General features: G+C 41.9%; 2 protein-coding genes across 2 annotated transcripts; both read left to right on the plus strand.

Annotated features, from left to right (window-relative positions):
- On the plus strand, positions 20,891 to 21,373 carry LOC109236134 (craniofacial development protein 2-like). Its single transcript, XM_019402351.1, has one exon. The coding sequence runs from the start codon at positions 20,891 to 20,893 to the stop codon at positions 21,371 to 21,373; it is 483 nt and encodes a 160-aa protein (XP_019257896.1).
- LOC109236135 lies at positions 21,561 to 22,457 on the plus strand. Its single transcript, XM_019402352.1, has 3 exons — positions 21,561 to 21,735; positions 21,829 to 22,072; positions 22,235 to 22,457. Exons 1-3 carry the CDS (start codon positions 21,561 to 21,563, stop codon positions 22,455 to 22,457), a joined length of 642 nt encoding a protein of 213 aa, XP_019257897.1.

Here is a 72,089-nt window from a genome sequence, read left to right on the forward strand (position 1 = left end):
CGGTGCTACCGTGCAAGGAGTCTTCTGGTGACTTTGTAGCTGAGCAATAGCCAGCTGTTATGCCTGCAACATTTCAGAAATAACATGAAGGCTAACTTCCCGTTCTTCCCGAGGTGGAGTTTTTTGGGCTACCTGTTGGTCGACTTGGTGTATGCTCCTGTTAGTGTGGGAGCTTGTTTCGACGTGTCGAGCGTCACATGAGATTTCATCCGCCGGAATCGGTCCTGGAGCGTTCTCAAGATTTTGTGGCGGCTCACCAACACCTGTAACAGCCACACCATTTTTTCCGTAGTTCTCAATATTGTTGTTTACTGAATCAGACATTTAACCTGAAACCGAAGATCTTGGACAAGAAAAGTGTGAAGGATAACTTGCTTTATGTGATGAAACCAGCAAGAAAATAATCACTATTATTTTTAGCCCCACGGTGAGTGCCAAACTGTTTACCGTGAAAATGGTAATAACAATTAAATTTGTTGATGGGACTCTAAAAATACGTGATCTACTTTTATGCTAGTTGTTTAAGCAGATGATGCTGTATGTATGAAGTTCAGAGACGAAACGCAAGCTAAAATAGAGTTGCAGTCAAACCGATGAGCTAGCCAATCGAGGCCTCGGACTGACCAATACGGGGCCTCGAGGTTGATTCCTGGGCTCGGGCTCGAGGTATTAAGGGCAATCGAGGAAGGGCTAACAGTTGTAAGATAATCAGCGAAGGCTCTTTATGACAAATGACAAGCAATAAATAAAGAACAAGTATGAAGATGGTAAATAAGAGCAACAATATCGACAGAGTATGTTAGAGAGAAAAAAGAGAGAGTTCTTGTATATTTCGCGTGAAGTAGTTGGAGCAACAACCGACCTTTACAAATGACAAAGATCCCCTTTATATAGAAGGGGAATCCCTACACGGTATAAAATACATTAGTTGTAAAGATATGGAGATGGGAAGGCGAGACATGACACCCTGATTCGGGTTCAAAGTAGGCCGGCTAGGCTTCGTCAAACTTAGCCGCGTGTCTTGGGAACTCCCCGTCTTTACCTTTGCCACGGTCAATAATGCCTCTAGGCCGGGCGTCGACGAGCCTCGAGGGAGGGAACTCGGTCATAGCTTTGCGGCCTTGAGGCTTCGAGATGATCTTCCGGAATGCCTTAATGACGGGAAATTGGACCCTTCGATTTCACCGTATACAGAGAGAACATAGCTAAACCAAATTATGCCGAAAACAAAACGAAAACCCTACATACCTCATGTGTTATTGCTTCCAAACCTTGTTCCCTTTGATCCAATCCCTTAATTTTCCTTGTATGACATAAATACAGAGGTGAAAAGCTTCCCTAGACACGAAGCTTTTTCCAAAACACGAGTTATAAGGAGAAAGGGGGATGACAAAGTCTTACCTATGTCGTAAGGATCACGTTGATGTGTTCGCCTCTTGATTTTGAGTTGCAGATGATGGAATTTCTTCAAAACCCTAAGGATATATTTAGGATGTATAGAGAGACTTCTTAGGTCTGATTTAGGTCGAAACGAGCCTTAGAGACGAAGGCTACAACTTTATATATCAAGATAATCCTCAACCGACCTTGTGGGTCCCCAAGGGAGCTGCTTGCGCTGTCTCGCAAAAATGCGAATATCTCTCCACTCTGATGTCGTATCGACGAACAGTTTAATGCGTTGGTAACTAGACTTGTAGATATTTAATAAGGCGGGTGGATCACCCTATAATTCCAAATGAATTGAGATAAAAGATCAGTAATATTGATCTAAATTTTAAGTAAAATTATGAACGTAACTTCCCACAACTTTTGTCAATTTATGTTTCCTAACTCGTTTGACTTCAAAACCTAACACACGACTATAATACAAGTAAAATACCTCATAACATCACCTCCTTATCATATTAATCACCCTAGTATCATCCCAAATGTACGGGTTATAACATTCCTAACTTGCCATTTCGACGAAACTTATTTTCTTCGATTTGTTTAGCTTCTAAACCTTCCAACACTCTTGATACTTGCAGTTCATGATCTTAAATATTTGTAACCTCCAAAGTAACATGATTAAATTACTTTATGTACTTTCAAATATGATCTAATTTTCGAGTATACTGATACTCAACTACGGTGTACTTTTACGTACGAAAGCATAGGATGTAACATCATTCCCCCCTTTGGAACATTCGTCCTTAAATGTTGACTAATGTGCTTATCAGCCTCATAACCTACAACTCTTACGAATACTTTTATACTGTCCTTTCGATCTAGGAAACTGTTTAGCGAATAAATCCAAAAGCCAGGGCATTCCCCCCTTCAGGCCTCTTTCTCACGCCACGACCTGCGTTAGGAATTCTTCCAATATCGTAACTATTGCTACTTTCTGTCATGCAGCCTGTATGACTCTGTCCTTGTACGCACACCTATGCAACTTTTCTCTCCTTTTCCCCCCAAATTTTATCCAAACTCTCTAAGCCTCACTTTGTGAACATATACAAAACTATGACAAACCTACCCTCTGGGCATCTATAGGTGTGCTGAAATTCTTTTCTTTGTACTTTGTCAAACTTACGACTATTGCTATGTTTTGTTTCACAACCTCGATTATCTATCCTTATGGAATTACTGCATCTACGAAGGTCATATTATACCATAACACTTCAATTTATTATTATCGAGGTCTGCTACCCAACCCCAGATTACTCTCTCCTTGCTTATCCTTTATGTATAAATCTAAGTCCTTTAGTGCTTCCTCATTCTGTTCATCTTAAGAATGACAACCTAATCTCATCTCAATTCATGTAAAATACTAATTACTTTAACATACTTTATATGCCTTACTATCATAGTCATGTGGTACACTGTATGGCACTAGTCCATAAATACGGGATATTATAGCTTGGACTGTATTTTACCCCAAAATGTCAAACTTCAACGAAACTCATTTTCTTCTATTATTTATCCTCTAAATTCACGACACTTACTTATAAATTGTTACAAATAATATAAATACTTATAACCTCAAAATAATCTCATTCCCGATCTTATGTCGATTAACTTACGATGAAACTTTAACGTACGAAAATGCGGGATATAACACCCCCCCCCCCCCAGAAACATTCATCCTCAAGTGTTTAAATTTACAAGATCTACATGACATACTCAGCAATTCTAAATGTATATACCTTCCCGGCTATACTTCAATGAAACAACTATCGGGCTCTCATGGGGTTAGGACACCCTCTCTCCTTAAAACTACTTCCTAATCCATTCGTAAGCTAGGAGTCTGTTAATCAATCTTCTACGCACTGGCACCTTCTGGTTGTAAACTTATTAACCGGATTCTTAACTTTCTATTCCAATATGCTAACTTCCCCAAAATATCGTGTACTATCCACGGTTTCCTCCCTAGGGCATTAGAGCCATCAAAGTTCTAACTCCTTAATATCGTAGGTGACTTCCCTCTCCTCCCTTAGTCCTCGAATGTTAACTCATAGAGACCTATGTAAATTTTTCCAGGGTCACCTTTGTAAACTGAACTAAAACCCATATCTTATTAGCCTACTAGAGCAGTGTTACGGTCCCGTTACTTCTACTCTGGTCCCCCTTTACATTTTACAATCACAGTGTATTGCTACTAGAATAACATTCATTCCTGTATAACAAATAGTAAGTTTCTTCCTGAATTCATAATGTAGGAAATTTCAGTGGAGGGATTAATGTACTTCTAACCATCCTGCCTCGGTCCTATATGAGAGCTTCGATCAGTCACACTTCAAAGCGGAATCCACACATCCTTATCAGCTACCTTCATCCTCTTGGCCTGGCTACTCTCCTCTTCCTCCGCGTATCCCATGACATACATAGATCAAACCTGATTGATGGACTCCCAAGACTGTGGACTATCTGGCACGTCAGAAGAGCTGATGTCCGTAAATACCTTGGCATAATTTTGAGCCTAGGAGGGGGAGGGATCCGGTTGTGCCAATCCCTGCACCACTCCCCTTATACCCTGATCAACGGGCCCCGATAATGAAACTAAGGGCATTGGTGAGGTCGGAACTCCTTTCATCCGATCTACTATTGGTGTAATCGAAATTGCTCGAACAAATGACTTCATATGGATCCTCGGACGGATCCTCCTCAATAGAACCCATGATCTTCGACTGGTTTGACTCTATAGTGTAACTTATACTTCTTGTTAAAACTTTTGTAGGCTTCTAACCCGTACTAACGGTTGGCGCCTATCGTCTAGTAGTAATAGGCATCGCTGATAACATAAATAAGATAAAAATTAGGAGCGAATACTTACGACTCAGCTCTCGCACAATCTATATCAGAAAGAAAAGTAACCATCCTAAATATCCTTTAGCCTTATGTTTATAAGTGCGGTGCAGAACACACCCATAAACAAGACTCTACTAGACACGACACGTAGACACCCTAGGACTGAACTGCTTTGGTACCATGTTTGTCACGACCTAGCCTAGGGTCGCGACGGATAACCGACACTAAGTGCCGATCATCACTAAACTTGCTGATAATCTACTAATCATGAATATAAATAGATAAACTGAACAAGCATAAGCATAACTGATAAGAACTGTACAATCTGGAAAGCTGACATATAGAAACATACTAACTACACATGTGTATATCTAAAGGCCTCTAGGAGTGCTAAACTAAAAAAGTACAAGACGGAACAAGGCCCCATCATACCCAAACTAGCTGATTGTGCACATCCAGGAGTAAGCGGAGTGACTCCAACAGCTTGTGGATAACCTACCGATGTGGCTCAAATGTTGATCTATTTGTACCTGCGCAACATGAAACGCAGCGCCTCAAAAGGGATGTGAGTACGATATATACGAAGAATTTAGGGTGGAATGCATACTAAAGTATGACTATAAGCTAGAACTCTAAATATAAGTTGAAAGCTAAACAAGAGTTTGAACTAGCAACTGATCTGGAAGTGAACCGAAGTTTAAGCTGAAACTGTACTGAAGTTGAACAACTATCTGAACTAGTACCTGTCTGGTATTATGGGATATACCCCCCTAGGTAACTGTAAAACTGAACTAGCCTCATGAATAGTCATGCAATGCAAACCGTAGCTATATACGTGTATATAACATGTATGATTGGTGTTATGGGCTGTATCCCCCTAGCAGGTAAACATATAATCAACAGGCCTGATTGGTGTTATGGGCTATCTTCCCCAACATATAATCAATAGGCCTCATTGGATTTATTGGCTATCCCCCAACATATAATCAATAGGCCTTGTTGGTGTTATAGGCTATATCCCCTAGCATATAATCAATAGGCCTTGCTGGTGTTATGGGATATATCCTCCCAGCATAATCAATGTAAGCATGTATGACACATAACATATGTGGCAACATCATATGGGCTCAAGAGATCAAGAGGGAAACCATAAACGGAATCACAAATGTAATTTGACGTTTCGTCGTCCATAAGTTGGATGGAGGAGCCTATCCCCATTTTAGGGAGAAACTGAGTGTGTACATGAGATAATAAGGTTAATTAACTCATTAGGATCCCTCTATGATCAATTTAGAACCAAGGAACTCAAGATTTATCCGACTCTTCGAATTTCCAAAAATTTTGGCAGTGTTTCCCCTGAAACCGGATGATCCCCAAGAAACAACATCAATCACCACAATATACACAAGAATGGATACTCGGATAAGAGATAACATTAAACTAAAGGAGATCTAGTTATCCACAATAGTGTCAAATGATCAACAAAACGGAACTGTGAATGTAATGTCAACTCATAGTGGCTAACTTATGACATGAAAGTCTAAATATGATTTAGCAAAAATCCAAGAATCTAAGAGGAAAAGCTATAACATAGCTAAACCAAATTATGCCGAAAATGAAAGAAAAACCCTACATACATCTTGTGTTCTTGTTTTCAGACCTTGTTCCCTTTTATCCACACCCTAACTTGTGCTTGTATAACTAAAATACTGAGGTGAAAAGATTCCTTAGCCACAAATATCTTTCCAAAACACGAGTTATAAGGAGAAAGGGGGATGGCAAAGTCATACCTATATTGTAAGGATCACGTTGATGTATTCGCGTCTTGATTTTGAGTTGTGGATGATTGAATTGCTTTAAAACCCTAAGGATGTATTTAGGAAGTCTATAGAGACTTTTTAGGTCTGATTTGGGTCGAAATGAGCCTTAGAGATGAAGGCTACAACTTTATATATCAAGATAATCCTCAACCGACCTTGTGGGCCCCAAAGGGAGCTGCTTGCACAGTTTCGCGAAAACGCAAATATCTCTCCACTCCGATATCGTATCGATGAACAGTTTAGTAAGTTGGAAACTAAAATCGTTGATCTTGAATGTGGTGGGTGTATCAACCCGTAAATTCAATTACATTCACAGAAAAGCTAAGTAACATTAGACCTAAATTTTAAGTAAAATTATGAACGTAACTTGTGACAACTTTTTATCGACTTTAGTTTCCCATCTCGTTTGACTTCGAAACTTAACACATGACTATTATATGACTAAATTACTCATAAAATCACCTTCTTATCATTTTAATCACCCTAGTATCACCCCAAAAGTACGGGTTATAACATTCCTAACTTGCCGTTTCGACGAAACTTATTTTCTTATATTTGTTTAGCTTCTAAACTTTGAACCCTCTTGGTACTTGCAGTTCATGATCTTAAATATTCAAAGTAACATGATTAACTTACTTTATGTACTTTCAAAGCTGATCTAATTTTCGAGCATACATCAACTGACTTACGACGTACTTTTACGTACGAAAACATGGGGTGTAACACTAAGCAATTGATATGATTCCAAGTGGGATTATCCCTGTCTCTAGTTCAAATCCTTTAAACAAACTAGTGAAAACCTTAACTAGTTCAATTTCTTGTTAGCCATATTTTCCTATACTAGATTCCTCTTTTTCAAGTAAGAACTAAGTCAAATAGGCATGAATCAATATTTGCAACCATTAATTCTAGATATAGAGTATAAACGAGGTTAAATAAAAAACACCCAATCATTAAAAAGAATTCATATCAACAACCCATAAGTTTTACACACTAGGGTTGGGTCACAACCCTAGATAAAATCTTGCTACTCATGCTTGAAGACATAGAAAATGAAAGAGTAGAAGTAATTGAAGACATAAAACTTAAATTAAAAGATAAAAATAGTGGGTCTTCTCTAAATTTATATCACAACTTTCCCAAAGTAGTAAACTATAACCGCTACAGCTGCTAATAATACAAAAGTTTCCCTAAAAAAGTATTTCTCGTCTATTTATAGTATCCATAAATTCACTGACAGAAATGTCCTTCGGGAGGTTCCGTGACCGCGCAATTTGGTGTGCTGACCGCACTTTCTTCTTTTGCTTTTGCAATGGGAGGGATTTTGCGGCTGCATAATAATGTATGTGGCCGCACATTTTGGCTGCGGACCGCGTTTTAAAGAGGCTTCATACTTGATCTTTTGCAGCTTCTCTGAACTTCCATAGCTTGTCAGTGCGAACTACTTTTGCGGTCGCACAATCTGGTATGCGGACTGTGCTTCTGCTGAACTCTTCTGAGGCTTCAAGGTTAAGTCCGCGGTCTCACTTGCATTTCTGGCCCACATATTCATTTGCGGTTGCAAAATAAGTTCTGCGGACCACGCTTTCTTTTTCATTTTCTCCTGTTTGCCTTGTTGAGCTGGAACACTCCTTTTTGAGTTAGATTTCTCATTCAGCTTGAATCCTCCAACATGACTGCAATTCACACAGCTTCATTTGATTCGAAAACAAAAATCACTACTTTTGGAATAAAAAATAAAGCAAGAAGGTACTAATAAGTGGTTAAAGTCCACACTTGTCAACTCCCCCAAACTTAAGTCTTTGCTTGTCCTCAAGCAAATGGATTAGTTCCCACCTCCCCTAAATGAAGGTTCATTTCAAAGAGTCAATTGTAAGTCATTCATACTCACTTGGGACCAACAATTACCCATAATACTCATGCATTTTCAACAAGGTGGCAAATTTTTCAAACATATATGACTTCCATGTAACTCTAGTGTGACATTTGAGATTCAAAATTTGACTTCACTCATCAAGGACTCTTGTTCTTTCATGTAAATCATGGTGGACTCCAAATTATTCCACCTCTAGCTTCCATTTGCCATGCTCACTTCAAGATTTAAAGGTCAATTTCTAGAGCAATAAAGGACTCACTCATCTCTCACAACGGAATGTCACAAGTAGAGTTTCAAGTACCATAGGCTTGACCCTCATATAGATCTCCACTAATGTAAGCTCACTCGGTGCAAAATTAAGTAGGACTTCTTTCAGGTTGTAATGAAGGCTTTTGGATTGGGGTGGGATATCATACGGGATAAGTAGTTACATCCTTCCTTGAGCACACCATTTTTCATTTCTTGGCTCATATTTGCAAAACCTTTATAGGTATTTCTTTTTCTTGGGGGCTAGAGACTTGCCATCACTCTTTTGTTCATTTCATTATTTTTCTCCCTTGATTCTCTTATTAGAGATAATTGTCTCTTCCTCAATTTTATCAATCTCCCTTTTTATTTTATTTTTTCTTTTTGTTCTTTCCTTTCTTGCTTTCTCTTTTTATGGAGATTATTTCATTTTTCTCTCTTTTCAATGCGTTGATACCTTTTTGAGATTCCTCAACTTCTCCCCCAAACTTAGGCTTTGAGCCACTTATTACATATGAGTATTAAGGAAGGTTCGGGTGCCAAGAGGGGAATATGATCAAAACGGGTAAAGGCTCAAAGGGATTGAGTAGCGACAACGATCATTGAGTGTCAATAGAAAGCACAAACTGTCCAAGGAAAGCCTACAATTTTTGCAAACCAAAAAACATAGAATTTCGCCTTGAAATACATTCGGGACAAGTTTTAGACTATCCACTCAAGTACTTGGACTAGCAACAAGAATTCAATTCACCTCTTATGCAACTAGACCGTAAAAGAAGATAGTGTCTAAATCCCATAACGATCGCAGTCAAGTTAAAGATCACTATGATCCATTCAACCACCTAATTATTATCAAAGTCAACTCAAGAACCTCAAAGTCACTAAACTAGAGCTATTTTCTTCCAAAAAAATCTTGTTTCAAACCATAAGCATGTAGGTAAGTATATTGGTGCCAAATGAAGCATGAATAACTCTATTTAGAGAATGACTTAGTTAGGGCTTTTGTTCATTATTACTTACTACTACTATTACCTAAACATGAAATTAACTTATTTCCTTAAGAAAGTTGTCACACTATCCATCCTCGAGAAGAAACACCCGGTTCACACAAAAGACCACCTTTGAAAAGAACCGTGACATGAAAAAACTGATTGTTTATTATCAACACTAATAAGAAAAACATACAAAATACTAAAACAAACGTAATTAATGATAAACAACTAAAGATGCTAATAAAGCAACAACTACTAAAGATAAGCAAAAAGTAGAATCATCCAATTATTATATTCCAATGTTGTCAATAGTATCTTATCATCAAATATGCTCCACCCCCCGAATAAAAAGAAGCATTGTCCCCAATGCGTAACAAAATAAGATCAAAGAGTAAATAGGGTAAAGAAACTCCCTAAGTGTCCTCAATCATCACAGTGTCACAACCAACATCAGTCCCAACCGGCTTCACTAACTGAATATCATCATCAAGTGTGGGAGCAACCTAAGAGGTGAACATATCACGCAGCGCCTCACCAGTGTCGGAAGCAAGGTATGACTCCTCAGTCTGAGCAGCAGGAGCATCATGAGAAGATGGGTTTGGGTGAGGATGGGCGAGGTCTAATAGCATATCAAAAGGCAAATCTCCAGCCACAGCTATCTGCGTCACCTTAGCTTGAAGCTCATCAACCAATTTCTTGCTGGACTATGACTTCCTCATTTTCTTCACCTGCTTGGTCAACCGCTTAATCACATTACCATGTTGTACCAGTGTATCCATGATGCCCTTCTGGTACCCGGCTACGGTGCCAAATGTTGATCATGTCCAATTCATACTCAATTAACAAGGATGAAACGGTCGTTGCAATTATAAAACCCAACGCGAGTCGGGGTCGTATTTCACAGGGAGTTTAGATCGATGCTAAGGCAAATACTCAAGAAGAGAAGATGAAATAGCTATGTTATACTTTCAAACAGTAGTGGGTAATTGTTATCTAAGTTGACAGTTAAGAAATTAAACTAAATATAACAACTAGAGAATGAAATATTTTTGGCATTTTAATCAATTAAGGGAAATCTCAGGGATGTAACGTTCACCTAGGTGTAAACCTAATGGGTATAGTAAATTAATGCTTGTTTGGTAGATCGGCGTGTGTTATGACCCTCAATTCTCAAATACCCACTCAATACCTCTCGGTCAAAGAGTGATTATGCCCAAACTGGCTTTCTTAAGACCAAATGGGTAGCAATCTAAGAAATCGATATGAGTCCAAGTGAGATTATCCCTATCTCTAGTTCAAATCTTTAATAAATCTAGTCAAAACCTTAACTAGCTCAATTTCTTGTTAGCCAAGTTTTCCTAGACTAGGTTCCTCTTTCTCAAGTAAGAACTAAGTCAAATATGCATGAATCATTGTTAGCAACCATTATTTCTAGATATAGAGTATAAACAAGGCTAAATAACAAACACTCAATCATTAACAAGCATTAATATCAATAACCCACTAGTTTTGCACACTAGGGTTGGGTTACAACCCTAGATAAAATCTAGTTACTCATGCTTGAAGATATAGAAAATGAAAGAATAGAAGCAATTGAATACATAAACCTAAAATTAAAAGATAAAAGTAGTGGGTCTTCTCTAATTTTTTATCACAACTTTCCCAAAGTAGTAAACTCTAACCACTACAGCTGCAAAAAATACAAAAGTTGCCCTAAAAAAGTGTTTCTCGTCTATTTATAGTGTCTAGAAATTCACTGACAAAAATGCCATTGGGGAGTTTCTGCGGCCACAGAATTTGGTGTGTGGACTGCACTTTCCTCTTTCGCTCTTGCAATGGGGGGGATTCTGCGGCTGCATAATAATGTTTGCGGCCGCACTTCAGCTTTTGCGGTCGCACAGTTTGGCTGTGGACTGCATTTTAAAGAGGCTTCACACTTGATCTTTTATAGCTTCTCTAAACTTCTCAAGCTTGACAGTGCAAAATACTTTTGGGGCCGTACAATTTGGTATGCGGACCGCGCTTTTGCTGAACTCCTTCGGGGCTTCCATGTTAAGTCTGCGGTCTCACTTGCATTTCTACGACCCGCATCTTTATTTGCGGCTACAGAATAAGTTCTGCGTACTGCACTTTGTTTTGCATTTGCTCCTCTTTGCCTTGTTGAGCTGGAACACTCCTTTTTGATTTAGGTTTCTATATTGAGCTCGAATCCTCCAGCTTGCCTGCAATTCACACGACTTCATTAGATTCGAAAACAAAATCCACTACTTTTGGACTAAAAACTAAATCAAGAAGGTTCTAATAAGTGGTTAAAATTCACACTTATTAATCCTCCGAGCTATCTCGACAACCTGCTTGTAAGAAGTCCTATCTCAACCTCTCAGGCATAGTAACCTGGATAATGCAAGCTTGCAATAAACCTCTGCACTCTCTCTGTATCTGTTGGGAGTATCATAAGTGCCTGGCGAGACAACTCAAATAATATCACCTCATAATCGGTCACAAGCATCTGACCATGTTGGAGTCGCTTGATCTGACCCCGTAACTCTTCCCTCTGAGTGGATGGAATATACCTCTCCAAAAAGAGACATGCAAACTGGTCCCAAGTCAAGAGAGATGAACCTACTGTAGTTCTATAGAGATAACACTGCCACCATCTACGGGCCTTGCCCTCCAATTGAAATATGGTGAAGTCCACCCCGTTGGACTCCAATACTCCCATATTATATAGCCTGTCCTCATGTCGCTCATCGCCTAAGACATGAGGATGTAGCCTAGTCCATTTGTCGAACCACTTTTGCTGCTCAACGGACGTGGTTGAGCTTGGCTCTAGTATAACTTCTCCAAATGGCTGGGGCCCACCCGCAGGTAGTGCACTTGGGGTCTGATAAACGGCAGTAGCGTGCCCTGGAGCCTGAGCGCTAGGAGTCTGTGCTCCCCCTCCCGCTTGAGATGTGGCCGGACCTGCCGGAAATAGCCTGGCCAGAGTCATAGAATCCATGAACCGCAGCATACGGCCCATGACCTCTTGAAATCCCAGTGCAGTCATAAAATCCACCGGGGCCAGCTCAACTGCAGGCGCCTCATCTTGCTCCTCAATAACAGGATCCTTCATTGGATCCACTGGTGGTAAAATAGGAGAAACTCTAGGATGCCCTCGTCCTCTAGCAGGAGATGTGGCCCTACCTCGGCCTTAGACTCTAACAAATGGGGGAGCAGCCCCTCTACTGCCAGGTACAATTGTAGCGCGCGTTCTCACCATTTGTGAGATAATAAGAGAAGATACCTAGCATAACATCAACTGCATGACAGGAGATGAAGAATGAGAAGTTTCCAAACAACCTATAGCCTCATGAAGATAAGTATGGACATCTCTACACGGATCCGCAAGACTCTATTAGGCATGCTCACGACTCGTGAGGACCTAATGCTCTGATACCAAGCTGTCACGACCCGATTCTACCTATAGGCCGTGATGGCGCCCAACATCGTAGTTAGGTAAGCCAATGGTGAACTATGTATTTAATTACCCATTTTTATTTCTTTTGAAATCACGAATTATATTTAATAAAGAAACTAAGCATAGAAAGCCATGGTGATATAAAGCATAAATAAAACATAAGAATAAGATGATGATAATATCAGACAAAAACCATAGACATCTACTAGAATTTTCCAAAATTCGGCATCAAAAGTGCACGAGCAATCTAATATATTATACAAACCACTACAACCGCTCTCTCAAATGAAATAAACAGAAATATAAAATGCAATAGGAAGGAGACTCCGGGTGCTACAGATCGAAGCATGGGGGATTAGCTCACCACTAAGTCTCTATATAATGTGGATGCGCGCCTGAACGGACTCCAGATGTACCTGCCTCAATACCAGCATATTTGTGCAGAAGTGTAGCATGAATACGTAAATCAACGTGTACCCAGCAAGTATCTAGTCTAACCTCCAAGAAGTAGCGACGAGTGTAGACATCGACACTTACTAGTGGTCAGTAACAATGGAATAAGAAACAATAAATAACGTTATCCTTTAATAAAATATCAATTTATAATCTCCAAATATCACATGCCATTTCAACAAATAAGAACCATAAGGTAAATATCAAATCTCAAGTCATGAAGGGAATATCATGTATATTCGGACTCCTAAAGATATTACGCACGAGTTATGTCAAGGTCGTACAATCCGATCCATAATAATCGTGTACATACACTACCGAGGTCGTACGGCCCGATCCACGAATGCATCTCAAATATACTGTCAAGGCGTTCGGCCCGATCCACAGGAATATAGAAACTCTTCAGACTACGGGTCATATAACTACAACACCAAGATAGGAACATGAAGAAGCATAATTTTCTATCAACAATTGAATATTCCGTCCCTAAATCAAATTTCAATTACAGATTCAAGTAATTAAATTAACAAGTTGGATTCAAATAATACAAATATTGCATGATAAAGTCCTAAGTCTACTCGGGCATAAACATGATTTTAGCTATTCAGCGTCTCTCGTCACTTCGTGCGTACGTAACACCCAAAATTAGTAACAGATAACGATTTAAATACCTACGAGGATAATTCCCTCTAACAAGGTTAGGCAAGAGACTTACCTCGCTTCCAAGTCCACTACTCGGCCGTATAACCTCACTAATTGCCCAAAATCAATGCTGAGCAATCCAAATTTAGCCAAAGGTCATAGAAATTAATCAATATATGCTCAAAACTTCATAATTCATCTATTAAAGTAATTACCCAACCCAAATCGGAAAGTCCCTAAAAGTTACCCCCGAGCCCACGTGCCCGGATTTCCAAAAATGTCGTAGATAAATATTAGCCATGACCTTATGTACTCAATATATAAATTTTACTCAATTCTATAATCAATTTCGTGGTCTAATACCATTTTTACTAAACCCTAGGTTTTTCAACATAATCCCACAATTTTCCAAAAGTTTTATGATAAAATATACCCATAATCTATGTATTAAGCTAACATTAGGTAGAAATCACTTACCTCAAGATGATAGGTGAAAATCCCTTTCCAAGAAGCTCTAAAATCGGCCAACCACTGTGAAATGAGAGAAAATGAGCCTAAGTCCCGATTTTAAAACTTGTTTCATCCCAGGGGTCCTTCTTCGCGATTGCGATAGGAGCCTCACTGTCACGACCCAAAATCCATTAAGGGTCGTGATGGCACCGGACACCACTGTCAGGCAAGACTACACCAAGAAGTTAATTAAATTCTCATTTTAGTATTTTTGAAATCATTTCTTTTCCTTACATTAAACAATAAATAATTAACTTCACCGAGTAAATAATAATATCTTTAACACATTTTCAATATTGAATAATCCCATATACATCCCAGAACCAGGTGTCACAAGTGCACGAGCAATTTTTAGGAAATAAAATATAATACGATATCCATCCGGAATATAGATTGGACAAAAATTAAAATACAATACTCTGAAGGAGACTCTGTTGGCTGATGGTCGTCTCGAGAGATACAGCTCACCTAAGTCTCTGTATCAACCATGCCGTTGCGCCCGACGAGGCCAATGGACATATGTGTGCCCGTGCAACAAAAATGCACAGCAAGTGTAGTATGAGTACGAAAGCAACGCGTACCCAGTAACTATCCCGTCTAATCTCGAAGAAGTAGTGACGAGAGGTTGACTTCGACACTTACTAGTAGTCCAATAATAATATAACAATAATATGAAAAAATCGTGGGTTTTATAAGGTAACTGCATACTCAATAAGCATGAAGCAGGTAAACAATTCTTTGGTTAATAGAAATTTCCAAGTTCATATTTCATCATTTATTAATTTATCTCAGTCCAGGGAGACAATATCCATTTTTTGTAAATCTCAAGGCAAGCATGCACAAATCATGCTGAGGTCGTACGACCCGATCCAACAATATTTAAACTGTGCATTGCCAGAGGGTCGAATGACGCGAACCATAGATGCATCTATTTAATCTACCGAGGCCTTCGGCTCGTTCCAAAAAAGATAAACACATTCAAACATTTAATAAACAGTTCATTAAAGGATAATTATCTAAGGAAATGGCAATTCCTCTCTTAACATTCAAGAAAATGTTGTTTAGGTTTTTAGAAACTTATTAACCAAGTTCAATATTATTGAAGTACTTTAAATTGACAATAAGGTTGCAAATGTTACAAGTAAAGCATGCTTTTGGGTTCTAGACTACCCGGACATAAGCATAATAGTAGCTACGTACAGACCTTCGTCACCTCGTGCGTACGTAGCCCTCACAATTAGGAGCACATATTAAATTATTTCACCTATGGGGATAGTTCCCTCTTACAAGGTTAGAAAGGAGACTCACCTCGCTCCGAAGTTCCATAACCGGCTTCCAAGCCCTTCCGACGACTCAAACCGATGCTCAACGCTCCATAACTAGCCAATAATTATGCAACCCATTAATATACGCTCGAATACTCATTATAATCCATTTTATAACAATGTCTAACCCCGGTCGAAAAGTAGATAAAAATCACCCTCGGGCCCACGTGCCCGGATTATGAAAATTTTCAAAGATAAACTTTACCCATAACTCCAAGAACTCAAATATATAATTTATTCCAAGTTCCATGCCCAAAATCGTGGTTGAAATCCAAAATACAAATTCTAGGTTTTTCTACCAAATCCCCAAGTTTCAACTGATTTCCATACTTAAATCCGTATATAAATCGTGTATTTAGCTCACAATAGGTGGGAATCACTTACCTTGACATTGATGACGAAGAAATAGGTCCAAACTAACTCCAAGACCGGCTCTCAGGGAGAAAATAAGGTGAAAATGAGCCAAACCCTTGTTTTTAAAAGAACACACTGCCCAGCCCGATTTTCGCACCTGCGGTCACTTGACTGCTTCTACGGTTCCGCAGGTGCGGCCACACTACCGCTTATGCGGTCTTTCACCAGGCCCCTCAACTCCGCATTTGCGGCTCCACGCACGCAGGTGGTCTTCACGCAGGTGCAGTTACACCGGAAGCCCAGCTGCTTCAGCCCTTCCTCAAATTCTATTTTTAATCCGTTAACCACCCGGAATCCACCCGAGGCCCCTGGGACCCCGTCCAATCATACCAACCAGTCCCATAACATAACCCGGACCTGCTTGAGGCCTCCAATCACATAAAACAACATCGAAATCACGAATCACAATCCAATTCAAGCTTAATGAACTTTAGAACTTCAAACTTCAACAGTCGATGCCAAAACCTATCAAATCACGTCTGATTGACCTCAAATTTTTCACACAAGTCATATTCGACATTACGGACCTACTCCAACTTCCAGAATCGGAATCCGACCACGATATCAAAAAGTCCACTTCCGGTTAAACTTCTCAAAAACCTTCAAATTTCTACTTTCGCCAAATGACTCCAAAATGATCTACAGACCTCCAAATCCACTTCCGATCGCGCTCCCAATACTAGAATCACCATACGGAGCTATTCCCAGACTTGGAATCCCAAACGGATATCGATGACACTTAAATTCACTTCAACCCAAATTCATAAAATTCTTCCAAAATGCTAACTTCCACAATAGGCGCCGAAACGCCCCCGGGCCATCCAAAACCTGATCTGAACATACGCCCAAGTCAAAATCATCATGTCAACCTGTTGGAACCTTCAAATTCCAATTCCGAGGTCGTTTATCCATACATCAAACCTTAGTCAATTCTTTTAACTTAAAGCTTCTGAAGTGAGAATTTTCTTTCCAAATCAACTCCAAACTTCCCGTAATTCAATTCCAACCACGTATATAGGTCATAATACTTGATGTGAAGCTGCTCATGGCCTCAAATTGCTGAACGACGTGCTAGATCTCAAAATGACCAGTCGGGTCGTTACACTCGCGACCATGAAGGCGTTCCATTGCCGAGAAAAGTCTCCTTCACAAACACAACAGGGCCATCACGAACGCGATGCCCAATGTGGCTTCCCTTCGCGAATGCGAAGGCTAAGGCCTGCCTCCTCTCCCAGATAGCCTCCCACCATGCAAACGCTAACCCGCGATCACGAACGCAAAGGCCAGTGGCCCTAAAGCGTCGTGATTGTGACTCCTACTCTGCGAACGCGTAGAACAAAAACCTCCCTGCCCAAATCCTTCATTGCGAATGCGAGACTTCATCCGCATTTGCAAAGAAGGAAACCAGTAGCAGAATTTCTACAATTTTGGACTTAACTTAGGGTGGTCTGAAACACACCTGAGCCACCCGAGACCCCTTCCAAATGCACTAACAGTTTCATAAACATAATCCAGACCTGCTCAAAGTCTCGAAACACATAAAACAATATCTAAATCAATAATCACACCCTAAAACCAAATTAATCAACTTATGAACTTCAAACTTCTTCAACTAGCTCCTAATGCGACGAATCATGCCTAGACAACTCGGAATGATGCCAAATTTTACGCACAAGTCACAAATCACAATATGAACCTATTCCTAGGCTCGAAAACCCAACCTAACATCGATTGCACCAAATTCTACTTCAAACAAAATTTAGGAAATTAGAAACACTTCAACGCACCAACTTTCAACAATACACGCTGAAATGCTCCCGGTTCATCCGAATCTCGATCCGCACACACGCATAAGTCCAAAATCATTATACGAACCTATTGGAACCTTTAAATCTTGGTTCCGAGGTCATTTACTCCTAATGTTGACTCTAGTCAAACTTGGCCACCATAAGCCACTATTAAGGAACTAAGTGTTCCGAATTCAACCCGAACCCTTCCAAAACCAAATCAACCATCCCCGCAAGTCATAAAATAGTAAACTTACATACAGACAATCTTAAATAGGGGAATAGGGATCTAAAGAGCAAAATGACCGCTCGGGTCGTTACAATTTAGTGGTAATAAGAAATCAGAAAGAAGGTTATCAAGATGAGGGGATGAGCCCTTATTGTTTATATTTAAGATAGAGTGTTCTGCAGTTAAGAAATCCGATGTCTAGAAGATAAAAGTGATATAAATGAGAAAGTCTTGATGGACGGACATACTAAGAGAGATAAGATCAGGAATGAAGTCATTCGAAATGAGGTGGGAGTGGCTTTCGTGGAGGACAAGATGCGGAAAGTGAGGTTAAGATGGTTGGGGTATGTGAAGAGAAGGGATACAACGACCCCAGTAAGGAGATGTGGGAGGTTAGACATGGAAGGTAGGAATAGAGGGAGAGGTAGACCGAAGAGGTATTGAGAGGAGGTGATTAGGCAGGACATGAAGTAGCTTCAACTTACCGAGGACATGACCCTTGATAGGAGGGTGTGAAGGTCAAAGATTTGCGTAGAAGGGTAGTAGGTAGTGGAGCGTATTTCTTTCCCATACCAGTAGTATTTACGTTGCTCTTGTATTTTCTTATGCTTAGTTTTCTTGTACTACCTAGTGTTTCGATTTCACATTCGTATTCATGCTTTTGTTTCTTTCACTTCAGTTGTCTATTATCGTGTTGTTGTTTACTGCTTGCTGTTATTGCTATTGCTTCTTGATCATTTTTCTTGATCTGAGGCTCTATCGAAAACAATCTCTCTACCCTCACAAGGTAGGGATGTGGTCTGTATACTCTCTATCCTCTCCAAATCCAATTTATGAGATTACGCTGGATATGTTGTTATTTTGTTGTCAAATATCAGAATGATCTAGTCTATTTCTTATGCTTGGATTCCATCAAATTATGGGACAAGATTAGGTTAATAATTTAATAAGTGTCCTTACAATATTTAGCAATAATTGTAGGGTTAATTTTGTAAGGGAAATAGGATGAGATGGATGTATTAGAAGGAAATACAGACACTACAATTTCATCAATGAAGTATAGTAATTCATCCTTGTTTGGTACACTATATAAGAGATAAAATGTCTTATATTTTAAATAGTTTCATACAAAAGGTAGTCTTAAAATTGAAAGTATGAAAACAAAGTAACGCATAATATAACTCGAACGATAAAGATAATGTGCAAAGTAAAATACATAATTACATATAGCGCATGTGGTCTATGCACTATATGTGTCTAGGCTAACAACTCAGCTTAATGGGTGTTAACCTTGTGCATTGACATATAGCGGATATATATATTCCAGTTTTAAATCCATTTCTCTATCCGACAAAATAGTCCTCTCCCCAAATAAAAAAAATAAAAAAAGTATTTTCTGCCATTAAAGACCCGCATAAGATCCCACAATGCAATTTAGTCCCTTTTTTTACAGGAAAATTAAAGGTATATTCGAGGCACGGAAAAAGAATCTTGCATAATTTTTTCCAGAATTGAGAAAAAAGTTTCAAATTTTTAGGTATTTTCTTAATTTTTTGCTTACAATAACTTGATATTTTGTGGCTATATTAATATTAAACCATGTAATCTCTTATTTTCCTTTTTTACCTTAATTTTTAATTAATTTGTAATTTCCAATTTTTCCCTATTTTTTTATAGTTTCTATAAAAAATTGTGCTTTTTAATTAATTGTCTATTTTTCTGCATTTTCTGTAATTCTAAATTTCTAGCATTTCTGGATTTACTTGATGTTTTTTAATTTCTTGAAATTTTTTTAATATAGAATTTTCTTAATTTCTAGAATTATTTTGTAATTTTTGTTTTTCTTTAATCAATATTTTGATTAAATTATTTAATTAGATTTAATGTATAATTATTAAAGTTAACTTGCAAATAATTTTATTGTGATATAGTTTCAGCTCTCCCAGACATAAATAAATAAATTACTTGAAAGATTCAGGGCTTCTTTCTCTGTCCTACACGCCCGTCTCTGTCTAAATACAAACGGTCTAATTCTAACGGTAAGCTCTGCCGGTGAACTTCACCAGCACCGGCACCGGCGTGGACGGGTAAGCCAGGTAAGCACACCCCCTCTCTCTCTCCCCCTCTCTCTCTCTATCTCTCTATCTCCCCTTCTGCCTTTCTCTTTTTCTTCCCCCCTCTCTTTCTGCCCCCTTCTTAACCCTAGCACGGACTAGGCCGGCGATCGACGCTCCACCGTCGCCGCTCCCTTTTTTCGGCTTCAACCCCAACCCCCTTCTCTGTGCTTCTCCTTCTCCTTTATACTTTTTTCGTCACCCTTCTTCTTTTCCCGGCGTCGCTTCACTGTTACAGTGTTCGTCATTATTTTCTGGTGAGTCGGGCCAGTAGCAGATCTGTGTGTCACTGGTGGTGACGGTGACAGTCCCGCACTTGTCCCTTTTTCTCGGTTCCGTTTTGTGTTTGTGTGTTTTCCAGGTTGCACTTTGTTGGTGGTTGTTTCGGGTTGAGTGGGAGGTGTACGAGCAAACATAGCAGAGCAGGTAGGCTGGTTGGTAGTCCCAAGGGCTGGACGTCGGGTCCCACAACACCGGGAGTATAGCAAGTCAAAAGTTTAGGTTCTATCTGAGGGAATTGATACCTCCCGTCACCTATTTGTTTTAGTTAATTTGTTGCTGTAGTAGTTTTGGATATTTGTCTCCTTCTAGTTTATACCTTTGCTTGTTTGTAGTTGCATTTTTGTCTAGACCACCGTAGGAATAGCGGTTGTGGTTTGTAATGGCAGAGTAGGGTCATTTCCTCGGGGTGGGCGGGTGGTGGGGCGGGGGTTAGGACACGGGTCATGGGGTGGGATGGGGCCCAGAGGGGGTAAAGGCAACAAGGGAGCCTGTAGGTTGATGATTGGATCGTGGAATATAGGGACGTTAACAGGTAAGTCTATAGAGCTAGCGAAGATTCTCCAGAAGAGGAAGGTCAATATAGCTTGTGTTCAGGAGACCAGGTGGGTAGGATCGAAGGCGAGGAATGCAGACGGGTTAAAATTGTGGTACTCTGGACGCGTGAAGGGCAAGAACGGAGTGGGTATTTTGGTGGACACGGAGCTCAGGGAGTCAGTGGTTGAGGTTAGGCGGGTGAATGACAGATTGATGGCGATTAAGTTAGTAGTTGGAGGGAGCACTCTGAATGTCGTTAGCACGTACGCACCGCAAGCGGGCTTGGACGAGGAGGTTAAGAGGCACTTCTGGGAGGGGTTGGATAAGGTGGTGCGGGGTATTCCGTCAACAGAGAAGTTATTTATAGGAGGGGATTTAAATGGTCATATTGGGTTTCGCTAGGGCTTTTGAGTTGGTGATTGCGAACTCTAGTTTTTCGAAGAGGGAGGAGCATTTGGTTACTTTCCGGAGTATGGTGGCTAAGACCCAGATTGATTATATCCTCCTCAGGAGGTGTGATAGGGGGTTATGCGAGGATTGTAAGGTGATCTCGAGTGAGACCCTCGCGACTCTACATAGGCTCCTGGTGATGGACATTGGTATCGTGATAAAGAGGAAGAAGAGGTTTGTACAAGGTCAACCGAGGATCAGGTGGGGTGTTTTGGCTAAGGATACTGCGCATGAGTTGGAGGGGCGGTTGTTGGCTATGGGTGCCTGGAAGAGTAGTGGGGATGCTAGCGCTAAGTGGACGACGACGGCGAACTGTATTAGGGAGGCGGCAAGAGACGTGTTAGGGGTCTCGAAGGGCTACTATAGCGGGCACCGAGGCGACTGGTGGTGAAATGATGTGGTCTAAGGTATAGTGGAAGCAAAGAAAACGGCGTACCTTGCGTTAGTGGAGAGTACCGATGAGGAGCAGAGGAGAACAAATAGAGTAAGGTACAAGGAAGTTAGGAAGGAGGCAAAATTAGCGGTCATAGAGGCTAAGATTGCTGCGTTTGATCGGTTGTATGAGGAACTAGGGGGCAAAGGTGGGGACAAGAAGCTATTTCGGCTGGCCAAAGTGAGAGAGAGGAAGGCTCGCGACCTGGATCAAGTGAGGTAAATCAAAGACGTGGAAGGTAAAGTAGTGACGGAAGACTCCCAGATTAAGCATAGATGGTAGACGTACTTTCATAAACTTCTGAATGAAGAGGGGAGCGGTAGCATCGTGCTAGGGGAGTTAGGACACTCCAAGAGTCACCGTGACTTTGGGTACTGTAGGCGTATCAAGGTTGAGGAGGTAGTGGGAGTTGTGGGTAAGATGAATCGGGGCAAAGCGACAGGACCAGTTGAGATTCCAGTAGAATTTTGGAGGTATATGGGTAGAGCGGTCTTAGAATGGCTGACTGGGCTGTTTAATGTTATTTTTGAGATGAAGAGGATGCCAGATGAGTGGAGATGTAGTTTGATGATTCCGTTGTTTAAGAACAAAGGTGATATCTAGAATTGTAACAATTATAGGGGCATCAAGTTATTAAGTCATACCATGAAAGTTTGGGAGAGGGTGGTGGAAGGGAGGGTGAGGAGGGCGGTATCTATTTCGGAAAATCAGTTCGGGTTCATGCCGGGACATTCTACTACGGAAGCTATCCACCTTATAAGGAGGTTGGTGGAACAACACAGGGAGAGTAAGAGGGATTTTCACATGGTGTTTATTGACCTAGAAAAGCCGTATGACAAGGTCCCTAGGGACGTTCTTTGGCGATGCCTGGAAGTAAAAGGGGTGCTGGTAGCATACATTGAATCGATAAACAATATGTATGATGGAGCTAAGACTCAGGTCAGGACTGTGGGAGGTGACTTCGAGCTTTTTCCGGTGATTATGGGGTTACACAAAGGATCTGCGCTTAGCCCTTTCTTATTTGCTCTAACGATGGATGCCTTGACACACCATATTCAAGGGGAGGTGCCATTGTGTATGTTGTTCGTTGATGATATAGTTCTAATCGATGAGTCGCGTAGCGGTGTTAATGAGAGACGGAGGTGTGGAGGCAGGCTCTGGAGTACAAAGGTTTCAAGTTGAGTAGGACCAAGACAGAATATCTGAAGTGTAAGTTCAACGTCGTGTCGGGGGAAGCGGACGGGGTGGTGAGGCTCGACTCACAAGTTATCCCCAAGAGAGAAAGTTTCAAGTATCTAGGGTCTATTATCAAGGGAGATGGGGAGATTGACGGGGATGTCACGCACCGCATTGGGGTGGGGTGGATGAAATGGCGGTTAGCATCTGGAGTCCTGTGTGACAAGAGGGTACCACCGAAACTCAAAGGTAAGTTCTACAGAGCGGTGGTTAGGCCGGCTATGTTATATGGGGCTGAGTGTTGACCAGTTAAGTATTCACATATCCAGAAGATGAAAGTAGCCGAGATGAGGATGTTGAGATGGATGTGCGGGCATACTAAACTGGATGAGATAAGGAATGAAGATATTAGGGAGAAGGTGGCGTTGCTCCCGTGGACGACAAGATGCGGGAAGCGAGCTTAGGTGGTTTGGGCACATGCGGGGAGAACCATCGATTCCCCGGTTAGGTGGTGCGAGCGGTTAGCTTTGGCAGGTACGAGAAGAGGTAGAGGGCGGCCTAGGAAGAATTGGGGCGAGGTGATCAGGCAAGACATGGCGCGACTCCAGATTTTCGAGGACATGGCTCTTAATAGGAAAGTGTGGAGGTCGAGCATTAAGGTTGTAGGCTAGGGGTAGTTCATAGTTTTTCCCTCTTTGTACCGGGTAGGCTGATAGAGTTTTGCCTATGTCTGGTAGCGGTCTAAGTTGTGTTCACACTATTTTGTTATTTTGCATATGATTATATTATTGCACTCTCTTTAACTTATTTGGTGTATTTTAAGATATTATTATTACTTCTCTTGCTTCTTTTGTTGTTACAGATCTCTTCTTTCGTTTCTTTTCTGAAATTATTATCTCTTCTGTTGAGCCGAGGGTCTCCCGAAAACAACCTCTCTACCCTTCTGGGGTAGGGGTAAGGCTGCGTACATCCTACCCTCCCCAGACCCAACTAGTGGGATTTTACTGGGTATGTTGTTGTTGTTGTTGTGTTAAAGTTAACTTGTAATTTTATTATTACTAAAGCAAATATTGTATACAAGATTGGAAAAGTGTAACGACCAGACCGGTAGTTGAATTTTTGATATCAGGGTCAGAATCCAATTTTGGAATTTGAAGTAGGTCCGTAGTGTTGAGTATGACTTGTGTGCAAAATTTGGGGTTAATGGGACGTGTTTGGTTGGTTTCGGTATCGGTTGTAGAATTTTGAAGATTCAAGTTCTTATAGTTTGGATTCGAGGATGATTCGTGGTTTTAGCGTTATTTGATGTGATTTGAGGGCGCGACTATGTTTTTATGGTGTTTAAGGATTGATTGGTATGTTTGGTTGAGGTCCTGGGGGCCTTGGGTGTGTTTCAGATCCTCAACAGGTCATTTTTGGACATAGAAGGATATCAGATTTTTGCTGGTTTTTGTTGCAGAGATTTGTTCTTCGCATTCGCAAAGAGAAGCCCGCGTTCGCGGAGAAGAGTTTGGTCAAAAGAAGAAAATGCTATTCGCATTCGCGAATAAGGGGACACGTTCGCGAAGTTTGGACTTCAGTGTATCGCGAACACGTGAATGGCATCATGTTCGCGTAGAGAAAATGGAACAATTGGGACCTCAGGAATTTGCTCTTCGCGTTCGCTAATAAGGGGTCACGTTCGCGAAGGTTCTGGCAGCTGAAGCTACGCGTTCGCAAGAGGGAACCCGCGTTCGCGAAAGAGGAAAAATTGAGCTGTGGACTTTTGTTCTACGCAAACGCGAGGTGGTGGTCGCGTTCGTGAAGAAGGGCGTACTGGGCAGATTTAAAGTTCATAACACCAAATTTGATTGAGAGCACGGTAGAAGGCAGAATTTGGAGATATTTTCAAAGGAAGTTATTGGGTAATGATACCTAACTCCTTTATGATTATATCCCATTAATCTATGCTTTGATTTCATCATTTAATTTCGAATTTGGGGTGAAAATTGAGAAAAGTTCATAGGCCGAATTTTTGGATTTTGATTAAAATTTTGGTATCGAATTTGAGTGAATTTGGTATGGTTAGACTCGTGAGTGAATGTGTGTTCATTATTTGTGACTTTTACCCAATTCCGAGACGTGAGCCTGCGGAGGCTTTTTGGGCGTTTTTCTATTTTCTTACCTTAGCTTTGATTTTATTAGCTAAATTAGTTACTTGTAGTTATATTTACGTTATGTAATTGATTCGGCTAGATTTGGGCCATCCGAAGCCGGATATTCACGAAAAGAGCTTTGTTTCGGATTGAATTGAGCTTGGTTCGAGGTAAGTGGCTTGCCTAACCTTGTGAGGGGGAACTACCCTTAGGATTTTGGTACCGTTTGATATATGAGCACCGTGTACGTGAGGTGACGAGTACGTACACGGGCTTTTTGTTGCAAAAACTCTGTTTTTCACTATGTCATAACATGTTTACTTCTTGTTTGAACTACAATAGCATATGTAACTACCTTGTTTAGATTAGAAAAGCATGCCTACGTGTTTTAAATCACTATTTGAACTCTGTGCAGTATTTTTAGTGAAATTACTTGTTTTCTTTGATGTGAACTTAGCCTAAACTGTAGGTCTCCTTGCTGTAACTGTTGTTTATATTGATTGAGCAGCATATTTACTTTGGGACTACGGAACGGTATTCCCGGAGATCCCCCTGTACTGCATATTTACTTTGGGACTATGAAACGGTATTTCGGGAGATCCCCCAGCACTACATATTTACTTTGGGACTACGGAATGGTATTCCGGGAGATCCCCCTACACATTTACGTTTGGGACTACGGGACGGTATCCCGGGAGATCCCTTGTTGCTATAAATCCCTTGTTGCTATAACTGTGTTCTGAGCTATTGGATTTCATTGAATTTTTTTCCTGTTAGATTTTCGTACTTATTTTACTGTAGCATTTTCTTTTAGTCTTATTTCATTATATTTATACCAGTATGGCCCTGACCTGATCTCTTCTCTACTCGACCGAAATTAGGCTTTACTGGGTACAGTTTTGGTGTACTCATGCCCTTTCTTGCACATGTTTTCCGTGTGCAGTCCCAGGTACTAGCTATCAGCCTCTGGTCTAGTTGCGTGGTTGCTACTTCAAGAGACTTCAAGGTACATCTGTCGCGTCCGCAAATCTCAGTGTCCCCTTCTATCCCCTTGTATTGATTTTTCCCTTATTTTCTTCAGACATAAATGCATAGAGTAGTTAGAAACTCTTAGAAGCTTGTGGCGTTGCGACATTCCAGGTTTTTGGGAAAGTGATTATTGTTTATGCCAAGCGGCATCATTTCTACTTATTAACTATATTCATTAGTTATTATCATTGTGTTTCTTTTTCATTTCTGCAATATTAGGCGTACCTAGTCGTAGAGACTAGGTGTCGTCACGACAGTTCACGGAGGGAGATTTTGGGTCCTGACAAGTTAGTATCAGAGCTCTAGGTTCATAGGAGTCGTAAGTCACAAGCAGGTTTATTAGAGTCTCGTGGATCGGTACGGAGACGTCTGTACTTATCCTCGGGAGGCTATAGAACTGTTAGGAAAATTCATTCTCATTGATTCCTTGTCGTGCTGAGATTATTGACTTCAAAATTCTAAACTTATGTCTTCTATTCTCTCACAGATGGTGAGGACACGTGCTACCGGAGATGACCAGGCACCCGCGCCCCCTGCTAGAGCTGCCATAGGCCGGGGCTAGGGTAGAGGCCAAGGACGCGTATGTGGTGCATCCAGAGCACCCGTGCGAGCTGCTGTAGAGGAGCCACCAGTAGCTCTAGTCGGAGCATATGCACCTGATACGCCTACTACTACTACTCCAGCTCTCTAGGAGGTCGTTGCCTAGTTCATGAGTATGTACAGCACTCTAGCTCAAGCAAGGTTGATTCTCATTGCTGCAGCCACATCTCAGGCCGGGGAGGAGTACAGACTCCCGCTGCCCACACTCCAAAGCAGCAGGTTCAGGTTGATCAGATCCCAGAGGTTATACCAGTACCACCTGCAGCCCCAGTTCAGCCCGAGGGTAGGGCAGCAGATTCAGAGGTGGAGCAGCGGAAGCTTGAGAGGTACAAGAAGTACGACCCTTCTAGATTCAGTGGTCTAGCATCAGAGGATGCTCAGGGATTTCTAGAGGAGTGCCACCGTATTCTTCTCACTATGGGCATAGCAAAGTCGGGTGGGGTTTCTTTAACTGCCTTTCAGCTCTGAAGAGTAGCTTATGAGTAGTGGCATACATATGAGTTGAACAGTCTGGCTGAGGTAGCTTCACTTACATGGACTCAGTTCTCGGACATGTTTTTGAGAGAGTATGTCCCTCAGAGCCTCAGGGATACATGGCACGGAGTTTGAGCAGCTGCCCCAGGGTACTATGACTGTTTCAGAGTATGCCATTCGTTTCAGTGACTTGGCTAGACATGCACCGGCCTTGGTTTCTACAGTTCGAGAGAGGGTTCGCTGGTTTATTGAGGGGCTCATTCCCAGCATCAGGACTAGCATGGCCCGGGGGTTAGAGATGGACGTATCAGCGGGTGGCGAGTATTGCTAGGAGAGTAGAGGGCATGCTTGCTCAGGATATGGAGGAGAGAGAGGCCAAGAGGTCTCGAGAGTCGGGCCATTATTCTAGTGCCCGTGCCCCAGCTACTGTTCGTCATGGTAGGGGTTGTGTGAGCCGCCCGTTCATTCAGCTCTTCTAGAAGCCAATGGTATTCCAGCTTCTCCTAGACCTCAAGAGCCTTATTATGCACCTCCAGTATCTAGTGTGCCTCCTACACGGGGTGCCACAAGCGGTCAGTCTAGCAGACCTGGCCCGAGCCAGCCACAGCCGCCACGTCCTCCCAAAGCTTGTTTAAGAGTGGCGACACTCGTCATATGGTGAGGGATTGCCCCAGACTTAGGTGGGGTGCACCTCTATAGACTTTTTAGCCACAACGTGCTCCACCAGGTCCTCAGGCTATGATTACAACACCAACTGCCACCCCACCTGCTCAGCTGGCCCAAGGTGGAGGTCGGGGTGGTAGAGGTCGCATTAGATAGAGGTCAGGCTAGATACTATGCCCTTCCTACTCGTTCAGAGCTATTGCTTCTGATTCTATCATTACATGTATTGTTCTAGTCTGTCATAGAGATGCATCGGTTCTATTCGATCTAGGCTCCACTTATTCTTATGTGTCATCTTATTTTGCCCTACATTTGGGCGTATCTCGGGATTCTTTGAGTTTCCCTATTTATGTGTCTACTTCTATGGGAGATTCTCTTATTGTGGACCATGTGTATCGGTCATGTTTGATTTCTCTTAGTGGTTTTAAACCAGAGCTGATTTGCTATTGCTCAGCATGGTAGATTTGATGTTATCTTGGGCATGGACTGGTTGTCGCCCCATTATACTATTCTTGATTGTCACTCCAAGACCCTGGCGCTGGCTATGCTAGGTTTACCGTGATTAGAGTGGAGGGGTACCTTAGATTACACTCCAGTAGGGTTATTTTATCTCTTAAAGCTCAGTGAATGGTTGAGAAGGGGTATGACGCGTATCTAGCCTATGTGAGAGATGTCAGTATTGATACCCCTACATTTGATTCAGTCCCAATAGTGAGGGATTTCCATGATGTGTTTCCAGCTGATCTTTCGGGCATGCTGCCCGATAGAGATATTGATTTTGGCATTGATTTGTTGCCGGGCACTCGGCCCATCTCTATTCCTCCTTATCGTATGCCACATCCTGAGATGAAGAAGTTGAAGGAACAGTTGTAGGAATTGCTTGATAAGGGCTTCATTTGGCCCAGTGTATCGCCTTGGGGTGATCCTGTCTTATTTGTGAAGAAAATGGATGGTTCTATGCGTTTGTGCATTGATTATCGCCAGTTGAACAAAGTTACAGTGAAGAACCAGTATCCTTTGCCTCGTATTGATGACCTATTTTATCAATTACAGGGTGCCCAAGTGTTTTCCAAGATTGATTTGTGTTTGGGTTATCATCAGTTGAAGATTCGGGAGCTAGATATCCCGAAGACTGCTTTCAGGACTCGGTATGGTCATTACGAGTTCCTTGTTATGTCATTTGGGCATATCAACGCCCCAGCAGCAATTATGCATTTGATTCACAGTGTGTTCCAGCCTTATCTTGACTCGTTCTTCATTGTCTTTATTGATGACATTCTGGTGTACTCCCAGAGTCGGGCAGATCATGAGCAGCACCTTAGGACAGTGCTTCAGACCTTGAGAGAAAGAAATTATATGCAAAGTTCTCAAAATCGGAGTTCTGGTTAGATTCCGTGAAATTCTTGGGTCATGTGGTATCGATTAAAGGGATCAAGGTGGATTCGAAAAAAGTGGAAGCAGTGCAGACTTGGCCCAGACCGTCCTAAGCTACAGAGCTCCGGAGTTTTCTTGGCTTAGCGGGTTATTACCGTCGATTTGTTGAAGGATTTTCATCTATTGCAGCGCCCATGACCAGGCTGACCTAGAAGGGTGCTCCATTTAACGGGATGGAAGAGTGTGAGGAGAGCTTTCAGAAGATTAAGACAACTTTGACTACATCCCCAGTATTGGTATTGCCTTTAGGTTCGGGGTCTTATACAGTTTATTGTGATGCGTCGCGAGTTGGCCTCGGTGCGGTGTTGATGTAGGACCGTAGGGTGATTTCCTACCGTCCAGATAGTTAAAGGTGCATGAAAAAAACTATAATGTCTACGACCTTGAGTTAGCTGCTATTGTTCATGCTTTGAAGATTTAGTGGCACTATTTGTACAGTGTCCCTTGTGAGATCTACGCTGATCACTAGAGTTTACAGCATCTATTCAAGCATAAGGATCTTAATTTGCGTTAGAGGAGGTGGTTAGAGCTGCTTAAGGATTATGATATCACCATTTTGTACCACCCGGGGAACGCCCATATGGTGGCTGATGCTTTGAGTTGTCGGGCAGAAGTTTGGGGAGTTTAGCTTATCTACCAACAGTAGAGAGGCCCATGGCATTGGATGTTTAGGCCTTAGCCAGCCAGTAAGTGAGATTAGATATTTCTGAGCCTAGTCGAGTATTGGTTTGTGTGGTCTCTCAGTCATCTCTTTATAATCGTATCAGGGAGCGTCAGTATGATGACCCGCATCTTCTTGTCCTTGGGACACGGTCCAGCACGGTGATGCCAAGGAGGACACTATTGGGGATGATGGAAAATTGAGGATGCAGGGCATGCCATGTGTACCTAATGTAGATGGTTTGCGTGAGTTGATTCTTTAGGAGGCTCATAGCTTGCGGTACTCTATTCACTCGGGTACCGCGAAGATGTATCAGGACTTGAGGCAGCATTGTTGGTGGCGTAGAATGAAGAAGGACATAGTGGAGTATGTTGCTCGGTGTCTAAATTGCCAGCAGGTGAAGTTTGAGCATCAGCGATGGGGTGGGTTACTTCAGAAGTTAGACATTCCAGAGTGGAAGTGGGAGCGGATCACTATGGATTTCATTGTTTGACTCCCACAAACTCAACGAAAGTTTGATGCAGTTTGGGTGAATATGGATAGACTGACCAAGTCAGCTCATTCCCTTCCTGAGATGACTACCTATTCTTCTGAGCAGTTGGCTCGAGTTTATATCCGTGAGATTGTCAGACTTCATGGCGTGCCCGTATCTATCATCTCTGACCGGGGCACGCAGTTTACATTACGGTTCTGGAGAGCTGTACAACATGAGTTGGGTACTCGGGTGGAGTTGAGCACAGCATTTCACCCTCAGACAGACGGGCAGTCCGAGTGCACTATTTAGATTCTTGAGGATATGCTCTGTGCTTGTGTGATGGAGTTTGGGGGTCTTGGGATCAGTTATTGCCCCTTGCAGAGTTTGCCTACAACAACAGTTATCAGTCTAGCATTCATATAGCACTATATGAGCCTCTGTATTGTAGGAGGTGTCGATCCCCAGTGGGTTGGTTCGAGCCGGGCGAGACCATATTATTGGGTACGGACTTGGTTCAAGATGCCTTAGAGAAGGTTAAGGTGATTCAAGATAGACTTCGCACAGCCCAGTCTAGATTGAAGAGTTATGTGGACCGGAAGGTTCGCGATGTGGCATTCATGGTCAAAGAGCGGGTCTTGCTTTGAGTTTTGCCTATTAAAGGCGTTATGAGGTTCGTAAAGAAAAGCAAGCTGAGCCCAAGGTTTATTGGTCCTTTTGAGGTGTTTCAGCATGTTGGGGAGGTTGCTTATGAGCTTGCCTTACCTCCCAGTCTTGTAGGAGTTCATCCGGTATTTTATGTTTCGATGCTCCGGAGGTATCACAGCGATCCATCTCACATGTTCGATTTCAGTTCAGTCCAGTTGGACAAGGATCTAAGCTATGTTGAGGAGCTAGTGGCTATTGTGGACAGGCAGGTTCGAAAGCTAAGGTTGAAGAACATTGCATCAGTGAAGGTTCAGTGGCGGGGTCATCCGGTCGAGGAGGTGACTTGGGAGACCGAGAAGGATATGTGCAGCCGTTATCCTCATCTTTTCACCACTTCAGGTATGTCTCTATACTCATTCGAGGACGAACGATTGTTTTAAGAAGGGGAGGATGTAATGAGCCGGCCAGTTGTTTTGAGAGTTAGAACCCCAATTCCCCATTAACTGCTTTTCCCGTATCTATTTCTACTATTGTGACTTGCCGGGAGGGATCGTTTTGATTTTTGGAGTGTTTTGGGACACTTAGTCCCTAAATGGGAGCTTAAGTCTTGAGATTTGGACGGTAGTTGGAATTGTGTGAAGATGACTCTGTAATGGAGTTCCGTCAATTCCGTTAGCTCCGTTGGGTTATTATGCGCTTAGGGGCGTGTTCGTATTGTGTGTTGAAGGTCCGTAGCTCATTTAGGCTTGAAATGGCGAAAGATGAATTTTTTGAGTTTCGGACCGATAGTGGAATTTTTGGTATCAGGGTCAGAATTCGATTCCAAAATTTGGAGTAGGTCCGTAGTGTTGAATATGACTTTTGTGCAAAATTTGGGGTCAATTGGACGTGGTTTGGTTGGTTTTGGCATCGGTTGTAGAATTTTGAAGTTTCAAGTTCTTAAAGTTTGGATTGGAGGGTGATTCATGATTTTAGCGTTATTTAATGTGACTTGAGGGCTCGACTAAGTCGTATGGTGCTTTAGGATTGGTTGGTATGTTTGGTTGAGGTCCCGGGGGCCTCGGGTGTGTTTCGGATGCTCAACAGGTCATTTTTGGACTTAGAAGGATAGTAGATTTTCGCTGGTTTTTGTTGCAGAGATATGTTCTTCGCGTTTGCAAAGAGAAGCCCGCGTTCGCGAAGAAAAGTTTGGGAAGAAGAAGAAAATGCTCTTAGAGTTCGTGAATAAGGGGACGCATTCGTGAAGGTTTAGACTTCAGTGTATCGCGAATGCGTGAATGGCATCGCGTTCACGTAGAGAAAATGGAACAGCTGGGACCTCAGGAATTTTCTCTTCGAGTTTGCAAATAAGGGGTCGCGTTCGCAAAGGTTCTGGTAGTTGAAGCTATGCGTTCGCAAAAGAGGAAAAACTGAGCAGTGGACTTTGGTTCTACGCGAACGTGGGGTGGTGGTCCCGTTCGTGAAGTAGGGCGTACCTGGGTTGATTTAAAGTTCAAAAAAATGAGGGTTTGAGTTCATAACACAAAATTTGATTCAGAGCTCGGTAGAAGGCGAAATTTGGAGAGATTTTCGGAGGAAGTTATTCGGAAGTGATTCCTAACTCCTTTACCCCATTAATCTATGCTTGATTTCACTATTTAATTTCGGATTTGGGGTGAAAAATTGGGAAAATTTGAGAGAGTTCTTAGGCCGAATTTTGGGGTTTTGATCGAGATTTTGGTATCGGATTTGAGTGAATTTGGTATGGTTGGACTCGTGAGTGAATGGGTGTTCATAATTTGTGACTTCTACCCGATTCCGAGACGTGGGCCCGGGTAGGTTTTTTGGGAATTTTTCTATTTTCTTGTCTTAGCTTTGATTTCATTAGCTAAATTAGTTGCTTGTAGTTATATTTACGTTATGTAATTGATTTGGCTAGATTTGGGCCATCCGGAGCTGGATACTCGCAGAAATAGCATTGTTTCGGATTGAATTGAGCTTGGTTCGAGGTAAGTGGCTTGCCTGACCTTGTGTGGGGGAACTCCCCTTAGAGTTGGTACTGTTTGATATATGAGCACCGTGTACAAGTACGTACACGAGCTATTTGTTGCAAAACTCCATTTTCACTAAGTCATAACCTGTTTTCTTCTTGTTTGAACTACAATAGCATATGTAACTACCTTGTTTATATTAGAAAAGCATGACTACGTGTTTTAAATGCCTATTTGGACTCTGTGCAGCATGTTTAGTGAAATGGCTTATTTTCTTTGATATGAACTTAGCCTAAACTATAAGTCTCTTTGCTGTAACTGTTGTTTATATTGATTTAGCTGCATATTTACTTTGGGAATACGGAATGGTGTTCCGGGAGATCCCCCTGTACTGTATATTTACTTCGGGACAACGGAATGGTATTTCGGGAGATCCCCCAACACTGCATATTTACTTTGGGACTACGGAACAGTATTCCAGGAGATCCCCCTGTACATTTATGTTTAGGACTACGTGACGGTATCCCGGGAGATCCCCTGTTGCTATAATTGTCTTCTGAGTTGTTGGCTTTCATTGAATTTTATTCCTATTAGATTTCCGTACTTATTTTATTGTAGTATTTTCTTTCAGTCTTATTTCATTATATTTATACCAGTAGGGCCCTGACCTTATCTCGTCACTACCCGACCAAGGTTAGGCTTGGCACTTACTGGGTACCGTTGTGGTATACTCATGCCCTTTCCTACACATGTTTTCCGCGTGCAGATCCAAGTATAGCTATCAGCCTCGGGTCTAGGTGTGTGGTTCCTGCTTCAGGAGACTTCAAGGTATATCTGCCGCGTCCGCAGATCTCGGAGTCCCCTTCTATCCCCTTGTGTTGATTTTCCCCTTGTTTCTTCAGATATAAATGTATAGAGCAGTTAGAAACTCTTAGAAGCTTGTGACATTACGACATTCCGGGTTTTGGGAAAAGTGATTTTTGTATATGCCGAGCGGCATCATTTCTGCTTATTAACTATATTCGTTAGTTATTATCTTTGTGTTTCTTTTTCATTTCCACAATATTAGGCTTACTTAGTCGTAGAGACTAGGTGCCATCACGATAGCTCACAGAGGGAGAACTTGGGTCGTGACATAAAGTCTAGCATTACGGTTTCTCCAATCATCGGAATCCTCCCCTCTATGTCTCCTATTATTTCGCCTAAGTATTTTCTACTAATCGTGAGGACTTTAGATGTCGTAATTCTCTTTCGAGCAACTACAATAATTTACTAGACGTATTCTCCCAAATTACGCTAGCTGGCACTATTTTACCGCTCACTATGACCACGTCAAGGCTTTGTTATTCCTAAAACCACCTTTAAACCTGCCTTATTGATTTTTCATATACGTTAGGAGTGATATTTTTCAACAACCACCTAAATATATACCCTTTTCCGAGCAATACACAATAAATATGAGCAATCTATTGAGGGTCCTTCAATCAAAGAAAAGAATATTTCTTGCACAATGTTTAAGCAAAAAATATCTTTATACTTAAAATGCCAAACTCAATATAAAGAAGTTTTGGAATAATTACAAAGGAAAAGGGAAAAAATATATACATCAATTATTTTTGCTATCAGAGGCCGAAGGGAGTAAAGAGTCTTCATTTTCCTTTTCAAGAGAAGGTTGTTCCGCTTTTGATTCAAGGTCATCATCCTTATCTTTTTCCTCTTCAGCTTCCTCTTTAGTTCTCGAATACTAGGAAATAGTGTTAAAAAATTCTAAGGCAACGGGCCGAGCAGGGAGGTTCTCGAGAGCAGTTGTCTCCTATTTACGAGCTTTAGCAATGCAGTCATCGATGTTTGCAATGCCTTCTTTGGCCTCCTCCATAGTCTTCCTCCTCATATGATAAAGGGTATAGGTTTTCTCGAGGAGGATGGAATCTTCTTGGTCTTGGAGTTTAACTTAGAGCTTCTCAAAATTTTTATTGGAGCTTATCATTTTCATCTTTCACAATGTTGATCCTGGAATCAAGCTCAACATGGTTGTCGCTTGAAGATGGTTCTGCTCCATAACCTTGTTGAGTCTTTCTTCCGTTTTGGCTCCCTTCTCCTCGGTAGCACTAGCCTCTTCGATTTTGGAGCGTAAGATAGCCTCTAAGTTATTGACTTTCTCCATAAAGGCAAACTCGCGCTCAGCCGCGACAGTCACGGTATCATGCAGTTCCACCCACTTGGCCATCACCTCCTTAAGATCTCCATGCAATTGAGCGGCTTCTTGGCTGTGGGCCATTCTATCTTGCTCGTATTGCTGCAATTGAGTCTCGAGCTTACCCATTTGAGCAACCTTTGCTTCTCAAACAAGGAGGCGCTCGGCAAGCTGGTTTCGTTCGGCCAAAAGTTGATTTCGTTCCATTGTATGTCCTTCTTGATCCAAAACCAACCTTTGCAAGCCCTTGGAAGCAAGGAGGTTACACTAAAAAGGTTGAAGCTAAGGTTATTAAGGCAAAGTCTAACAAACAAAAAAGGGAAGAAAAGAAGGTTAGATTGATTCCTGAGCCGAATAGTGCATGATATTTTTTACCAGGCAATCAGCATAAAGGGAGTCCATTTTTCTCCAATCTTTCTCTGTGGATTGTGGTTACAAGTAGTTGGTAACCTCACCGGCTTGAAAAGTATGTGGCATTCATTCGAAAACATGAGAATGATACTTCGTTTGCTACTGAAATTTTGAGTGGGTGCCGAGAAAGTGTTCCCTAGATTACCATGATCAGATGACCGTGGGGAAGGAATGTTTCTTGTTTGTTCACTTGGGGCCGGTGGAGAGGTAGCAATTGGTATAGAAAGAGATACAGTTGTAGCTGGCTCAGAAGTTGATAGCGAAGGTACCTCCGGGGTACGATTCCTCTTAGTGGAAATGTCAACAGGAGCCTGAAAGCGGGACTCAGCGTTTTCAACTATTTCCATCCCGTGAAGAGTCCTAGAACTTCTCTCGGTTGTGGAGTTTGAAGCTCACTCGGCTGAGCATCCGGTTGATCTGACGAAGATATTCTTCTTCTCTGAAGGGGAGCCGCTCCATCGTCATTTCCGTAATCATCAAGGACCTCTGTGGGCATTCTGGTTGGTATTATTTCGAATTCTTCTCTTGAGTCCCAACCGAGGAGATACATTTTCTCTTTGGTTTCTTGTCTTTCGGCTGGGGACTCCGGGAGGAGGCGCCTTCACCGGAAGAGAGAGTGGCTTCACGAGATCTCCTCCGGTTAAGGACGTTTTGCAATTCCCGTTAGGCTTCCTTCGGGTCAACGAGAACCTCAATGGCGGGGCAAAAAACGGATCCCTTCAGAAGTCATGTGTCTTGAAAAAAAAAGAGTTAAAAAATTGATTATGAGTAATGTTAAAAGATGAAACAAGGAAGAAGGAACTTTACTTACCATGGTTTTTGGCTCTTCAATTAGATCTAGGAGCCATTTCTTTCCACCTTCAAGATTTTGGTGTAAAAATATCCAAATTTTTCTATAAGGGAAAAACAAAGTTAAAGAAGGAGGAAAATCTTTCTAAACGCGGAAAGGAAAAGATATCCAAAGATTACGAAAAAGATTCCATGATTCAGGAATAGCAGGTGATGTTGTCGGGAGATTATCCCTAGTAGCGATGACAACGAACCGTTCCATCCAGCCACGATCCTTGTCATCATCAACAATGGTAAGGAGTGCGTGGTGACCGTGTTTGTCGAGCTTCAGCATACCCCCACAGAAGATCTTTGGAGAGTAGAGGTTGACCATGTGTGCAAGAGTTAGTGTTTCCCTGGTCTCAGAACACAATTTTCGGAGGCAGCCACCATATGCCATATTGATAGGCCTGCTTGAGCCAAACAGATTTGGTAATGATAGCAGAATTCTAAGATTGTTGGCTTGATTCCTTGACCCAATCCCAAAGTGAAAGGATATGTATAAACATACATGAACCTTGGTATGGAGAAGGTGACCCTTTCCACCTCACTAGGGGCAAAAATTTCAATTTTGTTCCATTCCTTTGTTAATAAAGAAGCTGACCGTTACAAAGAATCTCTATATTAATAGCCAATCGTTATGCAGCCATCAATAGCGGTTTTATTCTCATTCAAGAGGAGCTTGATTTGGGGATCTTGACTCCCGAAATAGAGCTATTAATAGCAGAATTAGGATCTATTGCAGGACACGGAAAATCATTTTGTTACGACTCCAATTACCCTCCGTAGGAGGCGCTTAATCTCTACGACTAGGTAAGCCTAACATTTGATAAATATTGAACAGATGTAATTAACAAAATACTAAAAAACAATCCGATAAACAAATATAAACCTCTGAAAAACATAATCTCAACCATACAATCCCCAAGAACTGTGGAACAGAGTTATAAGCTCTATAGAATAAAACTAGGATATCTAATACACCACTATCTGAAAGAAATACAACACTCTGAGGCATGCGGACATGGAGCAGGTATACCTTGAAGCCTCCACAGCAGCAAATCAAATCAACTCTAGCATCCGGCACGGGCAGACGTACCTGGATCTCCACAAAAATGTGCATAAGCGTAGTATGAGTACACCACAACGGTACCCAGTAAATATCAAGCCTAACCTCGGTAGAGTAGTGACAAGGCCAGGTCAAGACACCTACTAAGATATAAATAAACGGAATAAAACCATAAGAATGAATAATAATGGAAAGTGGAGAAATAACTGATACGAAACAAGATAAGAGGATGAACTACCGGAAATTAAGCATGGAAGTAACATAAAAGAAGCAGCTAAAGGGAACCAAAGTGATCATATACGGACAACAGCTGATAAACAAGGAAGAACAAAACAACAGAAACATTCCCACCAAAACTACTTGCAAAATGAGATAAACAATAAGATTCACCACCAAGGTACTGCTTCGTACAAATTAAGAATCACAACCGAGGTACCGCCTCGTATACACATTTCTCAATCTTAATCACAATCTGACCTTATATCGCCGCGTGAGCCTTACATTTGAAATAGGTTTGGGAAACAGTTTTCCCGAAATAGCAACACACACTTTAGCCCACATTCTGACATCGTGTGGCTTCACGTAGTTCCCCTACAAGCAACACGCACATAAGTCCCACCTTATACTGCCGCATGCACATTAACCCCAAGCCTTATACTGCCACATGCACGTCAATATCACATCACAATACCAACTCCGCACCACAAGTGCCCATATATCACCATTTTCCAACAATCAACAATATCAATGTTACCATATCGATAGACAACGGCTCCACCACAACGGGTACAAGAATATCAACAACAACAATGAATGTAAAATGCCCAACAAGGAAGATGTTTCAACAATAACAATTTCGCTTCAATATGATAATGACTTTAACAATCTCAACACCAACAACTCAACAATGAGATAATGTATGGAAGAGATAACGTATAACAATGACTTCAAATAGTGGAAATCAACAAGGAAAGAGATAACATGAACAATAACCTCAAGTAATGATAATCAAGAATGAAGGGGATAACACGAATAATAACATCAAATAATGATAATTAACAATTAGGAGATAGCATGTAACAATAAAAAAGGCAACAAATTCAACTAAGGCATGAGAGCAATTTAAAAAGTAGGATGTAGAACAAGTTTTAAATAAGTCAATTAAGGCATGTACGGATAGACTAACACAAACAAGAATAGATTAAGTAAGAGAATTGAGAACATGATATGGCTTTTCAACTAAAGCGTGGAAAATAGTCTAAGTAGCCTAAACCGGTCAAATACCACATACAACCCGTGTACCCACTCGTTACCTTTCATACACGACTTTCACATAGCACAAATGAATCAATTAATACCAATACTAAGGGGTAGTTCTCCCACACAAAGATAGGAAAGACACTTACCTCAAGTAGGCAAATTCAACACTCGGAAATAGTTTTTCTCTTATAAATTCGCCTCCACATAGCTCAAATCTAACCAAAATCAACTTAATATCATGAAAAAATGCCAGGAAAATCAATTTTAATATATAAAGCTAAATTCTTTACACTTTACCCAAAAAGTCAACGAAAGTCAAATCGGGGCTCGCCCGGTCCAATGGTAGATTCCAACTATCCATGACCACACAAATTCATATATGTGAATAGTTTCAAAATCCGAGTCAAAATCTCAAAACTCGATTTATTGTTTTTCGAAAACTTGGCAAAATTTCACAAATTTTCACTTTGATTCACATGATTTTGATGTTCAAATCTAAAATATGTTGATGGAATATGATTAGAAATAGATTAGAACAACTTACCCAAGGTTTGTATGTGAAAATCCCCTCTCCAAATCGCCTCCTACCGAGTGTAGGGTTCTAAAATGAGAGAATGAGTTCAAAAATCCCGTCTCTCAGCCCTTTAACCAGTTGCAGGTATCGCATTTCTGACACAGGATTCGTATTTGCGAACCCTCGTAATTGCGGACCAGGGCTCGCATTTGCATACCCTGACCGCCTAAGTCAACGGCGCATTTGCGATAAAGGCTTCGCCATTGCGAAGCTAGGAACTTCATAAAAGCGAACAAATGTTCACAATTGCGAACTCAATCCAAAATCTGCTGCCTTCTCAAATGCGAAGGGGAAGTCGCATTTTCCACAACTACCCCCTTCTGTCACCTTTGCAAATGCGACACTGGTGTTCGCAGTTGCGACATCAGAGCACCACACACCATATTTTTTTTGCAATTCAGTCCAAACTCACTCATGTGATCAAAACACAAAAATAACATCTAAAACTACAAATCGAACACTAAAATGCATGAATTTCAAATTAAAGTTCAAGAATTTCTAAAATTACAACTAAACGTCCGAATCTCATCAAATCAACTCGAAACGACACCAAATTTTGCAGGCAAGCTCTAAATACCATTACGGGCCTATTCCAAGTCCCAAAATCAAATTCTGAGCTCGATAGCTGAAAGTCAACCTACGGTCAAACATTGCAACTTCAAATTGCCATCAACACAAATTAACCTACGGACTTCCAAAATCATTTTCGGGTATATTCCCAAGTCCGAAATCACGATACAAAGCTATCGGAGGCATAAAAATACAATTCTAGGGTTGTTTTTCATAAAAGTCAACGTTTGGTTAATATTTTCTAATTTAAACTTCTAAGTCAAGAATCAAGGGTCCAAATCAACCCGAAAGCTCCCCGGAACGAAACTAACCAACCCCGCAAGTTATAAAAGCATAAACACACATATGTGAAGCAATAAAGGGGGTAAGGTGGTGCAATTACACAAAATGTCTAATTGCATCGTTACATTCTCCCCCTCTTAAAACAAACATTCGTCCTCGAACGTGCATAAGGACTACCTGAAGTGGTAAATAGATGAGGATAACGAATCCACATGTCGTGCTCAGTCTCCCAGGTCGCCTCCTCGACCGGATGACCCCTCCATGTCCAGAGATAGCCACATGCTCCTGAATATAAGTCAAATCCTCATCCAATTGGACTGTGCTGAAGTCTAGAACATAAGATAGATCACCAATATTCTTCGGGATCATAGAGACACGGAACACCAGATAAACCGCAGATAAACTAAGTGGCAATGTAAGCTTGTAGGCCACCTCACCAATCAACTCATGGATCTTAAAAGGTCCGATATACCTAGGGCTCAATTTTCCCTTCTTCCCGAACCTCATCACACCCTTCATGGGTGAAACCTGGATCAAGACTCGCTCTCTAACAATGAATGCAACATCGTGAACCTTCCGATCTACATAACTTTTCTGTCTATATTGGCCTTCTCCAAAGCATCTCGAACCAAATCTGTGCCTAATAACGCAGCCTCTCCGGGCTCAAACCACCCAACTAGAGAATGATACCGTCTCCCAAATAGGGCCTCAAAAGGAGCAATCTGAATACTCGATTGGTAGTTGTTGTTTCGCAAGTGGCAAGAACTGATCCCAAGCACCCCCAAAATCTATAACACGTGTGTGACACATATCCTCCATTACCTGAATGGTGTGCTCGGACTGTCCGTTCGTCTGAGGGTGAAATGTTGTACTCAACTCAACTCGTGTGCCTAGCTTACCGTGTATAGCTCTGCAGAAATGCAATGTGGATTGCATACCCCAATCAGAGATGATGGATACCGATACACCATGAAGTCGGAAAATCTCGCGGATATAAACCTGATCTAGCTGCTCTGAAGAATAGGTAGTCACTATCGGAATGAAACGAGCCGACTTGGTCAACCTATCCACAATCACTCATACTGCGCCAAACTTCTTCTAAGTCTATGGGAGCCCAACAACAAAGTCCACGGTGACCCTCTCCCATTTCCACTCAGGAATCTAAAGTCGCTGAAGCAAACCACCCGACCGTCAATGCTCAACTTCACCTACTGACAATTTAGGCACCAAGCTACATACTCCACTATGTCTTTCTTCATCCTCCTCCACCAATAGTGCTGCCTCAAGTCTTGATACATATTAGGGGCACCCGGATGAATGGAATACTATGAACTATGGGCCTTCTGAAGAATCAACTCACGCAACCCAACCACATTGGGCACACATAACCGACCCTAGATGCAGAACACATAGTCATCTCTGATAGTAACCTCCTTGGCATTGCCGTGCTGAATTGTGTCCTTGAGGACAAGCAAATGGGGGTCGTTATAATGACGCTCTATGATACAATCATATAGAGATGACCGATAAATAACGTAGGCAAGAACTCGACTAGGCTCCGAATCATGCAATCTAACAAACTGGTTGGCTAAGGCCTGAACCTCCAATGCTAATAGCCTCTACGCTGCCAGTATATACGCTAAACTACCTAAACTCTCTACCTTTCGACTCAAGGCATCTGTCACCATATTGGCCTTTCGGGGATAATATAGAATGGTGATATGATAGTCCTTAAGCAATACAAACCACCTCTATTACCGCAAGTTAATATCTTTCTTTTTGAACAGATGTTGTAGATTCAAGTGGTCAGTGAAGACCTAACAACGGACACCGTACAAATAATGCCGCCAGATCTTCAATTCATGAACAATGGCTTCCAACTCCAAGTCATGAATCGGATAATTCTTCTCATGGGTCTTTAGCTGTCTAGACGCATAGGCAATCACCCTACCGCCTTGCATTAACACTACACCAAGGCCAACACGTGACACATCGTAATACACAGTATAAGACCACGAACCCGTAGGCAACACCAACACTAAGGTTGTGGTCAAAGCAGTCTTGAGCTTTTGAAAGCCCACCTCACACTCCTCGGACCATCTGAAAGGGGAACCCTTTTGGGTCAATCTGGTAATAGGTGCAACAATAGATGAGAAACCCTATACAAAACAACGGTAATACCTGACTAAACCAAGGAAACTCCGAATCTCAGTGGCCGAAGATGGTCTGGGCCAATTCTGCACTGCATCAATCTTCTGCAGATCTACCTTGATCCCCTCACTCAACACAATATGACCCAAGAATGCCATTGAATCAAGCTAGAATTCACTCTTTGAGAATTTTGCATACAACTTCTTCTCCCTCAAGGTATAAAGCATGATCCTCAAGTGCTGCTCATGATCTTTCCGACTGTGGGAGTACACCAAGATGTCGTCAATAAACACAATGACGAATGGATCAATATATGGTTGGAATACACTGGTCATCGGGTGCATAAATATTGCTGGGGCGTTGGTCAGCCCAAATGATATCACAAGGAACTCGTAGTGACGATACCGAGTCCTAAAGGCAGTCTTCGGAATATTCGAATCCCAAATCTTCAGCTGATGATAACCTGACCGCAAATCAATCTTTGAGAACACTCTGGCACCTTGTCATTGATCAATAAGTCACCAATGCATGGCAATAGATACATGTTCTTCATTGAAACCATGTTCAACCACCGATAATAAATACACATGTGCATAGAACCATCCTTCTTATTCACAAACAAGGCCGAATCACCCCAAGGCGACACATTGGGCCAATGAAGCCCTTATCAAGCAACTCTTGCAACTGCTCCTTTAACTCCTTCAGCTCCACAGGGGCCATACAATATGGTGTACTAGAAATGGGCTGAGTCCCCGACAACAAGTCAATACCAAAATTGATATACCTATCGGGCGACATGCCCGGAAGATCTGCTGGAAATACATCTGGGAAGTGTCTCACTACCGAAACTGACTCAATGGTAGGAGTATCAGCACTGACATCTTTGACAAAGGCTACATAAGCATCACACCCCTTCTCAACCATCCGCTGAGCCTTCAGAAATGATACAACCCTGCTAGGAACATAATCTAATTCACCCATCCAACTAACTGTGGCAAACCTGGAATAGCCAACGTCACAGTCTTGGCATGACAATCTAGAATAGCATGATAGGATGACAACCAGTCCATGCCCAAGATAACATTGATGTCTACCATACTAAGTAACAATAAATCAACTTTGGTCTCAAAACCACCAATAACAACTAAACACGACCGATACACACGGTCCACAACAGTAGAATCTCCCACAGGCGTGTACACATAAACAGGAGAACTTAAAGAATCATGAGATATATCCAAATACAGAGCAAAGTAAGATGACACATATGAATAAGTGGATCCCGGATCAAACCACACTAATGCATCTTTATGGCAAACCGGAACCATACCTGTAATGACTACATCTGAAGCAACTGCCTCCGTCCTACCCAAAAAAGTATAGAATCTAGCCTGGCCTCCCCCTCTAGGGAGACCATTACCCTCCCGTTCCCCACCCCTAGCTGGCTGTGTGGGTGGAGCGGCAACTAGGGCAGCAATCATGGCCTGAGAAGTCTGTGGACCTGACTGAATCCATGGAGCCTGAATGGTCTGTAGAGGTGTACCCCTCCTGAGTTTGGGGCAGTCTCTAACCATGTGGAGGGTATCACCACACTCAAAGCAAGCTCTCGGTGGGCGTGGCTGCTGGTACTGTCTCGGGTCTGGTCAACTAGACTGACTGCTGAAGGCACCCCATGAAGAAGGTGCACTTGAAAGTGGCTAGGCATAGTATGCAACCTTAGACCTCAGAATACGCAGAGCACCACTAGAAGCTGGAAGTGTTGAATGAACTGGATGACTAATATAGCCTCTACCATGATGGGTTGTAGCTGCAGCATGGCCACCACTAAATCCTCCAGTACCTCGAGGATCTTGACCTCCCTATTATCTCTCTCACAGCCCTGTATACCCTCCAACCTCCGTGCAATCTCTACCACCTGCTGATATATGGTATCTGTCTCCAACTCTTGGGCTATGCTGAACCTAATAACATAGTTGAGCCCCTCGATAAATCGACAGACTCGCTCTCTTACTGTAGAAACCAGGGAAGGTGCTTGTCTGGACAAATCACCGAATCGGACAGCTTACTCTGACACCGTCATAGTACCCTAGCGCAGCTGCTTATGCTCTACGCGCCATGCATCCTGAAGGGTCTGAGGAACAAACTCTCTCAAGAATAACTCTAAAAATTGAGTCCATGTAAGTGAAGCTGCCTCGGCTGGACTAACCTCCCCGTACACTCGCCACCACTTATATGCCACTCCGGACAACAGGAAAGTAGTGAAAGCAACCTCGCCCGTCTCCATAATACCCATATGTGTGAAGAATACGGTGGCACTCCTCAAGAAAACCATTTGAATCCTCTGAAACTAAACCACTGAAAGTAGGAGGGTGATACTTCTTGAACCTCTCGAGCCTAAGTTGCTCCTCCTCAGATGCTACTTCCCTAACCGCGGGTTGAACCGGAGCAACATGTTGTACTGGTATAACCTCTGGGACCTGATCATCCTAGACCCACTGCTCTGGGGTACGGGCCCCGACAGTTTGTGCGCCCCCCTCCCNCAGGTCACGGGAGTCTATGTCCCCCCCCCAGCCTGAGATGTGGCTGGTGCAAGTGGGATCAACCCTGCTTGAGCTAAGGTACCGAACATGATCAAGAATTGTGCGAGGGTCTCCTGAAGTGATGGGGTGACAACAGGTGCCTCGGGTTCCTATCCCCCAACTGGAGCTACTAGTGGCTCCTCTGTTGTAACTCGGGCAGGTGCTCTGGCTGCACCATGTGCCCCTCCTCAACCTCTTCTCGTACCCCATCTCCGGCCTCTCGCGGATCTAGGAGGGGGCGCCGGTGTCTAATCGTCGGATCCATCAGTTCGTGTCCTCACCATCTATGAGAGAATAGAAAGTCAAAGATTTAATTTTCGCAATCAACCAATTCGCATGATAAGGAATCAAAGAAGTGATGTTTTCCTAACAGTTTCGTAGCCTCTCGAAGATAAGTACAGATGTATTTGTACCGATCTGCAAGACTTTACAAAACCTTTTTATGACTCGTAAGACCTATGAACCTAGAGCTCTGATACCAACTTGTCACGACCCCAATTTCCCTCTGTAGGATGTCGCGATGGCACCTAGTATCTACGACTAGGTAAGCCTAACATGTGATAACAATTGAACAAATGTAATTAACAAAATACCAAAAACTAGTCTGATAAACTTATATAAACCTCTGAAAAACAGAATTTGAACCTTACAATCCCCAAGAATTTGGAACGGCGTCATAAGCTCTATAAAATAAAACTAGGATATCAAATACATCACTCTCTGAAAGAAATAAAACATGAAGTAAAATAGGGAAGGTGACTCTGAGGCTTGCGGACGTGAAGCATGTATATCATGAAGTCTCCACATCAGCAACTCAAATCAACTCTAGTGTCCGGCACGGGCAGACGTACCTGGATCTGCATGAAAATTGTGTAGAAGCATAGTATGAGTACACCACAACGGTACCTAGTAAGTATCAAGCCTAACCTCGGTAGAGTAGTGACAAGGCTAGGTCAAGACACCTACTAGGATATAAATAAAAAGAATAAAACCATAAGAATGAATAAATAATGGAAAGCGGAGAAATAACTGATACAATACAAGATAAGAGCATGAACTGAACCAAAAATTAAGCATGGAAGTAACCTAAAAGAAGCGGCTAAAGGGAACCAAAGTGATCTTATACTGACAACAACTTCTAAACAATGATGAACAAAACAACATAAACATTTCCACCAAAACTACTTGCAAAATGAGATAAATAACAAGAATCACAACGAGGTACCACCTCGTATTCATATTTCTCAATTTCAATCATAATCTGTCCTTATACTGCCGCGTGAGCCTTACATTTGAAATAGGTTTAGAAAACAGTTTTCCCAGAATAGCTCTACACGCACTTTAGCCTACCTTATGACGCCACGTGGCTTCATGCAGTTTGCCTATAAGCAATACGCACATAAGTCCCACATTATATCGTTGTATGCATATTAACCCCGAGCCTTATACTGCCGCATTCACATCATTATCATATCACAATAACATTTCATACCACAACTGCCCATATATCACCATTTTCCAACAAAAAAACAATATCAATATTTCTACCACAATAGCCCATGGCTCCATCACAACGGGTATCAGAATAACAAAAACAACAATGAATGTAAAATGCCCAACAAGGAAGATGTTTCAACAATAATAATTTTGCATCAACATGATAATTGCTTTCAAAACCTCAACACGAACAACTCAACAATGAGATCATGTATAACCACGATATTTAATAAGAATGACTCACAATGGAAAAGATATAACAATGACTTTAAATAGTGGAAATCAACAAGGAAAGAGATAACATGAACAATAACCTCAAGTAGTGATAATCAAGAATGAAGGGAATAACATGAACAATAACCTCAAATAATGATAATTAACAATTAAAAGATAGCATGTAACAATAAAAGAGGCAACAAATTCAACTAAGGCATGAGAGTAATTTATCAAGTAGAATGTGGAACAAGTTTTAAACAAGTCAATTAACGCATGTACGGATAGACCAACACAAAGAGAATTGAGAACATGATGTAGCATTTCAACTAAAGCATGGAAAATAGTCAAAGTAGCCTAAACCGGTCAAGTACCGCGAATAACCCGTGTACCTACTCGTCCCCTGTCCAAATCGTCTCCTACCGAGTCTAGGGTTAAAAAATGAAAGAATGATTTCAAAAATCCTGTCTCCCAGCCCTTTAACCAGTTGTAGATGTCGCATTTGCGAACCCTCACAATTTCAGACCAAGGTTCGCAAATTGCGAACCCTGACAACCTAAGTCAAAATCGCATTTGCGATAAAGGCTTCTCAATTGCAAAGCTGGGAACTTAGCAAAACCGAACAAATGTTCATAATTGCGAACTCATTCCAAAATCTGCTTCCTTCGCAAATGCGAAGGGGAAGTCGCATTTGCGATAACTTCCCCTTTCAGTCACCTTCGCAAATGCGACCCTGGCCCAAGGTTTGTAGGGAAAATCTTCTCTCCACATCATCTCCTACCGAGTCTAGGGTTCAAAGATGAGAGAATGAGTTCAAAAATCCCATCTCCCAGCCCTTTAACCGGTTGCAGATGTCGCATTTGTGATCCCTCGCAATTGCGGACCAGGGTTCGCATTTGCGAACCCTGATAGACTAAGTGAACATCGCATTTGCGATAAAGGCTTCTTAATTGCGAAGTTAGAAACTTCGCAAAACCAAAAAAATGTTCACAATTGTGAACTCAGTCAAAAATCTGATGCTTTCGCAAATGCGAAGGGGAAGTTGCATTTGCGTGCCCCCTTCTGTCACCTTTGCAAATGTGATCCTAGTGTTCGCAATTGTGACATCAGAACACCAGTCACCAGATTGTTTTGCAATCTTAGTCCAAACCACTCCTGAACATATCTGAAATTCATCTGAGCCCTCGGGAGTCCAAACCAAACATGTACACAAGTCAAAAAATATCATACGAACTCACTCATGCGATCAAAATACAAAAATAATAAATAAACTAGGAATCGAACACTAAAACGCATGAATTTCAAAGTAAAGTTCAAGAATTTCTAATATTACAACTAAACGCCCGAATCCTATCAAATCAACTCCAAACGACACCAAATTTTGCAAGAAAGTTCTAAATACCGTAACGGACCTATTCCAAGTCCCAAAAAATTCCGAGCTCTATAGCTAAAAGTCAACTAGTGGTAAAACTTTTCAACTTCAAATTGCTAAATTTCGGCAAATCAACAAAAATCAACCTATGGACTTCCAAAACCAATTTCGAGCATACGCCCAAGTCTAAAACCACGATACGAAGCTACCGGAGCCGTAAAAACACAGTCCTGGAGTCGTTTTCACAAAAGTCAAAGTTTGGTCAACATTTTCTGATTTAAACTTCTAAGTCAAGAATCAAGGGTCCAAATCAACCCGAAAGCTCCCCAGAACAAAACTAACCGACCCCACAAGTCATAAAATCATAAACACACATGTGTGAAGCAATAAAAGGGGTAACGAGGTGGAATTACATTAAACAACCGATCGGGCTGTTACACATCTGTACTCAAAGGCTATAATTTTCTCTCATACTATAAAATTTCTCGCTTATTCTTGTTCTTGTTCTTAAGTTGTTTATATTACTGCTTCCGGAGAAGCTCATCATACAACCAGGCTCGTATTTCTTGAAGTTATTTTTGTATTCTTGTCATTCTTGTTTATTTCATATTTTTGGATCAAGTTAGTTCACGTGTCTATAAATCACGTGAAAAAATTCAACTGTCCCGTATAATAGGTAAACAAGTACTAATATATTAGTATCTCTATTATCAAAAATAGTTTTGCTTTTTTACGCCGATAATGGTGCTTAATTGAGGTGAGTGTACTCCTTTTGGTATTATATATAAAATATACATGTATATATTCTTACAAAGAGGCGAAGGAGAGCATGATATAATACCTTGAGTAAAGTGAGTATTTTAGTTGGATTATGGGCCAACTCTGTTTCGGAAACACAAGAAAAGAAAAGGAAAAAAAAAGATAAAAAGAGAAAAAAGAAATAAATTCGGAAAATAGTGACAGTGTTTACCATTAAAATGGATAACAATTAAATTTGTACGCAGTTTAAGGATACGCGGATTGATTAATCACAAGCAATCTAGAAATGTTAGATAAGCTAATTAAAGATGAAATAAGTAACCAAACCAGTTGTGATGTTGAGTTCCCGCTCGGATGTAAGCTTAACAGTGGTTTTACCCTCGATCGGACCCTCGATTCGAAGCAAAATGTGTATGGAGAACTATGATTAAAATAAGAATCTTTCAATAGTTAGAAAGCAGAGAAATAAGTTTTTATTGCCTTGATATGCGTCTTACAATGCGTCTATTCAATAAGAAACTTCCCTTTTATATAGTAGGGGAGTTTTAGCCCTAGTACAATTCTAAAATGGTAAAAATCCTCCTTGTACATCAATAGCTGATACGCTACCGACATCGAGCGAGATCCACGGTGCGATATCTGGTTGGGCGCGGATATCACGGCCTTCCGTTAGTTGTGTGCAACCGTTTATAATGCTTTCCGAGGTCATGGAGCTCATTCTGGTTTCGGGGCGTGTTGTCTTGTCAGGCCCGATGGCGAGCACCTCGTTCCAGCCTCGATTCAAAGAGTTCTTAGATCCGGTCTCTAACTAACACGTTCATACTTCTTACTTCATTTGACTCACTGAGAACTCGGGGTGTGCTGACCCCGAGTTTACTCATATACAGATAGTCCCCTTGTTTCTCAGAGAGTAGGTTCACCGAATTGATGGGAAACGATACTCGGTTCCTTCCTTTGTACATTACAACCGAGACGGCGAATAAGCCGAAACATCCCATCAGTCACCATGCTATGACTTCAGACACGTGTCACGGTTGAGCGCTCATGGCACAAGCTTTGGAAGGGCCGATGGGAGGCCCGTTCTCATGGTAAGGCTCTTCTTAGAATAGTTACTATTATGCCCCGAACATACATAACGCTAACCCTTTCTTTTTCCTTTGCAGGTTTGCCTATGATCACTGAACTTAGGCCGCTGGAAGAGGACGAGGATACGTCCCTAGCCGTTGATACCTCTATTACAAGATAGCTCGAGGCTGCCGCGGGGGAGAAGAAGAAGAGGAAAAGAAAGTCTCCGGGCTCCCCGTGTCCCGAGGTAAAGCCAAAGAAGAGGGCAGCTTCCCGGGCTCGTAAGCCTAAGAAGAGCACCAACTCGCGGGCGCCAGATGTTTACTCACTTCGCCCGCTCAGGGATGAGTCTAGAGAAGATGACATTTTTGTCGTTCACGGATCGACCCTTGCCAGGGAGCAAGCGGAAGCCGAGGGAGAGAGCCATGAGGCTGATCTCCCTCCGACTCGAGAGGCCGAAATGGAGACTGGGGATAAGACCTCCTGAGAAGCCGCTTATGTTTCGAAGGAGGCGACCGGTTTAATAAACATCATAGAAATGCTGTCCTATACCGAGTCCATACTTGAGGAGGGTCAAGTAGGAAAGGAGAAGTCAAGTGGACGAGTTCACGACGCGGACGACCCTCTTCACTCCTTCTTCGATGGTGTGGACATGTCCACTTTGGAAGATTTTGCTGGGTTAGGCGACCTGGAGATCCCAAAGAAGGTTGTGCCTTCGGAAGCTAGCGGGTCGAGTTCGAGCCCAAAACTGGTGAAACAATTTCCCGCTCCGACTGTGGACACCGGGCGTAAGAGAACGATTATTCTCACGGTCCCGGAGGATGATCGGGTTCTATCCGCTCCTGTGGGCATAGCCATCTACCTTTGATGCTTGGTGACCGAGGAGGACCGGGCAAAGATGAATGAGGTGGGCGTGTCATGTCTCTTCAACGAGGTGTAGCAGGAGCTAAACCGGGTAAGGCATCAATACTCCGTCTTGAATTCCACTTAGGTTTCGTTATCTCTTACTATTTTGGTTATTTTGCAGGCCTCGGTGCTTCACCATGAGAGCTTCCTCCGACACCTTGAGTTCGAGCTCAAGGAGAAGGTTCGAAAGAAAGATATGTACAGGCTTCTCGGTGAGCAACAAGACGGGGCCATCAAGGATCTTCGCGCCGAGCTGGACAGCGCTCAAAAGGAAGCTTCGATCCTGAAGCGGGAACATTCCGACTTGGCCGAAAAGGTAAAGGTCTTTGAAGTTAAAGTAGAGGAGCTAGTCATGGTGGCTAACAACACAACCTCGCAGGTCCAGCAGAAGATCGACTTGATCGACCAACTCCGAGCCGAGATGAACAAGGTCCAAGCCATGGATGACATGTGGAAAAGAAAAATGGACCTGCTAGCTTCAAAGAAAGAAACCGCCAAGGTGAAGCTGGCATCGGTAGAGGTCCGACTTCGGGTGGAAAAGGAGAAAGCTAACAAGTGGTCTCAGCTGAATGCCGACCTTCGAGCACAGTTGAGATCGCCTGTCATAGAGCGAGACGCCCTCAATAGAGAATAAGAGGCAGTGAAGTCCAAGTTGGATACAACCTCCACCGAAGCCAAAGAAATTGTGGCCCAATACAAGGCCAATGTGGAGGCAGCCGAGGTCTGCCTAAAGGCAAAGGACAAATATATGAAGCGGCTATCCCGAAGAGAGACCCTCGAAGAGATCCATGCCCGAGGTTTTGACCTGTCGGCTAAGATCAAGGAAGCTAAAATATCCGAGGCCGGAGGCAAAGAAGCTTTATGAGCGTGAAGGTGCCGAAGTCTCTGAGGGTTCCGAGGGATCCAAAGACTCTGACGGCTCTGAGTCGGGCCATGGTGAAGACTAGACATAGATGCCTTGGTGCTTTTTTAGTTTTTTCCTTATGTACACTTTTTTTGTTTATTTTGAGGCCATTTTTGTTAGGCCTTTGTTAGTATATTCCGGAATATATATAAAATTTCCCTTTCTGACAATTTTATGTTTTACTTTTTCAGCGTCTTTTCATAAGTTTTATTCTTGTAATGTTTCCAATGCCCTAGCATAGAATCAAATGTAGTTACAGGGTGTTCATTTTTTAGAGGTTCGAAAGGAGCCTGACTTCGATGCAACTTTGTTTGCTCGAGGTTTTGAAAACTCGGTGTGACCAAAAGTTTTTTTTCAAGACACTTAAGTGATTTTAGACGATGCTTTTGCCGAGGGTAACCTTTTAGTAGGTTTCGAGCTCTTATAAAGACCTTACTTTCTGATTACGAGCTTCGGATGTCTCCAAGCCGTTTTTAGAGGTAAGAAAATGTGTAATAGCAAGGCAAAACTTTCTTTCTATTCTATGTGTAAAGTACATGATCGAAAGCACGTAAAAGCTTGTATCATTGCTAAAGTGGACTATGTGGGCACGGTTCATACGACCGTTTGGCCCTTACAAAGAATCCTAACCACTGAGCCTTAGCTTCTAACATACAAGGTTTTCTTTTTTCCTTGCTAAATTTTTCCTTTCTAAAAACCTTAATACAAGGGTAATGGACCCCAGTATTCGAGGTCAAACTTGAAAATGTTAGTCTGATTCGTAGCATGATTAAAAAGTAACTAAGTTCGTACCTTAGCAGTAGTACCTCTTTAAGTGTGCCACATTCCAGTTGTTCGGTAGCTACACATTATTTCCTGCTTCGCGTTTGTACGAGCCTTTACTGGTAAGTCTGACGACTCGATATGGTCCTTCCCAATTTGGTCGCAACTTCCTCTCGTTCGGGTTTCGGGTATGCAACGTTACTTTTCTTAACACCAAGTTCCCGATCTTAAAGTGTCGGAGGTTGGCTCTTAGGTTATAGTATCTTTCTATTTGCTGTTTTTGGGCTGCCAACCGGACTAGGGCAGCCTACTGCCTCTCATCCAATAGTTCTAGGCTTGTGAACATGGCCTCGCTGTTTGACCCTTTTGTCGCATATTGGAACCTAAGGCTCAGCTCTCCCACTTTGATTGGTATTAAGGCTTCGACCCCGTAGACCAATGAAAACAGGGTGGCCCCCGTACTAGACTTCAAGGTCGTACGATATGCCCACAAGACTTCGGGAAGGATTTCTTTCCATTTCCCTTTGGCATCGGTCAACCTATTTTTCATGTTTTTGAGTATGGTCTTGTTTGTCGACTCTACTTGTCCGTTCCTACTACGGTGGTAAGGTATCGATAATATCTTCTTAATCTTGTGATCTTCGAAGAATTTATTTACCTTGCTGCCGATGAACTATTTCCCATTATCACACACGATCTCGGCCAGTATCCCAAATCGACATATTATGTGGTCCCAGAGGAAGTTAATGACTTCTTTTTCCCAAAATTTCTCAAACGCTTGAGCTTCGACCTATTTGGAAAATAATCACTTATGAATAGTATATAGTATGAATTGAGCCTTATCGGGTGCCCAAGACAGGGGGCCGACGATGTCCATTCCCTATTTCATAAACAGCCACGGGGACAAGACCGAATGGACTAGCTCTCCCGGTTGATGGATCATCGGTGCATTGGCAGTCGTTGCATTTTTGTACGAAGTCCTTCGCATCCTTCTCCATTTTGGTCCAATAATAATCGGCCCTAATTAATTTTCGAACCAAAGATTCTACCCCTAAATGGTTCCCACAAGTGCCTTCGTGAACTTCTCTCAAGGCGTACTCAGTGTCTCCCGGCCCCAAACATCTGGCTAATGGGCTGTCGAATGTTCTCCTAAACAATGTCCCATCAACAAAGCTAAATCTGGTAGCCTTGGTATGCAGAGATCTCAATTCTTTGGGATCCGAGGGCAGTTTCCTAGTTTTCAAGTAGTCTATGTACTTGTTCCTCCAATCCCAAGTTAAACTCGTTGAGTTTACTACGGCGTGGCCTTCTTCTGTCACCGACTTCATGAGATGTACAACTGTTCCCGAACTTAATTCATCGTCATCAAGTGGTGACCCCAAGTTAGCCAGAGCATCAGCCTCACTATTTTGATCTCGAGGCACGTGCTGTAGGGTCCATTCCTTGAATTGATGCAACATTTCCAGCAACATGTCTAAATACCTTCGCAATTGTTCCTCTTTTACTTTGACCGTCCCATAGACTTGATTTTCGAACAATATAACTTGCTCCAGCTTCTCGACCGTCGATTTGGTGGCATTGGAATCATCCGGAACAATGAACAACCTAGGAACTCCGTAATTATCCTCCTCGCGTACTCCTTGCTCTTCTGGTTTGGTCGGGGCCGGTATCGGTGATTGATATTTAATTTCTTCCTTCCTAATCGGCTTCATCTTCTTTGATGTCGAGACCACGGGCATCGGATTACCTCGTTGACTGCAAACATTTATTTTACAGTCGGCTGCTCTTCGTAAAGCATCTTGATACCTCCCGGTGTAGGGAACTTCAGTACCTATTGTAATTTTGAGGGTACTGCCCTCATGTTGTGAACCCATGGCCTTCCGAATAAGGCGTTATACCTTATGTCCCCTTCGATCACATAGAATTTGGTATCTTAAATCGTCCCAGTGATATTCACTGGCAAGGTTATTTCTCTTTTAGTAGTTTAACATGCCGGAACTATTTGATCTTGTAACCCCAACTGCTCTATGTCCCTCGATCTGATGATGTTGGCCGAGCTGCATGGATCAATTAACACACGTTTAACTCGAGATTTGATGATAAGTACGGATCACCAGTGCATCATTACGAGGTTGTACAATGCCCTCGGCATCCTGATCTCGGCCAAATTCACACCACAATTAAGTAGCGAGGCGGTCGATGAAATAATAACCCAACAAAGGTCGGGATCGAATCCATAGGGAGTTAGAATATGGGATTAGGTGTATATCTAAGAGTTATGGCTTTAATTTTACTTCCACAAAGTTGATTGGTGTATTACTTCAACTATACTCTATTGATTGCAAAGATAAAACTACGAACAATATTTTTGGTTTCAATTGATAAAGGAATCTAGGGTTGTAACTTCCACCTAGGTGGTTACCTAACGGGTTGTAAACTATAGGGGAAGTTTGATTTATCGGTTTCGTGCTATAGCAAACACACGCAATTGCTCGCTCTATACCTCTCGGTAGTTTGAATGATTTTGCCCGATTTGACTTTCTCAAGCCCAAATAGGTATTTCCACAAATCAAGTGATATATGCTCAAGTAGGGTCTTACTATCTCTAGATTTGACCCTTTAATTGGGGCTATCAATTTCTTAAATTCACCCCAATTCCTTGCTAGCCAAGTTTTCCTAAACCTCGTATCTCTTTCTCAAGCAAAGACTAGGTCAAAAAGGCATGAATTAACGTTTGCAACCATTAATTCTATAATTTGAGCATAAACAAGGCTAGATATCACTAACCCAATCACAAACAAGCCCTAAAATTAAATACCCATTAAGTACCCACGCTAGGGTTGGGTCACAACCCTAGCTAAAGATTTAGCTACTCATAGAAACCGAAGAAATACAAGAAGAAGTTAAGATAGAACGCATATTCATAGATGAAACAAAGAAAATCTAGTGCTAAGAAGTCAATCTATTACAAAATTACATAAATAAGCAAAGAAAAACGTTCAGGTGCACCTCTGCAAACTAAACTTCACCTAAAAATAACAAAAAGTTGTATTTATACTAAGCTAAAAATATCTGACAAAAATGCCCCTACGGAGGTTATGCGGCCGCATATTTCTGATGCGGACCGCAAAAAGGCCTACTGCGGCCGCACAATTCTAGTGCGGTCCGCACACTTGGGAACTTGGGGCTGGAACTTGAAGTCTTCTCCGGTCCGCATAAAACTGGTTGTGGCCGCACTTAGGATTCTGCAGCTGCACGAAAGTGTTGCGGTCGGCACTCTTCAGCATTTGGACTTTGATCAACTCTCTGATTCTTCAATCTTTCGGACCGCATAATAATGATTGCGGTAGAATTTTTCTTTCTACGGCCGCACATTTTTTGTGTGGCCCACACTGTCTGAGTTGTCTAAAAGCCTCCTCTCTTAACCTCATTCTGCGACCGCACTAGAATTGTGCGGTTCACACTGCTGGCCTCTTTGCTCAATTTTGGCTCTTGATCACTTTTGACTCCTTTATGAGTTGATTTTGACTTATTTAGCTCGTTTCCCAATGTTCCTTCAAGTAATCACATTTCGTTAGTTTCGGGAATACCTTTAAATATTTTTGAGCTAAAACGCAAGTAAAAGAGAGCAAATAAGCGGTCAAAATCCCTACTTATCAACTCCCCCAAACTTAAGCTTTTGCTTGTCCTCAAGTCAAGACAATTCCCACAACACATATGAATTATCAACAACCCATGATATGACTTTTTGAGTACCATAGTTCTAGTGTGACTCTAGAGCATCAAGAGTTGACTCTATTCATCAAGGAAGCTTTCTCTTTCACGTTGGTCATTGTGGATCCCAAACTCCTCCTCCTCTACTCTACATTAGAAAATCTCACTTTAGAATGTAACATTCGAAACAAGGATTGTGAAAAGTTCGCTCATCTCTCTTAAAAGAACGTCTCAAGACCGGCTTTAAGTACCATAAGCTTGCCCCTCATGTAAATCACCACTAATGAAAGCTCACTCAACTTGAAATCATGTACGGCTTTTGCGGGATGTAATGAAGGCTTTTTGGATCAAGGTAGGACTTGTTGGAATAGAATGGTTTCATCTTTCCTTATACATTCCTTTTTCTCTTTCGGCTCATACTTTCTCGACTCTTTGAGTGATTTTCTTCTTCCCCCGGGGAAACTAGAGAGACGTAATGTCACTCTTTCTTGAGAATTAAATTCATCTTTCTCCTTTTTCTATTCAATTCAATCTTTCTTCCTTATTTTCTTTTGGATTCCCTTCAACTCTTCACTAGTTTCACTTTCTTTTTGGCATTTTTTTTCTTTTTGTTCTTTCTTTCTTTTCTTTGCCTTCCCATTTCTTCATTTCTCTCTCTTCTTTGTACCTTTCATCACTTTCAAACTCCTCTTCTCTCCCCCAAACTTATGTTTTTTCCAATTTGTATACGGCAAAATCGGAGGGTCCAATTTCTCGTCATTAAAGCATTTCTGAAGATCATCTCTAGGCCTCGAGGCTGCGACACTATGGTCGAATTCCCTCCCTCAAGGTTCGTTGGCGCCCGACCTAATGACAATGTTGGCCGCGATCATGATGGGAATGGGGTGTTCCCTAGGTATGCAGCTAGTGTTGGCAGAGTCTAGTGTCATCTAGTTGTCCCATCCCCCATCTTTGCAATTAATTCTATGTTGGGATTCCCCTCCTATATAAAGGGGGTCTTTGACACTTTGTAAAGGTCTGTTGCTCCAATTACTCCACACGAAATATAGAAGAACATTCTCTTTTCTCTCTAACATATTCTCTTGATATTATTGCTCTCATTTATTACATTCATACTTGTTCTTCATTTATTGCTTATCATTGGCCATAGAAAGCCTTCGTTAATTATCTTACAACTGTTATCCCTTCCGCAATTACCCTTAATAGCTCGAGCCCGAGCCCTGAAATCGACCTCGAGACCCCGTATCGGTCTGCCCGAGGCCCAGATTGGCTAGCTTATCGGTTTGATTATAGCTCTATCTTTAGCTCACATTTCGTCTCTAAATTCCATACACATAGCATCATCCGCATAAACAACTAGCATAAAAATAGATCACGTATTATTGTAGTCCCATCAACAAATTTAATTGTTATTACCGTTTTCACGGTAAACACAATTGTTTCTCAAGAATGCTAAGGAAAGATCGGATGCCAGAAGAGGGTCATTGTAAAACGGATGAAGGCTTGTAACGTGGTTATCGAAAGAAAAAGGGCTTCGGCTTAAAGAGGTTGACTAGGGATATCACATTGGTAGGCCATGGAAGACTTCCAATTTCAAATCTGATGAAGGAGAGCCTACGATAATTTCTCAAGCCAAGCTACACTTAGCTTTTCGCCTAGACAAATATTCGGGGCAAGTTCCAGACCATTAGCACGGATACTTGGACTTGCAACTAAACATCTCACCTCTCACGATTCTGGATTGCTAAAGAGAACAGATTTGAGGGCCCACAACTACCCTATCTAAGATTGAGAATCACAAATGGCTCGATTTGAACCACTCGATGATTTCTTAAGTCAACACAAGAGTCAAAAGAGTCACAACTAGAGCTATTTTCTGCCAACAACTTATTTTTAACCATGCGATCATAGGTAAATGTGTTGGCACCAAGTGAAGCATGCTTGAAACCCCTTTTATTCATCATTACTATATTTACTAAAATATAAAAGAAAACGGAGACAATCCCTTAAGAAGGTTGTCACGCCATCCATCATTGGAAAGAGCCACCCGGTTCCCACAAAAATCCACCTTTGGAAAGAAGCGTGGCATTAAGAAAACCAAAGGCTTATTGTTCACTCAAAACATAAAAAGAAGCTAGCAAATTTAAAAAAAAAAGAAGCTACTAAAGTAAATAAGAAGCTACGTTATTAAGGAAAAGCAAACTAAAGAAGCTATGAAATAAACTACAGAAAGCGAGATAAAAGAATATAAAAACCAAAATCAAATGAATATATACATAAGGGAGAAGAATATATACATAAGGGGAATTAATATTTACATCAAATGAGAAAATATATACATACCAAATGAAAATAAAGATGAAAAGAAAATAGTATCAGAGTTATTACAGCCCAAATGTCAAATCATCAGAATAGACCACCCCCCAAATGAAAATCAAGCATTGTCCCCAATGTTTAGCAAAAATAAGAACAGGGAATGGTAGAGAGTTAAGAGAACTCCCCATGTGGTCTCAGTATACATGGGATCCTCAGCAACCTCAGCCTCAAGTTGTATCTCATCATCACCAGGTTGTGGGCTAACTGGGTTGTTGAGCATCTGAATCATCTCCTCAGCAGTACGGGAAGTGGCAACCGGCTCATCAGACTGGCCAGCTGCTGCCTCTGGTGTTGTCTGTGCTGCTGGGATAGTAGACTCCATGAGTAGGTCCATTGGCAAATCTCCTACATGTGCAATCTTCTCGACCTCCTTAGTCAACTTCTCCACAGACTTCTTTGAGGCTTGAGACTTATTCATTTTCTTAACCTACTTGGCCAGGTCTGCAATGACCTTCCCATGTGCCTCCAGAGTATTGGTAATAGTCTTCTGGTTTTCCAGAATCTTCTTCAATGCTTCCTCCCCTGACGAAGGTACCTGTGGCTGTGCTGCGGCTGCTGGGGCTGAGGACTGTGCTGCAACAGCACTGGAAATAGCAGTCAGCTTTGTAGTAGCTGCCTGCATCCAGTTGTTGAGACTCGCCAATGTCTGGAGACTCGCAGTGCAGTCTGAGGATAAGTCGATGAAGCTGGCACTGGCAATAGTGCTGAAAGTCTAGCTGAAGCTGGTGGACCGGAGGATGAAGATGGTGGCATGGCTGTTGTCCCTGTAGAAGTACATGCTGCAGTGGAAGGCTCGGCAGCTGAATTAGTAACCACGACCGCTGGCTCCTCAGACTGGCCAGTGGATGTAGTGGCATTACCCTTGAATTTAGGGTTGTCAGCTCCCTGAAGGTGGTACCAGGAGAAGGGCTTTTTGGCCTTCACATCTGTATCATAGCGCTTGGACTCCACCCTTTGATCCTTGAAGTACTCGGTGAGGAAGTTTGGGTATGGGTAGGATCTCTCACCCTTCTGAATAGCTAGAGTGATGTTGGTGGACATAATGGCACCAAAATTTATCGGATACCCAGCCATAATCGAGGCCACCAGAGCTGCACGGGGGATCAGGAGCATGTTTTCATTGAGGCATGGGTCAAGGCGGCTACACACAAACTTTTGCCACCCTTTTGCTTCAAATTTTAGGGTAGCCCGAAGAATTGGAACTCTAGTATTGAGCCACGGAGGAGTAGACCCTGGAATTGCTAGAATCTCAACCAACCACGAACGAGCTGCATCGCCCATGGCTAGCTTTTCCAAATACTACACTGCCTCAACTTCTTCAAACCCTACATACTAGTTCAGCGCACAGGAGTCAAAGCGGATTTTTAGATTCCGAACTTTTGTAACCTTCATACCCTGCTTGATGTGAGCAACATTTGCGTAGAACTCCTTCACCAGGTCGCCTTGACCTCTCTAACCCTGCCGCTGCAGTGTCTCCTCCTCACCCATTATCTGGGACATCATCATCGTCATCAACATTTATTGGATCTGGGGGAGCATGTGAGGAAGAGGGTTCAGAATCTTGACTACCCTCTTCCGAACCCTCGGATGAACTGGTAGCAGATGAGGACTCATCAACCAAATGAAGTCTCCCAAGGAATTGTTGTATTTATTGTGACTGGGCTTCCGGCTATGCTTGCAAGGAGTTACCCATAGAAGCTTCCCCGGATGGGACATACTCGCTGGTGTCCGAAGTGTCCGAGGCTCTATTGGCAGTTGCTTTCTTGCTGATAGCTTTTTTAATTGCAAGAGGTACATTGCTCTTGCCTCTACCCCAGCCTTAGGAGGGTTCTACCCTCCCTTGTGGTGTATCTCCGCTACCACGTGAGGAACCATTAAGCACATAAGCATTAGAGATTAGTCACAATTGAATCTCAAAGTGTATACGAAAGCATAATGGGAAACTACAGTATTGTTGTCTCATAAGGGCAGTGCAGCCACATATAGCCCATTGCGGACCGCACAAAAATGAGTGCGGCCATAGAATACCCATTGTGAATCGCACAAAAATGAGTGCGTCCTCCGAGCCCCAGGTTGAGACTACTAGGGTCTCTGAAGTTCAATCATTGCAGACCGCACAAAAATGAGTGCGGCCGCACCAAGCCATTGCGGACCGCACAAAAATAAGTGCGGCCGCATAAGTGAAGCTCACCTATTGCCTAACTTAGAGGACTGCGGACCGCACAAAAATGAGTGCGGCCACACAGCCTCCACTGCGGACAGCACAAAAATGTGTGCGGCCGCATAATTCAAAATGCACCGGCACTGACGTAGGGTTCATGCAATTTTTGGTCTCAAATGGACATGGTCTTAGCAATCAATACTCATTAAGTAGTTACCCAGACCCCAAGTATCATACAAAAACTACCCACATGATTTTTAAGGAGAAACGACAAAATATTGACATATTTGAGCATGTAGTTAACCCTAAATCTAAGAACAAAAGCAAATAAAAGATAAAAAATCTAATGAGGAATTGAACATACCAATGATGAAGATGTAGGTGATGAATTTGAAGGAACAATTTGAGTGCAAATGAAAATTTACTGTGCAAGCTTTGCTTTAGGTCTAAGATGTGTGAAAAGTGTAAACAGGAGAGAGAGGTTCTAGTTATACTTTTTACCCGTGGGACCCAGTCTTACACATTAGTGAAGCCGCATAATTTTGATGCGGACCGCACTCTTTACCTGGCCTCTAAGGTGACTGGTTGCGGACCGCACAAAAATGAGTGTGGCCGCAACATCATTGCGGACCGCAAAAAAATTTGTGCGGCCGCAAATCCTTAAGCAATTTTGACAGGCCAAATTCAGAGACTATGCATTTTGACACTTAGCCAAATTTTTCATACACAGTCCCTGCAATGCATACCCATTCCTGGATACACTTAAAAACTGGTTCTTAGGCTATTTGAGCATCGGAGTCGGCATTCTTTTCCATCATCTGTTTAAACATGTTTTCAATTCTACCCATCTCATTGGAAGAAGAGCTCAGGCCTTGAGAAGGATAGGGAGGTAGATTGCTTGGTTGTTGGAACATCGGAGGCCTTTGAAAACCCGGCCCCCAGTTGTTGTTGTTGTTGTTGTTCCACCCTCCTTGATTATTGCCTCCCCAGTTGCCCTGACTGTTGTTTCCCCAATTGCCTCGATTAACCCAATTTCCTAGATTTCCTTAATTTTTCCAATTACTTTGATTAGAATTACCACCACTCCAATTGCCTTGGTGGTTTTGGTTGTTCCAATTACCTTGGTTCCTTTGTGACCTCCATTGTTGTTGATTTTGCCCTTGAGCATTGTTTCTTTGATCTTGATAATTATTGACATATTGAACTTCTTCATCTTGGTCATTGAATGAATCATCTTGATCATAACCACTATCATCTTGCATGAATTGTTCCAGACGGTTTTGCATCTGTTGACCTTGTTGGCGCCTCTTGTTTACCATCATATTCACACCACCCATTGCATTCACTTGTTTCGACCCTTGAACTTGTTGAAGCTGAGCTTTGGCCAATTGGTTCATGGTAGTTGTCAACTCGTCTATAGCTTTCATGTGGTCATGTAGCTCCTTGTGTAGGTGAATAACATTAGGGTCACCTTGTGGCACATTGGCTCTACTTTTTCACGCCGAAGAGGTATCCGCCATCTCATCAAGTATTTCACAAGCTTCGGCATATGGCGTGTTCATGAATTTCCCCCCGGCGAGTTGGTTAACCACACATTGGTTTGTTGTGTTGATCCCCCTGTAGAAGGTCTGTTGGATCATGGGTCATATCGTTGTTCGGGCACTCTTTAACCATGGTACGATATCTTTCCCAAATATCGTGCAATGGCTCATTTGGTTCTTGCTTGAAGGCAAGAATCTCATCCCTAAGCGTCACCATGTGTCCCGGATAAAAGAATTTTGAAATGAACTTTTCTGCCAACTCATCCCAAATGGTGATGGAATGGTTAGGCAACCTCTAACCAGTCCAATGCTTTTCCCCGTAGAGAAAAGGGAAATAGCCTCAATCTCAGTGCATCCTCAGAGACATTGGTTTGCTTGCTCCCCCAACAAGTATCGACAAACCCTTTTAGATGCTTGTAGGAATTTTGGTGTAGAGCTCCGGTGAAGAAACCCCTCTGCTCAAGCAGTGTAAGCATCACTTTGGTTATTTGGAAGTTGCCCACCCTAATCCGGGGCGGGACTATAGCACTTGCATAACCCTCGTTTGGAAACACCCGGTGCGCTGCTCTTGGTGGAGGTGGGGGAGGGACGGGCACATTATCGTGAGGCGGGCGGCCTCATCTATTAGCTTGAGGTTCAATAGGGACCTCATCCATGGCATCATCGTCCACGTCCTCCCCCAAGTGCACATTTTCTATGGGCTCGTTGTTGGGAGCCATTTTCGTACCTAGAATCAATTCAAACACAAATTAGTAACTCGAATGGAAAGAAAGACAAAACACACAAAAACCTAGATATATAGCTAAATCGGTTTAACTCCCAGCAACGGCGCCAAAAATTGATCTCGGCCAAATCCACACCACAATTAAGTAGCGAGGCGGTCGATACAATAATAACCCAACAAAGGTCGAGATCAAATCAACAAGGAGTTAGAATATGGAATTAGGTGTATATCTATGTTGATTGCAAGTTTTGGCTTAAATTGTACTTCCACAAAGTTGATTGGTGTATTACTTCTACTTTACTCTATTGATTGCGAAGATAAAATTACGGACAATATTTTTGGTTTTGAGATGTTTTTCAATTAATAAAGGAATCTACGGTTGTAACTTCCACCTAGGTGGTTACCTAACGGGTTGTAAACTATAGGGCAAGTTTGATTTATCGGGTTCGTGGTATAGCAAACACACGCAATTGCTCACTCTATACCTCTCGGTAGTTTGAGTAATTTTTCTCAATTTGACTTTCTCAAGCCCAATTGGGTATTTGCACAAATAAAGTGATATATGCTCAAGTCGGGTCTTACTATCTCTAGATTTGTCCCTTTAATTGGGGCTATCAATTTCTTGAATTCATGCCGCATAATTCTGACACGGACCGCAAAAAGGCCTACTGCGGCCGCACAATTCTTGTGCGGTCCGCACACTTGGGAACTTGGGGCTGGAACTTGAAGTCTTCTACGATCCGCATAAAACTGGTTGCAGCCTCACTTTGGATTCTGCGGCCGCACAAAAGTGTTGCGGTCCGCACTCTTCAGCATTTGGACTTTGATCAACTCTCTGATTCTTCAATCTTGTGGACCGCATAAAAATGATTGCGGTCGCATTTTTTCTTTTGCGGCCACACATTTTTGGTGCGGTCCACACTGTCTGAGTTGTCTAAAGCCTCCTCTCTGAACCTCATTCTACAGCCGCACTAGAATTGTGCGGTCCGCACTAGTGGCCTCTTTGCCCAGTTTTGGCTCTTGTTCACTTTTGACTCCTTTATGAGTTGATTTTGACTTATTTGGCTTGTTTCCCAATGTTCCTACAAGTAAGCACATTTGTTAGTTTCCGAGAATACCTTTAAGCATTTTTTAGCTAAAACGCAAGTAAAAGAGAGCAAATAAGCGGTAAAAATCCCTACTTATCACATCCTCATTGTTGAACGAAATGGTTCCCTCCGGGACGTAATCTCGAGTGTGTTTTTCCCTCGTGATGGATACTTCAATGCGCTTTATCATTGGACCCTGAGGGAGATCGACCCCTCCAATGATCATGTTAATGACGTGCAGAGGTTCTTCTTGGTTGGTCTGTTTGTTGGAGCATGTTCCTAAAGTGGCAGAAATTTTCAAAGGTGCCCGTTATTAAACAATCGGGCAACTTCTTCTCTCAATTGTCGACAATCCTCGGTCATATGTTCATGAGTGTCATGATACTTACACATAAGGTCGGGATCTCTCTGGGTACGATCGGACTACAATGGTCTAGGACACTTGGTTCTGTTGATGCGCCCAATGGCCGATATGATGTTGGTTACATTAACGTTGAAGTTATACTCTAATAATCTCGGTGCTTCCCTTCCCCCGAGCGGCCTGTCAAAACCATTCTTGCTCATCAGACCTCGGCTATTGGCCACGGTCGCTTCTCTTCTCGTTCCTCGTGGGCTTAGGCTCGGGCTCATTCCCCCTCCGATCTGTACTGTATGGTGTTGATACCCAATTTTTCCCTATATTTTTAATATGCAAAATACCTTCAAATGGCATGTATATGCATCTATAAATTTGTCCCAATATTTTATTATTTTTCCTAATTTTTAAAAGATTTTTTAAATCAATTTATTGCCTTATTTTGTCAAGAAAAACCCAATTATTATTCCCAAAATTATCATTTTTTGATAATTCATTTATAGAATTCTCTTGTTTATACTAAAATATAGCTAATATATTTTTTGCATATTTTTTGCCAAATTTATTTCGTATTCTTAAAGCTAAATTCCATATAACTGCAATATATCCCCTTTTAAGATTTAATTGCGTTTATATTTATAAAAATCAACTCCAGTATTTTTAATTTAATAGTTATATATTTATTAATCATTTTAGTGCCTTTAATTTACTTCCAGAAATTATTTACTATTTTTTTTTATAAAATAAATAAAGGAGAAATGGCTATTTAACTGTTAGCCCATCTGCATTTCAATTTTAGCCAGATTTGGCACCCCTAATTAAACCCAATTCCAAATCCAATTACCCAACCCAACTACATAATCTTCCCGACCCATGACCCTTCTACATAACCCGCCCGGATTCCCCGTTTAATTCAGGCCATTGATCAAAATGATCAACGACCACGTTTTAATCTTTCCATTTTTAATTACCCATTACCCCCAAACCCTAGCCATTTTACATCCCCAGCCGCCTTTGAATCCCCCATTCTCTCAATCTCTTTTAGAAACCCTAGTCGCCTCTTTCCACTTCCGCCCTAAAACCACCGAAATCCATGGCTTCCAAGGCCATGGAAATCCTATACCGGCCTTCTATGGCTCCTACACACCTGGTTATTATGGTTTCGAGGTCTGACCATGCGGAAGCTTGGCCCAGACTTCATTTGATTCGAGTTCTATGGTCGTCTCCGACCTTGCTCCGGCCGACCTTGGTCATTCGAGCCTGATCTCGACTTCTCCGGCTCAGAGTGGCTTTTCCAAGACTTTCTCACTACTTGAGTTCTTCCGAAACCCTAACCCTTCGAGGTTTTTCCGATTCTTTTAGATCCGTTATATACCAGTGTTTTCTCTAAGCTTTTAAACATTTTTCTCAAAGTTCTTTCAAAACTATACCTTCTGAGCCTTCATCTTTTACCGATTTAGGGTTTCGTTAAGTTATCCTTTAAATTTTCTCTGATCTTTAGTATGTCTTACTGTATTTTCTTATGTTTCTTCTACTGTGATTCTTATGGGGTTTCTTCTACTGTGTTTCTTCTATTATGTTTCTTTACGTGTTCTTCTATTGTGTTGCTATATTTCTTATGTTTCTTTTACTGTAGTCCTTATGTTTCTTCTACTGTGATTTTGGTGTGTTTCTTCTACCATGTTTCTTATGTTGCTCTTCTACTGAAAGATGCATGTTAAAAGTCTCAGTTTTTCTGAGATTTCTGAAGTCATTTCAACAGTATTTTGACTTTATTACTTGTCCTTACACTCGATTGAGGGCAAATCCTAAAATTTGGGGGTTTCATTCGAGTGTTGAGATTATTCACTATCCGATTTGCTTGTTCCTCATCTCTGAACCTGTTTGATTTCAAAACCCTAACTTCTTTGAACCTATTCAGTTTTTGAAGATTGTTTCATCTACTGCTCGATCGAGTTTCAAATTCTTTGTTTCAACCTTGTTTCTTTGTATGAATCCGATTCCCTGATACACTCTTCTAAGGTCTCTCTACTAGACCCTCTGCATGTTATGTGATACTCTCCCTCTTCTTTGTTCACTACTTACTGATTTTTGTGATTGCATGACGCTTTTTCTTTGTCCTAAATTCAGCCTCGCATTCCTAATACTTGTGTACCCTTTATATATGTTGAAACTTCCCCTCTAAAATGACTTTCAATTTTGACTGATTTCAGACCTCATTTGTGTAAATCTAATTGATTCTTTCCTTGTTGTGCTAATTTCCCTGTTACATGGTTTGATTCAAAAACTTTCCTTAGCCTTTCTGACTTGGTTTACTCATGAACCAGTAATTTCGAATCCCAGACTCCTTGATTTACCATGTACTGATTGATTTTATTGGGTATCTTACCTTATTTTTTTAATCGTGTATTTTAAAGATTCGTCCCTTAATTAAACTCCTATGTATTTACCCCTAATTGCCTACTTTGCACAAGATGCTTACTGAATCTCTTTCCTTAAATGATTTCTGTTCATTACCGTTTAGGTTTGAACTCCTTAATTGAAGGAGGTTCTTCTACTGGTTGATTTTAATTGGTACACGGTTATTTCTTGCCTTATTTTCTGCCTGTTTTCACACTATAAATACCTGCTCTTTCATTGACACAAGACACGAACACTCTTAGTTTTCTGAACTCACGCTCACATTCAAAAGCATTCTCCCTTGTTACTTGTGTTGTGACCCGTGTTTTTCAAGTACTGATACTGCTGTGTTTTACTTCTTTGAAAACTGGTATGTCCTGATTAAGATTTCAGCAATCACAACAATGTGTTTTTTTATTACCTTTGCATGCATGTCTGCGTACTGCTTATGCTAGCATGCTGTGATTTCCTTCTGCCTGCTCTAAATCTATTATGAATCCCAAAACCCCACTCCCTATGTGTTTTTGTTATGGTTTGAAGCATGGCAGTACTGCCAATTATTGTCCATGACTCAAACTTGATCCCCTGGGATCCTAGCTTCTAATATGATGTGTTATGGCAGACTTATAGGCATGCCAGCATCCTCCATTGCTGGGCATGCCAAAAGCTTGCCCTAGCCTAAGCAATAGGCTCTTTGCAATTCCCCTATTCCCTGAACCCCTTCTTGTGTACCTGTTTGTAGTTGTTCCCCTCTCCTTTACTCCTTAGAATTCTGCTCTTCACTTACACTCTCTCTTAGACTTTAAGTTCTGCCCCCCTCTTGTGAGCCTTGCCTTGGGACCCTTTGAGCTCCCTCTGAACTTGGACACTTGAGGGTTGGCCCTTCCACACTGCACTTGTCCCTATTCAGGTAATACAATTTGGGTGTGAGCACTGCCCGGAGTCCCATTGAGGCTCTTAGGGAACTTTGACACAGTGGTCTTTGAGTTGGTCTATCTCATAACTCAGATAGGAAGTCTTGAATCAGGCTCTTCTTTGGTCGTATTTGTATTTTTTTTTACTCTTCTGATGTAATTTTATTTATTCCGATCTGTAATAAGTTATAATAAACATTTGGGGCTGGCTAGTGAAAAAGGGTGGGTAACTATGCATGCAAAGGGTAGAGATCATGTCTATAGGTCATTTATAATTTTGCATATTTCAAATACATATAGAAATTATGACTATAGGACTACTATATTACTGCATATCCAACCTTCATATAGAAACCATGTCTATCGGTATTCTGAATGCTACATATTCAAATAGAAATCATGCCTATAGGTCTATTCTATATTCCTGCATATCCAACCTTCATATAGAAACCATGTCTATAGGTATTCTGAATGCTACATATTCAATTACACCTAGATACCATGTTTATAGGTCTTAAAACAAAATCCGCATCTAGATACAATGTTTATAGGTCTTAAAACAAACCTCATGCATTTAGATATTATGTCTATAAGGCTTCTGCATTTTTACACCCCTATGTATATAAAGTTTAAAATCAGCAACGTATAGAAAACATGCCTACAAGAATTTCTAATCGAATCTGATTCGCCTCACTCAGTGTTAGGTATAAACCAGTAATAATGGATACTATCAGTTGCAGAATTTTTTAATCAATTCGTCAAATCCTGCCCCTCTCTTTTGATAATCTGATTCCCTCACTTAGCAAGTTTAACAAGAATGCATTCAAACAATTTATTTCAAGCCATACTATCTTCCCAAATCCAGTAGATATCATGCCTATAGGACCCCGTATTAACACTTAGGCAAGCCATAGGGTAATAACTATAGACTGAATCTGTTTTATTAATCACAACCAGCAGGCATGCCTGATTCGAGCTTCTTATCTGAATTATGTAATAAATCAGTCTGCCTCAACCCTTAAGTTCTCTCATATTTGGAATTTAATCAGACCTTAACCAGTATGTGAAAGTCATGCTAATTATGTGTTTTTCTGTTCAAGGAGGTGTAATTGAGCCTCTGTTTGTCTATATGCTTCCCCCCTAAATGTGCAATATGTGTTTTGTATGTCGCCCTAGATTTTTACCTTTTGAAACCTCAAATAAGCCCAATATCCCTCCCCTTTAGGATTAGTAGTCCTAAATGCCTCCGGGACTGATAGGATTGGGACGGGTAATAGCATGCAATAAGTGATCGAGACCATTCCACGCTTTAATACCTTGACGGGGTGGGAAGGACAGATATGGATATGATGACCACGCGATAATATCACGTGTAGCCCCTCATTGAGGAATGATTACCAAACATTGTGTGGGGTGATCCATATTTTTAATAAACCTAGGACCCCCCTCCCTCTATTTCTTTACCTCTTTTAGCAATTTCAACTCTTTCTTTTAAAAAAAAATTAGCTTTTCTAATTGTTCTTTCCAACTTTGTTTATTTGTAAACCATTATGTGAAAATTCCCTCTTATTTGAAGCTTTATTTGTCTACATGTTATTTGCACCTAAATTCACAATAATTGTCTGGCCGGGAACCACATTAGTTGATTCTGAGGGGTGCCTAACTACTTCCCCTTAGGATAATTTCAAGCCCTTACCCTATCTCTGGTTGCTCAAATCAAAACCCCTTCGGTGTCCTAATGCACCCTAATCATTAGGTGGCGACTCTTCAAATGCAAACCCAGTTCCCAAAAGGAACGAGTTGTCCTTCCAAATGTCATAAACCCGATTTCGCGAGAAAAAGGGGGCGCGACAGCATGGCGACTCTGCTGGGAATTTTTAGGCTTTAACCATTTCAGGCTATTGTTGTGAATTTATACTACTATCTATGCGCAATTATTTTTTATTTCTTTTAAGCATTCGATTTCCTTTTCAACTATAAAACTGACTTGTCCTTTGTTTCTTTCCTTTTTGCTTTCCTTTACTACTGCTTTAAATTATGCGAAACTGTTGTATTTACTGATTTCTCAAACGTGCAAATGTGTGACAACATGTCTTTAATTGTTGCATAATCATGCTCGACAACATATTCCACTCGTGCCAAACAAATATCATAGCAACGGTTATAATGAGTTGTTGCGCTCTTCCTACATCATTACCCCCTAAATCCGGAAACGGCATATTTGCGGTAAAACCAGTCGATCAACGGTGTAGTCGATGGTTCCATGCCTTCCCCCTTGAGTTGTCCGCTCAAGGGTACTAGTCTAAAACCCCATAGAAACCTCACTCTTTTTAACTTTGCATGCATCATGGTCAAACCTAGCCGAGCCAGTTATGTTGTCCGCATAATGACTCTTTAAGATAGCCTTGTTCAAAGTCCACTAGGTTTCCCTGAAACCCAAACGGACATTATCACGTTCTGTGCATTTATTTGGAGAACTAAATGCTTTTATGCCAATTACTGATGTCAAATAGTCGAGTCTGGTGGGGGAAAGGGCCTAACCTTATTTTCTTGCAGATAATGAGGCATGAAATCCCCAGATTCGGCATGGTTACCAACATCCACCCGAGACTGCTAAGCTAGTGGAAAGATCTTCATTCCAGTGACCAGACTCTTGTCCGAAAATATCTAGGGAATCTACCCTCCCTCCTAGAAATCCAACCCAACAACAAGATCATAGAAGCTGCTACTCTATTTTGGGATTGTGAAAGGTCCGTCTTCCGCTTCGGGGAAATTGAGATGACACCCTTGCTAGAAGAAATAGGAAGATTAGCCGGTTTAGTATGGGAGACTCCAGGTTTATTGATGCCTGAGAACCGCAAGGGCAGGGGTTTCCTCAAAATGATGGGTCTGAAGAAGAATCCAGAACTAACATGCCTCAAAGAATCCTATATCCCCTTTGACTATTTGTACGAGAGGTACGGTCATAGCAAATCCTACCATACCTATCCTGATGAGTTTGCCATCACCTCATTAGGGCATATTCATCGAAGGGTCTTTGTATTCATGTTTTGTTTCCTGGGGTTGATTGTGTTTGCAATGAAGAAAGCAAGAATTCACACCCGACTAGCCATGGTCACTAAAACCTTAATGGAAGGAATTGGGGGGGCAACCATTCAGCATTGTGCCCATGATCGTCGCAGAAATATACCGAGCCCTAGAGAAGTGTCAACGGGGAGCTAGTCACTTCGAAGGTTGCAATTTGCTACTTTAGCTGTGGCTCATGGAGCATCTACAAAAGGGTGAATACCGACAAGGGATTCGACGAAGGGACTGGGATGATCATATCGCTTTCCATCACCCAAAGCGGATGAATTATATCCCTGATATGTTTGCTCAGCCGGAGTTTGCCAAAGGATGGTTCGAGCTATTTGATAATTCTACCGAGGAGCAAGTACAATGGATGTTCGAATGGTTTCCGACCGAAGAATTCATCGCCCAATCCCGAGACGCACCTTTTCTGATATTGATCGGTCTGAGAGGAACATACCCTTACGTCCCTCTCCGAGTTATGAGGCAAGCTGGTAGGAAGCAGGTTGTACCCAGGGTCGACAAGATGAGTCATTTCCGGGCTGGCTTCCAGGCTGACGATAGTCCTTACAAGTGCCAAGCTCAGTATATGTGGCACTGCAAGATCGTCATGGGAAGGGATACCATCGAACCAGATAGATACCATGCCGGTTGTACTCCTTACTATTTTGGCTGGTTGGAGGATAATCACAATGGTCTAAGTCAACCTGGGTTTGTTCGGGGTCACAGGATCATAGATGAAAGGCCGAGGCACAGGTCAAATACAATCAACTATGCAATAGATCCGGGAGTGCGAAAGTGAGCACCATGAGATACAAGAAGCCAATCAAAAGTTAATTGAGGAATGGAAGGACATGGTCGTCAATGCCAACAAGCGACTGGGATACCTGGAGCGAGGCATAGTGGAGCTGGAAAGAAGGTTTCTCAAAAGGGTCGAAGACTGTCAGAATGCTGAGGGGAACGAAGGCGGACATCTAGTCAGGGCCTACCTATTGCTGGGACTTCGCGAGCTGGGGATGTTGTTCGACGGAGCCAAGGATGCCGAATCTGGGGAGGGTCCTTCAGGGACCAAGTAGATAGGACTTTATCTTTTCGCTATTTAAAATGTAATAAGGCCCATGGCCATTAGTGACTTTATTTCTCCCGTTATTTAGTGTCGATTTGGGATTCGTCTATCTTTTATCAATAAAATTAGGCATTTAGCATTTAAAGTTCTCCTATCTTATATCAACTTG

This window comes from Nicotiana attenuata, chromosome 12 (assembly GCF_001879085.1).
Source record: "Nicotiana attenuata strain UT chromosome 12, NIATTr2, whole genome shotgun sequence".
In the NCBI taxonomy this organism is placed as follows: domain Eukaryota; kingdom Viridiplantae; phylum Streptophyta; class Magnoliopsida; order Solanales; family Solanaceae; genus Nicotiana; species Nicotiana attenuata.

Coding starts and splice junctions, on each gene's coding strand:
- LOC109236134 (XM_019402351.1), top strand. CDS start 20,891: ATGGGGCCCAGAGGGGGTAAAGGCAACAAGGGAGCCTGTAGGTTGATG.
- LOC109236135 (XM_019402352.1), top strand. CDS start 21,561: ATGGACATTGGTATCGTGATAAAGAGGAAGAAGAGGTTTGTACAAGGT. Junction 21,736..21,828: donor GTGGACGACGACGGCGAACT/GTATTAGGGAGG, acceptor ATGTGGTCTAAG/GTATAGTGGAAGCAAAGAAA. Junction 22,073..22,234: donor CGCGACCTGGATCAAGTGAG/GTAAATCAAAGA, acceptor TGGGTACTGTAG/GCGTATCAAGGTTGAGGAGG.